Below are 72,089 nucleotides of genomic sequence, written 5' to 3'. Positions count from 1 at the left end.
ATATGGCTATGTGTTTGCTCTCAAAGCAGAAAAATAAAAAATGCAGAACTTATGATACCAGAAACACAAACATACAGACATCACACTTGCCAGAACATACTGTCTTGGTCTCCAGCACCCACTTGAAGGATTTCTAGAGTTTAATAAATAATATAGTTAATTTTTCTCAAATCTCAGTATTTGAATAATCATCTTTGTTCTTCTGTACATTAATGGAGTAACTACATTTTTGTTTTGGTGAGAATCATGTCTGTTTTGGATAAGTTATAAATGAACTAGTATGATACACAGACTTTATAAACATTATGTAAGTTATAAGAATATGAATCCAATTTATAGAAATATAATTCTGATAAAAAGTGAGATCACATTATTTTGATGCTTATTATAACGCCTCTATCCCTTCCTGTAAATAAATCAGAATTTTTTTATATATCACTTAATTCAAGGGCTTATCACAATTATTCATACTATATATCATAAACTGAATTAGAGAACAAATTAAATATAATTGCTTTTATATGACTGATAGATAGTCAACTTATTTTTCATTGCAGAATAGCAAATGAGACTGTGCAGAAAGATGTATTTTAGTCTTGGCCATATTTCATTATGGATTTAGACTTAATGACGTGGATTTATATACACATTTGTCTGTTGAAATCTCAAATTTACGAGTACAGTTAGTCCATATTATTTTTCCCAGGTACTCACAGTCAGCTATGACACATAGAATCGGAAGAATTACCCACTAAGACTGGGTTTTTTGGGCTCAGTGGTATAGTACTCACCTAGCATGTGTGAGGCACTGGGTTTGATTCTCAGCACAACATAAAAATAAAACAAAGATACTGTGTGTCCACCTACAACTAAAAATAAATGTTAAAAACAATTATCAAGTAGGAGCATGTGAACTCATGGCAGAATAAAGATGATTCGCAGGGAGACTCCCATGCCAGTTGTACTTAATACCTCAAGTCTTGATTTTATAACATTTTCAATGTTGGTCAGTAAATCAGTGACAGTACCAGTCATACCATGTCCTTGGCAAAATAGGGTGCAGCATAATTACAAAGGAGTGAGGAGGGATGGAAAAGGGAGGAACTGAGGTACAAGATTGACCAAATGATGTATGTACGTATATGAATAGACCTCAGTAAATTCCACCTTCATGTATATCTATAAAGCACCATTTTATTAAACAATAATTAAATGGAAGGAAGACAAATAAGGGGCATGGAGTAGAGGAAGGAGAAAAAAAGCAAAATAAAAGTACTGGGAATAAAATGTAGCAAATTATATCCCATGCATGTACCCATGTCAAAATGGACCCCACTATTATGTATAATAAAGTCCTCTAATAAAACATTTAAAATGAGGAAAAATATATATACACTGCCAATTAAACTGAGAATTTCTCAACCAAATAAAAATGTAATTGATGTGTTTAGTTCCAAAAAATTATGGAATAAGTTTTTAATAAATGCTGATTTTATTAAGAATGATAGTATTGGGGGGGCATAGGGGGAAAGATTGGTTGAGAAACGAGCAGCAAGGAGCACTAGTGAAGAGAAGAACTCCAAATTATATTGTACTCTAGAGGATCCCAAAAGACAACAAAACTCCAATTTCTGTGCACCCATTCACACTTTCTCACAACATTTATTGGCTATCAAGCCTCATAAATTTTCTAGTCTACCCCATATATGATTCTGCACAGAGTTTTTAATGGGAAACTTGTTTACAGATTAGGGGAATAACTGGCCATTCTTACCATACCTTTGATAAACATCTGTTCTTGGGCCTGAAGCCTGCACAGGTGCATTTATACTTCAAAGGGGAGTGGTCAGACTCTCAAGAGAAGTTCTCTACAATCCAAGTTGTAGGGACCCACAGTCAATCAGGCTTCCTGGAGAAAGACTGAGAGATGGCAATGGAATTGACACCTTACCTAGGAGTAGGTTTCTTACCATAGTATTTTTACAATTTCATTTTCCAACCAGGTCTGTTTTGTCATCACAAGGTAACAAATAACTTAGTGGTCTTAACACACTTTTCAATTTTTCAATATTTTTTTTAATACTTTAACACTGAAAAAAAAACATTAATACATCAAAGAAAACAAGTAATTAATTGCACTTGGGACCCATCCCCTCACGCTCAGGAATCTCTATCAGCATTCCTGCTTATTCCCTGCCAGGTTCACAGAAAACAGTGAGGTCACAGTGTTAAATGATGAGAGGCACAGTCTCAAGAAACGGTACTTATTTTCAGTGATACTGTACAAAATAGTGAAGGAGAGAGCTGGGATCAAGCTAGGTTTCCCTCAGATCTGAGGGCCGGGATAAGCCCAGCCTGCATTCCTAGCTTTTATTTATTTATATATTTATTTTATTTTTTTTACAAATCTCAATACAGCTTTCCAGAGTTGTGCTTATTTGCATTTCTACCAACAACATATAAGTGTACCTCCCCCAATTCTCACCAGCATCTAGTATTATTTGTATTCTTTATGTTTGCCATTATAACTGAACTGAGATAAAATTTCAGTGTAGTTTCAATTTTCATTTACCTTTTTAACTAAACTTTTTAAATGTATTTCTTGGCCATTTTTATTTATTCTTTTGAGAAATGCCTATTAATTTATTTTGCCAATTTTCATTGAGTTTTTTTGTTACTGATGTTAAGTGTTTTGAGTTCTTTTATCTGGATATTAATATGTGGTTGGAAGAGAAGCTGCCAAAGATCTCCAATTCTGTAGACTTTATTTATACTTCTGTTTCTTTTGATGAGCAAAAGCTTTTACTTCAAATTCATGACACTTATTTATTCTTAATTTTATTGTTTGAAATTTATGGGTATTTTCAAGGAAGTTGGAGCCTTGAAAATATATTGAAGAATCAGTTTTCTACGACCCCAATATGGCCTTTTCCACGGACTTTCATGTTTATTTTAGAACACCATTATTTTGAATTGAATCACACAGAATAAATAACACTTTACATTTTGCTTTTCAAATGCTCTTCAGCTTCTGCCATATAGTTCATTGTCCATAAGTATTAAAATATATGCAAAGAATAAAGAAAAAGAAGGCTGAAAAAAAGAAAATGACTTTAAAATAGCCATGCATTCCTCTCCCTTTTTCTCTTTTCCTTTTATTCATTCATTCATTCATTCATTCATTCATTTTTAGTACAGGGGAGTGAGTCCAGGACCTCATGTATCCTAGGTAGGTGCTTATCTACTGAACAATATCCCCAGTTCTTTTTTTATTTGGAGACACACTCTTGCTAAGGTTTCAATGCTTGTCTCAAACTTGAAATATTCCTGTCTCACCCTCCCTCTTAGGTGGATAATAGGCATTTGTCACCATGTCTGCAACTTCTCCTGTTAACATTATGCAATGAACACCTGTCACTTCCTTAGCATCTTTAGACACCTAGAACAGTATAGGTAGTTTTAATTGGTGGTCCAAGGAAAACTGTCCCTGGATTCAGTGTGTCTGCAGACACCTAGTACTATGGAAGGTGGTGAGTATGGCAGACTCTCACTGCCTCTGCTCAGCTCAGCCTCAGCATAACCTAGATTGGGATTTCAGGAAGAAAGTTTAAAGATTTAGATCCTCTGAAAGTTAGTGACCACCAAGGCCTCTACTCCTCATCACCTCCTGCCCCCTCCTGCTCCCAGCTCCAGGCCCTCAGAACCTTCTCCAGACCTCACATCCTCATAATGCCTTTCTTCATCCTCCAGATACCCTCTCCAAATATTCACCTTTCTCCATATCCTGTTCTTCCTCCAGACCCCACCCGCATCCTCCAGACCCTAACACTTCTTTACACACCATCCCTTCTCCTGATTCCCCCAACTCTTCCATGTCCACTTTTTACTGTGATCCTGTCAAATTTGCAGTCCCTGCCCCTCTCCCAGTCTCCAGCCCTCCTCAAGTCCGTACACCTACTTCAGAGAAGTTCTCTGTTTCAGGATCAAGCCCTTTTCCAGATACCGACCTCCAGATCCCACCCAGATTGAACCTATTTCTGTATAACCTAACCCTTCCTCTGGACATGTCCCTTCCTAAAGACTCCAACTCTCCCATGCCTTGCCCTCCTGGAGACTCTGCCCTTACTTCAGACCCCACCCTTTTCCAGGCCCTGGCCATTCTAGAGACCCAACCTCTCCTCCAGATGCACCCCTGTTCTCACTCCACCAAATCCTAGCCCCCTCCAGAATCCACCCCATCCCAGGCCCACCTCTCCTCCAGACCCACAGTCCTCCTGTCTCTGCCTTCCCTCCAGATCCCTCCCACCTCTCTCCTGGCACCACCTGCTGGGCAAGGTGGAGCAGCTACACATTGTGTTTCCTCAGTGTGCTAATTGGCAGTTTTTGCAGTGGTACATAAAATAATGCCTATTTTATAGACATCTCTCCTGCAGTGGATGAAGTACCTCAGGTTTTCATATGCGTTAAACCAAATTTTAAAAAAATTCCCCTCCTTCTTTTTTAAATATTTATCTATCTATCTATCTATTTATTTATTTATTTATTTATTTATTTATTTATTTATGTGCCAGTGATCAAAACCAGGGGTTTCTATCCACTGAGCTCCTGACTCAGTGCTTTTTTACTTATTAATTTATTTAATTTTAAGACAAGGTCTTGCTAAGTAGATGAGGCTGGCTTTTAATTCCTGATTCTCCTCCTCCTGATTTGTCAAGCAACTTGGTTAATCACAGACATTAAAATAAAATCAGCTGGGGTTGTGACTCAGAGGTGGAGCGCTTGCCTAGCATGTGTGAGGCACTGAGTTCAATTCTCAGTATTGCAATAAAAATGAATAAATAAAATAAAAGTCGATCAACAGCTAATATATATATTTTACAAAAATAAAATCATAATTTGTCAAAGGTTAATTAACAGCCAATGCTGATCCCTGATGATTCTGATTCTGTGGTCTTTTTCAGTGAAAGATCTCTTAGCATCAGTCCATGTTTTCTATGTTTATTGGTCAGTTTATAGTTTCCTTATTTTAGAGTCATTTTATAATGTCTGTATGTACTCAGAAATCCCCCATGTCCAACTGTCTTCTAGTTCAGCATTTGTTTTCTTCTTTTTCTAGTTTACAACAGAATCTTGTGAACTTTTGCTGTTTTTTATCAACAATATTTTAAAAACATGCTTTTAATTTACTTTATTTTTGATTAAAAGACTTATCTTTTTGGAGATTCTTTTGGTACTATTGATTTATTTTAATTAAGTTGAGCTTATTTAGACATCTTTGAGGGCTGGGCATGAAGCTCATGGCAAAGCACTTGCCTAGCATGTGAGAGGTCCTGGGTTTGATCCCATCACCACACATCCACACAGAAGATGTCTTTGAAAGGACTCAAACATAAGAGGTATCCAGAGATATGGTTAAAAAGATCATGTGCTTATACATATATGTGCTCATAATCCACAATACATCTTTCTTATTTGGATGAAATTATTCTAAGCAAATTTTTTAAAATCAGTTTTAGAAGATAGAAGCAGGATGGTGTGTTTTAATTTAACTTTTTTTTAATTTTTAGGTACTTGTTCTAATCAGTTATACATGACAGCAGAATCCTTTTCAATTTATTGTACACAAATGGAGCTTCCTTTTTCACTTCTATGGTTGTACACAAGGTATGGTCATGCCATTCATGAAATTATACATGTACCTAGGTTAATGATATCCGCCTAATTCCACCAACTTTCTGACCTAGGATGGTGATATTTTTCATATCAACTATTATAATGCATAATACTTAAAACCACTATAGATTAAAATTTCTCAGGACTCAAACTATTACAATATGTAAGAGATAAGTCATGAGCTGCATTTTGTAATTTAAATACATTTTCTAAATAATCTATTTATTATATCTATTTATAATTATTTTTTATAATTTTAAAATTTAGAAAGCATATCCTTATATCTTATTAAAATATACATTCACCAGAAAGTTAATTATTTATTGGTTGCTAGTAAAAGGACAGGCTTTCTGATAAACATCAAACTTTATTGATATCAGGAATAATTGTTGTAGAACTCTATTATGCTTCACTCCTCTTCAAAATATCATTTAAAATGCACCAATTGTGATTTTGGTGTTAGAAGTTTGAATTTTTTTTCTTTGAGATTGTTTGTTTATTAGGGTTATTTCTTGTGAAAGTTCCATGATAATATTTTATCTTAATGTTGGTGCCTCCATGTGCTTATAAGGTAGCTTTTAGAGCAGAGTCAAGTGTACATTCATAGTATTTGGTGGATTCATTAGAAAAGCACACACACTTCTCTTTTTTAATAGTTATAGATGGACACAATAATTTTATTTTATTTATTCATTTTTATTAGTTGTTGAGGATTGAACGCAACACCTCACAGATTCGACGTGAGTTTTCTACCACTAAGCCAAAACCCAAGCCACAACATATACTTTTTATAATATTTAAAACGTTATCTTTTTGAATCATTGAAAGCAGAGTTTAGACATGTTAGTATTGTGAGTTCAGGTATAGTTTAATATTTTTTGTAAGTTTACATAGTGGCTTCTGCCCTATTCTACTTCTTCTATGATTGTCTGTGATCAGATATATGAGCTTGAGAATTTTTTGCACTGTTGATTGGACCTTCGGTTTACACATGCAGGGCAAGCACTGAAGTACAAATATCCCCCGCCCTCTTATAAAGTGTATTTTGAGACAAAGTATTTCTAAATTACCAGGTAGGTCTCAAATTTGTAATCCTAATTCCTTAGCTTCCCAAGTATCTGGGATGACAGGCTAGTGTCAAAGTTTCTGGTGTGTCCTGGAGTATTTATGTCAGTATCATGTTTCCAGTATATTAATAATTTTTAAGCTATACTATGCCCATTTTTTTTAATTTCCCAAAAGTAAAAAAAATAAAGCTTTTTTGGTTGTTTTGGTGGTGTGTTTAATGTAAACATACTTACAATGTTAAACTGAAAGTTTCTCATAGTCTAGCTATGCAATTTAATGAGAGGAAAGTATTTTGATTCTGATAATATCAACTGTATTTCAGGTCCAACATGTTTTCCTAAAAGCAGCGATTATTATTATTTTATTTGATTATACAAATAAGGCCATTTGTTTTCCTTTTATGTGCTGGGAGTTTAGCCCAGTGCATTCTTAATGCTTCTACTGAGTTCCATCTGCAGTTCTCTAAATCTTTTAGTTATTATGACCTTTTTGGCTAGTTAGATTGATAATAAAATCACATTCAATTGAATAAAATTCAATTGAGGTTTTTCCCCTGACTTATTAAGGTGTCGTTGACAAATAAAAATGATATATTCAAGCTATAGAATGTGATGTTTTCATATCCTTATACATGAAATGATTGCTAAAACTGATAAGGCAACATACTCATTATCTCACAGTTAACTTTCTTTTTAATGGGAAGATCATTTAATATATAATTAATATCTATTAAGATAACTTAATACTCTTTGCAAATTTCAAATATGCATTGTTAACTATGTCTATTAACAATATGTAGTATTAATTATAGTCCCCATGCTGTACATTGGGTCTCCAAAATTTAAGTGGTCATTTTTGTTTCAAGGCTTTTTTTTACTTTAAAATTTATTTATTTATTAAACATCAGAAACTTATTGTTGCTCAAAACATTACATTGATCTTGACATATAATATATCATACATTTGTTTCAAATGGGGTATGAATTCTTATCATTCCCATGAGTACACATTACAGGACCACATTGATTATACAGCCACATTTATACATACTGCCATACTAGTGTCTGTTGTATTATGCTGCCCTTCCTATCCCCTTCCTATCCCCCCTCCCCAAATGACCGGGCAGTGTCCCTGAGTGGGTGCGAATCAATTGAGTCTTGAACCATTCAAGAGTTACAGCATCTAGTAATTCCTTGTGATTTTTAAAACATAAATTATTTTTTATAAGAAAGCACCTGGGCTGCCATCCATGTTGCTCTCCTCACACCACTTCCTTCAGAGCAGCAAGAGGAGGTGAACATTTATTTTCTATTAAACACTTCTGTTGGGAGGTTTCATTTATTGTGATTACCAACCCTATTTATATTTTTTTGACTACTGGTCACAGTAACAAATATTTGAATCTATCAGTGCTAAAGGATAGGCATAGAAACAAATTAAAGACACTTCTTTGGGAGTGGTGATTCAGACACAAGTAGCCAAATTGCCATTGCAATATATTATATTTTTACACAAAGTCACTCTTTTAAGAAAATTCAGCCATTAAATTTATATAGACTGTTTTTTTTATTCCAGTGATCATATTCTTAGAAGGCACACACAAAATGTAGTGACAGAATATATATAATTTACATATGTGTCATGACTTCACATAAACATGTAAAAGAAGAGGCACATATCTTGAATTATATATTAGTTTGGATTCTTTTAATTTTCTTGTGGGTGCTGTGGATTGAACTCAAGGCCTTGTGCATGTGAAGTAAGCACTCAACCTAGCCCTTGATTGGATAATTTGATTTTATTTAATAAGTTTTCATAATATAATAGACAACTAGCTGAGTGTGTAGTTACCAGTAATTTACTGTATAAATAATTTTAAAAGCCTGTGTTTGAGAAAATAGAGCCATGTCTTTATGTTTTATTTTACTGTGATCTCTGCCCTACCAGTCTCTGCTCCAACCCCTTTTCTTACCTCAGCACGGGTAGTCAGGTGGATGGAGCAGGTGCAGAGATGGAGACCATGACCTGACTGAGGTGTGAGAGCAGAGAAAGCAGAGGGCCATGACAGGTTCACCAAGGGACACCAAGCCTTGCACTGGGCTACCTGCAGGCTATGCTGGAGCAAGGTGGACAGTGAGGAGCAGGGGGGACAGAGAGGAGGAAAGAAGCTGGAATAGAAGCCCAGCTGTCTGTCTGAAAGAGCTCACATTGGGATGTGCACACTGTAAGAACATGGAATTAAGTGCTCTTGAGGATACTGGGCAAGGTGATGAGGAACAGCAAGAAAGACTGCTCAGAGACTGGCGGGGCTGCATGGCCACAGACACAATTCTGGTTGCTCTGCAGAAAGGCTCTCTTTGCCTACATCAACCCCTGGTCACAAAGATGACAGAAAAATGGCTTGATTATTACTGTAGACCTGGTCTTGTACATTCCTAACTGATGAGAGAGGAATACGAAGATTATGACACATGTTTTATAAAAACTAAGGAGCAGAAGCCCAAGGCTTCATGATCTGTGATGACCCTCAAGTGGGCCTGAGGCTCCACACAGAGTGTATGGAATGGGATGAACCAAATCTGGCAGGATCTGCTCAGAAGTGTTTTTGTGATCCACATCAGTGCACACAATGTATTTTTATTCCTAAATACTCATATTTTCTAAAAATGAGAAATTATCTTCTATAACTATGGTGCAATGATCAAAATAGGAAAAGTATAACTATATAGTCTGTAAATCTTTTTCAAAATTCGTCAGTTATTTCAACAATTGTCTTTAAACAAAAATAAATTCAATTTTGGGAAATTTTTAGTATTAATTATTTTTTATAACTGGGATTGTTCCTGAGTATCTCTGGACTATTCATAACACCTATGATTTTTGAATGATGTATGTCAGTAGTAGTTCTGTAGATTTTCCTTCAGTTTGAATCATATGTTTTCTCGTAAGTGGATTCAGGTTATGCCATTAGAGGAAGACCATCATGCATACAATGCCTAGTTCTTACACTAGATTGTATTCTGGCAGCACTGACAGACATGATTACAAATTATGATTAGCCTCTAGTAATGGTGGACATATCCTCCCAGATTTAGACTTAGCCTCCACTTAAGAGTAAACAAATATCTGGGGTCTCATTCACATAAGCCCAAGAAACTATGGAAGTATACAGTGTCTCCATCACTGGTTATTGTTGACTAATTATTTGGGTAAGTAGTATCTGCCAGTTTGGTCCATGATAATCATAGTATTTATTTGTGTTTATAATTTATAAATATTTTATGTGGAGATACTTTGGGAGTTTGTAAATATCTGCTTGGTCCTTAAGATTTCACCCACTAGAATTAATATATTTCCTTGATGATTCCTCCTTGTGTCAAATTATTACTATTATGGTAGCCAAATGACAATTTTTTTCATTGATTCTACATTAACAAATATAGCAAAACCAAACAAAAGTGAGCAAGAAGAAAAAGCTTATCATTTTGGTACTCACATGCCCCAGATATGGACAGTAACTGCCATTTCAAGCTGATTGCACCGATTTTTTATGTGTTCCTATTCATCCTGGAGTGCTTTTGACTTTCTTGCACAACAAGATGTTTCAAGCACATCATTTATTTTCTTGTTATAGAGCTGGAATTATCATTTTTTTTTCTAGTAGCTCTGTTTTCTCTTAGAGGAAAAATAGCTGACAAGTATTTGTGATGGTTGTCATTATTACTTTTGGGGTTTTCATGTTAAGGACATTTATCATATATATAATATAAAAATGTGTATTTTTTCTTTTTAATAGTTTTTCAGTTGTCAATGTCCCTTTATTTTATTTTTTAATGCACAGTGCTGAGAATCAAACCTAGTGCCTAACACATACTAGTTAAGCGCTCTGCCACTGAGCCACAATCCCAGGCCAAAATGTGTACATTTCATATAAAAAAAAACATAAAGAAGGGTCTTTTGTATATATTCTGATTTTGTATATATATATATATATATATTCCTATTTAAAGATGTATACTGAAAAATTATACGTACATATGTAAAGAATCTTTATTATAGAATTTTCTTATGAATTAGAAATAGTCTAAATACTCTTTCAGAATTCTGGATTTTATCTGTAAAATAATGTAGTATGTTATCATTTTTAAAAATGTGAAATTTATAGAGTATGTATTATTTGAAATATAAAGCATATTTAAAACACTTAGTTTCTTAACACATCTTAAGTTCACTTCTAATACTTCTAACAACTTGATAAGTTGAGGAAAGAAGCTGCCTGCCACACTGGCACTCTACCTGCTTACGGAAATTGTATTCATCATTAGATTTTAATTTTCATTACCAGTGGATAAATGCTCAAATATTTGACTCTCAAATTAACCTTAATTCTGTAGGTGGATTGCACATAGGGATACCTGTCCCACCAACCTGTCAATATATTTGGTGACATTAAATCATATCAATGGAATTTGCAAAATATTTCTTCAGAAGACCACATCATGAAAACTTTAGGCTTTGTGAACCAGAATTTCTCTGTGGTCATAGCATAAAATCTGCAATATATAATAATTGAATACCTGATGACATTCCAATAAAACTATATTTTCAAGGTAAGGAAGGGACACTCAGTCGTAGATTATTTTCCTAGCATGTGTAAGGACCTGAGTTTGATTCTCAGCACCACATATAAATCAATAAAATAAAGGTATTCTTTCGAACTAATAAATAGTTACAAAAAAACAAATATCTAGTATTTAACCCTCCGACTTTGAACCATATATCACATTCTTAAAAAAAAAAAAAATATATATATATATATATATATATATGACTTGGTATCAGCATAATACAGTGTTACAAAGTCACATCAATATTTATAGCAAAACAATTCACAAGAGTTGAGCTATGGGACAAAGCTAGATGCTCATCAACTAATAAATGAATAGAAAAATTGTTGTATATATAAACAATAAAATATTACTCACCCATAAAGAAGAATGACTCTATTACAAATCCCAGTAATTAAATGGATATGAAGACTCATTGTGAGCAAAACGAGAAAAAAAAAAAAAACATAGGTGGAATGTTTTTGCTGATAATTGGAGGCTAAACCACAATAAATGAGAGAGGAAAAGGGGAGAAGTTCAGTAGATAATCCAAAGAAGCCTTCAAGAAAGATAGAATAGATAGGAATAGGAAAGACATTAAAATGAATAATTAGAATAATTATGAATTATTGTTTTAACTGGACAAGATATAATTATTTATTTTTATGGTGCTGAGGATTGAACCAGATCTTTACATGTGAGGCAAGCACTTTACCAATGTACTATATTCCCAGCTCGAAAAATTATGAATTATAAATAAGAGTTTCTATGCTTGTATAATTTTATCAAAATGGATTCTATGCCATGTAAACTTATGAATAACAACTAAAATAAAGTTAAAACTAGGAAATAGGAACATGAAACAAAATTGATAGAATAAAAGTCTGATGATTAAATGTCTTTAGGTTCATTTCAGAATTTTCTGAATCTCTCCCTATGTGGAGTCTGCCAAAGTTATTCAGGCCTGAAAGAAAGGTAGAAGTTCAGGATGCTGCAAAGAGAAGACGAAGGGACTGCACCTCTGCTGCATTGATATACAGGTGAAGGGATCCAAATGAGAAGATAATCTCAAGGTCCCCCATGTTTAACTAGGGCAGAGAGGAGCAAGGTGCTTGATTATATATTTATTTAATGGCACATACATGGAGATATATATAGAATTATAAAAATCTGAAATTAGTTTTCCTGGATTTACAAATGAAAGCCAAATGTTTTTTCCTTGAAGAAAGAGATCCTTGACCCTCTTTTAACACTAAGTCTCATCTGTATTATATGACTTTTTGCACCCCTGATGTTTAGGGAGCAAGATACAGATCTCTCTTTTGAATCTTATCAAAACAAGCAGGCAGAGGTGAGAAGTAAGTAATGCTGTTTTTTTTTCTTTGTAAAGTGCAGAGTGTCCAGCTGCAATTAAGGATGCACCCCTTGGCAAGGCTTTTTTGACTGTTGTAGGAAGGCAGGTGAGCACCCAGGTCCCAGAATCAAGGTGAGTGGCAGGAGGCAGAAAGATTGCCCAGGTTTGCCTTGTTCTGTGGAAATCTGCCATCATGTGGCCACCATAGGTATTTCTTTCAAAAAATGTCTCACCAGTGACCAAGGGAGCCCAGGGACAGCTGGATTTTATATGTCTGTGCTCTCTGATGTCTCTTCTGTGCTAATCTTCTTATTCTGCCTCCAGAATAAACCACTTAGAGAAAAACCAGGCTCTAATTCTGACATCCACATCCAAGTCTACTACAGGGCACCTGTCAAGCCTGCTGGAAGCACTCACCAATGTGGGCAAAAGGCAATGTGTTTATTTGGCACTGAATATTTCTTTTCTGTTTCTACTGTTTTTGTTTTAGCTACCTGCCCCAGGTAGCCCATGTAGCAGTCAATTCTACTGGCCTTCCAGTACTTTTACAAGATGTATTGACAACTTTTTAACAAACTGAAAGACCATATTCATTTGCATATGTTTAAATATATAAAAGATGAAATGTCAGCACTCCAAAGAATGCTTTGTGATAGTCTTATTATAGGAAGTGGCCCAGGTAATGAAGCTTTCAAATCAACCTCAATTTTTTAGCATTAGATCCAAATAGAACTTAGAACTCTGGTAACCAGGCACACACATTCCATAGAGGGTGCATTATTCATCTCATATAAAGGGAGATGCACAAGATAAAGAGATGTTTTCATGACATATTCAAACCTTTCAGGGTTCTAGGCACAAATATGTCCAAACCACATTTGCACATTGGCTCAGCCTTCACATCAGGACCTATGACTATTTATCAGAAGGCATTTATGGGTAAAAGAGAGAAGTTTAGAGAAGACCAATCCAGACAAGTCCTCATCTGGGATCACAGCTGGTAAGTTTTTTGACATTCCCCTTCTGTATGTGGGGGGGGAAGTAATTGAGGGGCACCTTCAATGGAAGAATTAGGTTATATCAGGACATGGGTGGTAAGGTGGATATTTAAATATTGGGTTCTAGTTTTTTTTTTTTAACTGAAATTACTATTCAAAGACCTTATTCTGTAATCCAATGTGTGGAGGTCTATGCATATATTCATCTATTTCTAGATGAGTCGCATCCCCCAAAAAATAAAACCACTAAAGGCATGACAGTGCAGTTATGTTGGGTCACAGGCTAGAATGGAATTAATCCATCGTGATGTCTTATTTAAGGGGAACAAGTGGGCGATTATGCAGTTCATGGCCCTGAGGTAGGAACCAGATGCCAGATAAAGATCACTATTAGCTACCCCCCAAGTTAAAATGGGATCAGAGCAAGAAGAGGGACACTGAGTGGGCGAGTAGATGGTTTCACGGAGGTTGGTAGATTATGAGACCAAAGTTGGTAGGGGATAGTCATTTGGAGCGAGAAGGGTTTATGACTAAATGTGGTATGTACCGCCAGTGATTTTAATGTGCTATGCACTTTGAACGATGGCTATATGGTAGATCACTGTCGTATTGACGAGCATTTAATGTGAAGGGATAATATACTGTATTATGTACTATGTTAGTATTATGAACGTGCTTATATGCATGGGGAGAGTGTTATTAATGTTGGTTAAACATATAATGTCCTATGTACATGGATTAATAGTAGTCTAATGGGGAAGAGCAAGTAATGCACGATATACATGGAAGTGAATTGTTGGATGAAAGTTAATAGTGACATAAAAGTCAAGATTTAAGTAACTGGTCGAGTGCAGGGAATAGTTTAAGTAAGAAATATCAGCTTTGGGAGTTGAAGGTGAAAAGTGTATTTTCTTCCCTGATGGGCTGCTCTAAGAAGTCTATAGCTTCATTTTTGGTTTACAAGACCAAAGTAATGTTTATACTATTAGGGCTCTTCATTTAAGAAGTTTGTTTTCAATTAGGCTAACGGTTGGTAAGATTAAGAGAATGATGGTGAAGTAGAGGATTGATGCTAATTGACCAATAATGATAAACGGATATTCAACAGGTTGGCCTCTGATTCAGGTTATCGTAAATAGGTCTGCTACTAGAATTCAGAATATGCATTGACTTAATGGTCGAAATATTATACTGCTTTGTTTAGATAGATGGAGTAGTGGAAAAAGTGTTAGAATAAGGATTGAAAAAACTAGAGCTAAGACACCTCCTAGTTTGTTGGGGATAGATCGTAGGATAGCATAGGCAAACAAGAAATATCATTCTGGTTTAATATGAGGTGGAGTGCTTAGGGGGTTTGCGGGTGTGTAATTGTCAGGGTCTCCTAGAAGGTCAGGTGAAAATAGAACTAGAGTTATCAGAGCTAGAATGAGAAGAAGGACTCCGAGGACATCTTTAATAGTGTAATATGGGTGAAAAGGAATTTTGTCTGAATCAGAAATAAGGCCTGAGGGGTTGTTTGATCCGGTTTCATGGAGGAAAAGAAGGTGGACTATGACTAGAGCTGCAATGATGAATGGAAGAACAAAGTGGAATGCGAAAAATTGTGTTAGAGTAGCTTTGTCTACTGAGAAACCACCTCAAATTCATTCTACTAAGGTTGTACCGATGTATGGGATGGCAGATAAAAGATTAGTGATTACGGTTGCTCCTCAGAATGATATTTGGCCTCAGGGGAGGACATAGCCCATAAAAGCTGTGGCTATTACTGCGAATAGAAGAATGACTCCAATGTTTCATGATTCAAAGTAAGTATATGAGCCGTAGTATAATCCTCGGCCTACATGAAGAAAGAGGCAGATGAAGAACATAGATGCACCGTTAGCATGTATATAGCGGATAAGTCAGCCGGAATTTACATCTCGACAGAAATGAGTGACTGATGAAAAGGCTGTTATAGTATCAGATGTGTAATGCATTGCTAGAAATAGCCCCGTGAGGATTTGGATAGCTAGGTAGAGGCCTAATAAGGATCCAAAGTTTCATCATGCGGAAATATTGGAAGGTGCAGGTAAATCAATAAAAGAATGATTGATGATTTTGATTAAAGGGTGAGTTTTGCGAGTGTTTGTCATTAGTGTTTTTATAGTTGAATAACAACGATGATTTTTTATGTCATTAGTCATGGTTAGACTCCATGTAAAAATAATGACGTATGTAACGTATTTATTGAGTATACTCTTTGTTTTAGGTTTTGTAGGATTTTCTTCAAAGCCTTCTCCTATTTATGTGGGTTTAGGATTAATTGTTAGTGGGGGAATTGGATGTGGGGTTGTATTATATTTTAGAGGGTCTGAGCAAGACTAAGTTAATAAAATCTGTGTGTTCTTTGAATGGTTTATTTCTACACCCCAATATAGGGAGAGGTTATATCCTTCCCTGTACCTGTACCTCTGCCCCACCCATGAGCAACTGCCCTCCTCCTGTCTTCCACTTGGTGCCAGTTCTTTTATATTTCAGGGAAAACAAGTAATATTAATTTTTTTTACTTACTATAATTTTTTAAATATGCAAAACTATTGGGAGTCCATCTTTAAAAGTTAGATACTTACTAATGAAGGCATTTTGTCATTTGAAAGGACGTCCATATGACTATTCTATTAAAATGACTTGTTATCCTGATGTGGTTTAACAACAGCAGCAGCAACTAGAGGATGTGTTAAGACACAGTTCATGGCACATGTGATACGAACTTGTGATTTCTCTCCTCAGGGTATTTTAGAAATGCAAGTAACCCTCATCTTGAAGTTGCTGGAGAGACCATCTTGGCTTTGCAATCTGACCAGGACCAAGATGTTTCCTTTTTGCCACCCTAGAACCAAGCGACAGAGTCTTCTGGACCCTACTGCACCAGGAAAACAGGATGGACTCCTCTGGGAAGGTTGTTTCATGCCTGGCACCTTTGGCTTGTGACCTGAAGGGGAACTGATTTTATTTTATCTGGTGAAGAAGAAAAGATTTCTGAAACTTCCGCATAGTGCACCCAAATGACAGACCCCTTTCCTGTCTAAGGCTCCCAGACTGAATCTCGGTGGGGACTTAAGTGCAGATGGCTAGGCCTGTGCCACATTCCCCAGCCCCACAGGCCTGACCCAGGACACCTTGTGGACAGGGTGCAGGCCGGCCAGCAACTTGTTTTGTTCAAGACAGACTGTATTCAAGTCTCCCCTCCCAATCGCTTATTAGAAGCTCTGAAATCTTTACTAGACTTGCATATTTGTTTCCCTTTTGCTTTTATATAAAATATAGTTTATGGTGTTATATTTATTTTTAACTGAGATACTGTACATATGTAAATATCATTTTTTTATTTTTAGATGAGAGCTCACTAAGTTGCTCAAGCTGGCCTTGAACTTGGGACCCATCTGCCTCAGCCTCCCAAGCAGCCGGGATTACAGGCTTTGTGCACTGCCATGCCCAGCTTGTAAATAGCTCTTGACAGGAAGAAAATATATGAATGTAATATTAGCTTCCTATCAGTGAACTGAACAAATATATCATTGAAATTTATGCTGCAATCTGAGTTGCTGCAAACATAGCCCAGTTTGTTTACTTTTGAAAAATGTGACAAAGCTACTAAGAATGATTTATGGCAGGCTTTCTACTACTGTGGGTGGGACTTCTTAAGCACTCACCCTCTGCTTCTCCCGGGAACTCTCCTCACAAAGATGTTATTGGTGTAAAGCTGAAGGATTTTTCATTTTTGTACAGATATATTGTCGACGTTTAAGAACTTGAGAGGGAAGTAGATAACTGAGATGCATGGATATCAACTTTCATGCTTTAGAATACTAAAAGATAGGAAACCATAGTTCTGATCAGAACTTGCCCACAAATACCAGCGATTCTGGGGGGTTAAATCATGTACTCTTCAAATTGATGTAAGTACACCAAACTTAGATTTCATGCTTTTAAAATTTAGACTCAAATGCTTTAGAATTTAAACAGTTTTTTCATTAGTTAATAATTCAAGGTTCTGTAAACATTTGATTAAACTCTGCATGCATATGTCATTGTTCTTGTTTTTCTGTTTATCTTCTCAACAATGGGCCCAGAGAAGAAGGAAGAGTAGCCCACTGGGGATTTAGGAACCAGCTGCCAAGGGCCCTCTTTTCCTCTCTGATCTTTTTTTTTTTTTGTATGTCTTTTTCTTCTTTTTTTTAAATAAAATTTCTGAAGCTACACATTGAATTTCCTGATATAAAGGATACCCCCTTCCCAATCCCCAAATTCTATTGAACTGGTTCTCTGAGAAAAACAGAAGGAATCCATACCTACCATGCCAAAGAAAATAAGACGTATGAGATTTTAGTTTGTAATCCAGGGTGACATTTAGGCAATTTGACAGAATGAGTTAATCACAATCAGAAGCCACATTAAAAAAAAAAAAAAGTCTTGGAGATACTGTTTTTCTTTGGTAACAAGCAATCTTTAATTTTTTTTTATTGCTCAGAAAGTGAGACTGTCATGTTGTTAAAATCTGTTAATCTAGTATCAAATACAGTTATTCAAGTGCAATCTTGTATTATATACAGAGATTAATTTACCATTAAGGCAAAAAATGAGCTTCTACACGTGTTGTGAGGTGTAGAATTTGCATGCTGAACCACAAGGTGCCTGTGAAGCCCTTAGGGACTCTGTAAATAGTTAACCTTTATTTACAATTCAATTTGTATGTTAAAATTGTCTATGTGAATGCCTTTCCAAAGCAAAGATTTCTCCTGGCTGCAGTTTCTTTTCAGAAAGTATCTCAAAGCTTAGGTTTGATTCTTTTTTGTAACAACAGAATTTTCCAAGGTGGTTATTGGCTCTCCTCTCTCCTCTGCCTGCCTCTGCCCTGCCCCCCTCCAGCCCCTGTTTGTAGGTGTTAATTGCTCCTGGGCTCCTTGCTGAGTGTGACTTGAGCCCACAGATAAACTTCCTGTTTACTTGAAAGCTGGGTGAATTGATGGAAACACCTTTCTCCCTCCATGCGCTCAAGGACATTTTCAAAGTTGGTGAGGTTTAGTGTCGTTTTGCGAATTTCCTTGGAGGCCTCAGGGGAGCCCACGTCGTTTCTGCCATGCTGACCGGTCCCTGGCCAAGGTCTGCACCTGGCTGCCCCCTGAACAACGTGGAGACTTTCTCACGCGTAATTCCTCCATGTGGCTTGCCCTGAATTACGCCAAGGTTGTATTTTAAACAGACCCGGAGAGGGAACAGTTTCCCAGCAGGAGCAACACCCCCCCCACACACACACACACTGTTATCCAGGGTGACAGGGGCGGGGGCGAGCGGAGGCCAGCCCCTGGTCAGGTAGCTCAGGCCCTTGGAGGCCACGCATTGTCCTTCCCGGTGCCTGGCCGCTGCCGCCCGTCGTCATAGTCGGGCGGGGGCGTGGGCCCGGGGCGCGCGGGGGCGGGCGGCAATGACGCGTGGCCACTGAGCTCCAGCAGGGAGGACGCGCGGCCGGGCCAAGCGGCGGGCGGCAGGGGCGGGCGGTGCGCTACCGGAGCGGCCGCTGGGGGGCGCCCCGAGCCAGGCCTCTTTGCCGCCCAGGGCCCGCGCCCGCAGCCAGAGCAAGCAGCAGGCGGGTGAGCCGGTGGACTCGGACCCTGAGGTCTTCTTCTTGTTGGTGTGGCTAGAGGACACTGGGGAGGTGTTCCGAGTGTCAAACTGCCGTGGTGACACAACCGTGCGGGAGCTTAGAGAGGACCTGGACCTGATTGTCGGCATCTCCTTCAACCTCCAGGGGCTCCACTACTTGGACCAAGGTGGCCCCTGCCCTCCCCACATCCCTTGAGCTCTGGTGAGGGGTACCTGGTACTCCTCCTGCCTGAGTTATAAAGGGAGGCCTGCCTGCGAGGGTACCCCGGGTGTTAACACACACTGGCCACCTTTAAACCCCAGATGGAAGAGCCACTGGGGGTCTTAGCCACATAGGGACTTTTCAGCCCCAAACACTGGATTCACAACAGACCCAAACTCAAGGCAGACCTCACAGCAGGCCCCCTAGTCCACAGAAATCCTGCCTGGGTCAGACTACATCTGCCAACCTCTAGTAAGTCCAGCTCATAGGAGGACCCCAGATCTCCACACCACAGCAAGGTACCCCAGAAGCCCAGACCCTCAAGTTCCCCATGTCTTCATAAGGGAACTATGCCCCAAAGCCAGCTGTGTCCACACAAGACCATAAACCGAACAAACAAAAAACCCCCTATCCTCAGAAGTACCCCCAAACCCAGGACAATCTGCCTGTCAGAACCCCAAACTCCAATCAAACCCAAGTCCTCATGTCATACTTGTGAACATTGGAACCCCAAGTCCCCTAGCCAGCCATGTTCTCACAAGCTCACAAAGCCTGAGACAAACCCTGTTGATCTCAGGACCCCAGTCCGGAACAGAACTGCCCATGACTGAACCCCAAATCTCCAAGCTAAACAATATAGCCTCAAACCCCAGATCCTTCACCAGCTGGGTCTGTCCAAGGAAGCTAAAATTCCAACCCTTCCCCCACAAGACCCCTAAGCTCAGAAAAAACCTTGCCAAATTTGAAACCCCAATCCCCCAGGCTAATGATGACTACCTCACAACTGGAGTCCTCGAGCAACTGTGTCCATGCAAGCATGCCACAGCTTGAATGCCCACGTTGGGACCCCAGCTCAGAGCAGACCTGCCCAAGACTGAGCCCCAGTTCCAGGCTAACCATCCTTATGTTAGAACCCCCAAACTCCCATCAGCCATGTCCATGCAAGGATGTCAAAACTCAAAAAAGCCCTGCCCACACTAGGACCCCAAAACAGAGCATACATGCCCAAGACTCAACCCCAAACCTCCAAGCTAACCATTGCTACCTCAGAACCCCAAAACTTCCATCAATGGTGTCCACACAAGGACTAAGTGAAGCGTTACCCATCCCAGGACCCCAAGACCCAAACAAATGGCCAAATTTGAACCCCAAGTCTTCAGGTAATGACCATTACCTCAGAACCCTGACTCCTCCAGCAACTGGGTCCACACAAAGATGCCAAAATTCAAACCAACCTGGACCACCTCAGTACCCCAACCAAGAACCGAATCCCAGATCCCCACACTGGAGTACTACCTCAGAACCTGGAGTCCTCTGGCAACCATGTCTACACAAGGATGTTGGAGCTCAGTACAAACCCTACCCACCTCAGGACCCCAAAACCAAGGTCAAACTTGGCCAGATCTTGAGCCCCAATTCCCCAAGAGAGTCATGTGACCTTCAGAACCTGAGTCCTCCAACAGCCGTGTCCACACCAGGGTGCCAAACTTGGAGAAGAACTCTGCTCCCTCAGGATCCCATGATCTCTCTGCAAGCACTGTCACATTTGCCCCTCAGATCCTGGAGCTGCCCTGGTGTCCAAGAAATCCTAAATCCCAGAGCAGACTCTACCCAAAACTCTGGATTCTAAATCCCGTCTCCAGCAAGCCATCTCTATCTCCACACCCCAGACCATCAACAACTTTTGTCAAAGCCCCAGACAAACCCTGTCCTCATCCAGACCCCCAAACCCAAAGCCAGCTGTGCCCACATCTTAAAGCTAGTCCCTGAGGTTACCATGACCGCATCGGAACCCCAATCCAGGCAAAGTGTCCTCAGAAGATTTCCAAGAATGAGACAAATCCTGCCTACAACAGGACCCCAAAACTCAAGTGAAATATCCCCGTACTGAACCCACAAACCTCCATGAAATCACAGCTACCCCAACTCTCCAAGGTTGAAGTCAACCATGTCCATGTCAGGAAGTCAAGGTTCAAAACAAGCTTTGCCTGTATGAGGACCCCAAAACTCAAAAGCAAACTATGCTTATATTTGAAACTCAGATTCTTTTAGCTAAACCCACCCATACCAGGATCCCCAATTATAGACCAAACCCTGACAAATTCAGTCAGAACCCTAAATCTTGGAGCAGATCCTATCACCAAGACCCCAAATCTCAGTGTACACCTGCCTGATTTCCTAACCTACAGTTTCCACACTATACGGGCTTCATGAGAACCCCGAATCCCAAAACAAGTCCTGGACATACAAGGACTCCAAATACCATACAAAAGACCCTTCCCAAACCAGGACTCCTAAACAAACAGCAAAACTTGTTTGCATCAGAATCCCAAATCCAGAGCAAATTCTATCCTTATCAGGACCCCAAAACTCAAAGCAAACCATGTCCACATTTGAACCCCAGTACTGGCTCTAACCCAGTCTGTATCAGAATCCTGAATTCTGAGCTGTGTTCTTGCCTAGGAGCTCAAAGCTAGCCCAACCGGAATCAGAACTCAGTATCCGAAGCTCACCATGCTTAAAGCAGGACCCCCAAAGACCCTTTGTCCATACAGATCCCATGTGGAAGGTAGGTACCTGGGGGAGGCCAAAGACCCCACGGCTCAGGTCTCCCTCCACTCATCTCCTTCCCTCAACCTGAGGAAGTGGTTTCCCTATCCCGATTCCCTACAGTATTTAGAATATGAGAACAGGATCAAAGCCCCTGAGATCCATCATCTCCCCACCTGGTTGAAATCAACGCAAAACACTTCAAGAAAATGAAGATATTAAAAAAAAATCTCTGGGCTGCTGCACAGAGATGTGAGGAGCCAATATTGCAGAGAGACTGCAGCTGTACTGCAGGGCCGGGAGGCGATGGAGACGAGACCTGAGAGCAGCCTGTCTCCACCAGCCAGCTCCTGGACTGCCCTTCTGGGCTCAGTTTCCTAATCCGTAAAGCAGAGCCCCATTAGCTCTGGAATTCTCCGTGCTGTTCCCCCATGGACAGGAATGACTCAGGAAACTCCAAACGGACGCTTTTGCACTCTTTAAAGTAGGTTCAACATTTTTCCATGGCATATTTATTTTTCTGCAGGAACATTCAAAAGATGTTCTTGGGCATTTTCAAGGCCTTATTTAGCAGGAAGAGTGTCTCGAGCCTAGAGTGTACCTCACATGTTAAGAACGACGGTGAATCATTGAAGGACTGATTAAGGGTCCCCCACAAGTAATTTGAAAATTATGTATCTCCAACTACAAATGTCTGGACCCCTTCTGTTCATTTATTTTCACGGATGAGCCCTGCTGAGCAATAAATTCAAGAGAGTTAAGAGGGAAAGAGAGAGATGGGGTGAGTTAACACTGATGTCACAGAGCTGTTACTCAGCAGCCACTTAGCAACTGCTACGGAGCATGACCTCTCTCTGTTGCGTGGTCCTTCCTGTAGATGGCAAACGAGAGAGAAGATGGTACTACTTCAGTGTTATGAGAAATTTGGGCTACTGTCTATAATCTGGGGATGCTACTCTTGCCCACTGCGAAGGAGGAAGAGGGAAGAGCGAATGAGATCGTGTGTGAGCATCCCATCCAAGCAAGTGGTCAGGGAGTCAGCGAGTGAGGCGAGGGGCGCCCTTCCTATCCTTGGGCAACTCTGCTGATTGACTTAGCTGGCGATAGTGCCTAAGGCCCGGCCGTCTGCCTGTCAAGGGGCGTGCTCTGCATGTGTCACCTGCCCGCCTTTGCCAGGGAGCACAGCTTTCCTCAGTGTCTCAGAGCTGTCTGGATGTCGAGTTGTCTTAGACTGATTGCTAAAGATCCTCTGTGTTCCAGCCACAGACAGGACCCCGATGAACAGATTGGTTAGTCACTATCCTCCACTTCCATCCACTCTTTGGAATTTCTAGTGATCAAATGGTGCCCCTAAAGCCCACAAAGCTCCAGTCTGTTAGCAGATGGCTTTGCCCATTCCAGCCAGGGGAGCCTCTGTGTGCTCCTAGCAGACAGATGTGCACCTGTCTTAAGAGGTTGTCGAGAGGATCAAAGAACTTAGTGCAGGCACAAGGCACTCACTTTGAAGGACTGAACACACAGGCCCACAGGGGTCCCTGCCACCCGATCCCAGCAGACCAGTGAGCTCCACTCCCTGGGAATGTGCGTCGGCCTGGCATGGGCAGACCCGAGGCACACTTGTCATTCTTGAGACTGTAGATGGTCAACGCGAGAAAACGCATGCATTTGAAAAGGTCAACCAAATACAACTTGAACCATCTAAAAAATGCTCTCTATTAATATTCATGTTACCACTGCCGATGGTCTTCCCCAGAGCCTGGATCTGTGAACTTAGAATAGACCCACCCTGTGTCCTTCACGTGGATAAGCCTCTGTGCCAGGTGATGACAGGCTTAGGAGCTCAAACACGCCAAGACCCAGCACAGTGAAAGTCAATATTTGCTCCTTATGTGGCCATGGGACTGCCTTGAGATGATCTTGTCCCCCGGGGCCATTGGCAACACCTGAAGACGTTTTTGACTATGGGAACCAGGTGCAGGGGCTCCTGATCCCCTTGGGTAGAGACCAGGGAGTCTGCCTCACGTCCTTAAGTGCACAGGGCAGAGAGCACTCAAATTCAAAATGGCAGGTGTGCCAGCATGGAGAAACCCTGCCCAGGGTCGTCATGTGAATCCAACAATTTTTGTTCACTGTCACCTCTTTGGTTAGCAAATGACAACATTGACCAGAGCTGGTCTTTTAGTTAAATGTATGTAACTTGTGTAAGTGCATTTTACCGCAATACATAGTTGTCTCAAGTTTAAGTAGTTCTCTTTGTAAGAGTTTGCCTCATAAAACATCTTTACTGACTCATGTATTTTTTCACAACAGGACAAGCTATAATTGCAGAATTTTATAAATGGTTGCCATTGTGTTTTTGGTCCAGCTTCAATCCTAGCTGAGCCAAATTAATTTTCTAAAAAGCATTAACGACAACAGGCTCATGCGGAATCATCAAATGAGATCTTTGTTCAAGATTCTAAAATTATCTTTGCGATTCCCAAGGTCAGATAATCTCCTAGCCAATGTAATAAGTTTTCTTTAATGCCCAGTTTTTTTAAAAGGAAACATTGCTCCCCACAGGAGATATGATAGATGACGGCACCCTCAAGTTCCATGACGTCATGCCCGGAGGAGTGATTTCCCTGAGCATTTGGCATTATAATGGCTGGATAGAACTGGTTTTGGCAGCCATGGAAGGGGACCTCAGTAAGGTGCTTCCCGCTTCTTTCCAGGGGTGTTGCACAGAGCGACAATCTTTATTGTGCGGGTTTGAGTGGAGGCTTCAGAGAAAGGAAGAAAGATGAGGACCTTGGTCCCCATGATGGCACACTGTTTCAGGAGCTTCCCCTCACTCTCGGGGAGCACAGTTCCACGGCCTTTACTTATTTATGGCTTAGGGACCCACTCATCCCTCACCCCCCACAATCAAGGCAGCGCATACGTCCATTTGCCTTCTGAGGTTGAGAGTCACTTGACCCTGGTGGAGGGCTCCAGAGCTCTGGGCCTTGCCTGCCTGCTGCAGCCGTGCCCAGGTGAGCGGGAGGTGACCCAGTTCCGGGGGGCACCCACAGCACCCTGGATGGCAGCAGGACCCACTGTTTGCCAGGCCTCCCCCGTGGGGCACTCAGCTGACTCTGGGTGGGAGGGAAGGACAAAGACCAGGATGTTTACCCATCAGAGAAGATGAATCGCTGACACGGGGGTTGGTGGATGTTTTCCTGTGGATCAGATTCAGGGGGAGAGGGTGCAGTTCCCTCGCAGGGCTGTGGCCAAGCAAGGGCCGGCCGCAGGCCCTGGCAGGAAGGGTGGCCCATCCCGGTCATTGCAATCCTCCTCCAGACCCGTCCTTGCTGCTGTCCCTTCTGTGTCCCAGCATCCCCATCCCTGGGCCTTTCTTCTGCTGCCAGCAGTTTGGTCTGGGCTCAGCTTTCTGGCTCTCGCCACGATGTAGGGTTCTCTCTCTCCTGTTTGGGGTTTCGAGTCAGAACTGCGGCAGACCCATGTCCTTATGTCTGTCACTTCTGTCTCCTGTGCTGTTCCCTACCTGGCCCTGATGTCTGGGGCAGAGTCCTTCCTGTGGATCCTGCAGCCTTCCTCCCATGTTCCATGAGGTGACCATATGACAGGGCCCCTGTGAGAGGGGTTCAGAGTACTCCACAGAGGCACTGGGCACCAAAGTGGACAGGAGGACAGAATTCGGGCCGTCTCGAGGAGACTTCCCCCTTGGGCTGCCGTCTGGTTGGTGTCTTTGTTAAGGCCACAACTACCTTCCTCTGGCCACCAAAAAAGCTATTTGCTCTCGTTAAAACATCGACTGGGATGTTCCTGCCTCCCCAAGTTGACGGATGGTGATTTTGTCTAGGGAACACCCACGGGGCGTTGAAGAGTGTCCCCCACCACCCTTCCCTGGCTTCCTACCATTTCTTGCCCTCTCCTTTCCCGTCATGCACCTTGGTGTGGGTCAAGCAGACAGACCTTTCCTGAGCCACCCTCAGCCTCTGACTGCACCTACTGCACTTCCCAGAGTAACAGTCTGTGTTCTCTCCCCCAGCTGTCCTGTCTCAGAATCACTGAAGATTCCTTCTACCGAACAGCAAATTCACGCTACTTGGAGGGTGAGAAGTGGAAGTGGTGGACATCCCAGAGAGCATTTGTGGCCTTGTACATTGCCTCCCACAGAGGTCACTGTGACGTGGTGTAGTACCTTCTAGAACAAGGTAATCTGGGCAGAAAGCATGGTACTTTGGAGAGTCTCGGGGGACCGCATCTTGGTCTTCCTGGATCCTTCAAGTGCTGATTCTCTGGGTCTGATTCCTGTCACTCACAGAGCTGGGTCCGTGCCAGGCCTCCATGGGTGTCTGGGAGTGTCTCAGTTCATGCCAGGCAGAGGCTGTCGAGGCCAGACCCTGGAAGATGCTGCTGTTGCAGGGAGACCAACCAGAACACTGCTGGGGACATGGCCACACTGTCTGCACAATTCTAGTCCCACCTGCAGTTGGAACATCCCAGGTGGCCTGGCCCACGGGTGGTCCTCGGACGGGCCCTGCCTTCTTTCTGCAAGTCTTGCAGTTACTTCCTCTGGTGACATTCTCCCCAGACTCTTCTCACTCTTGTCTCCACTTAGGGGTGACCATTGTTCTGTCTGTCCCCAGGGAGCCCGCATTTCCTCTGAACTGAAGGGTTTTGCTTGAGATTCTGCAGCAGTACTCTTTATCCTCCTCTGACACAGGGTATTTTGTGTGGGGGGGCGTGCTCATGATTGAGATGCAGAAGATTGGAATCCTGTAGGCAAGAGCTGCAGGGCCCTGGGGAGAGGAGGCTGGCGAGGCCGCGTGGGCTTGACGGGCAGGCTCCATGTCAGACCCCTCCTCTCAGCTCCTCTATTATCCCCACTCCACCAAGCATGGTGGAGAGCAGCCCGGGTTTCCTGGGCAAGATGACTGGGCTGCGTGTCGGGCACATGAACCTCTGAGCTGGGCAAGGGTTGGCGACTGTGCCCTCTGCCTTCCTCCACTGCCTCTTTCCTGTTGAAGAATGAAATATGGCTTCTCACAGCCCAGCAGTCCTTTAAGCTCATGAAAAGTCATTTTCACTCTGATGGAACCGTGATGTATTTGAGGGCACCAGTTAAAAAAATGACAGCTGGCTTTGCAAAGTTTTTTGTCCTCTGCAGACGCTGCTGGGAGGAGGCATGTGGGGTGGACTCCACCATCCAGAGTCTGATGGAGACTTCACCTCACCAGCCAGCCATAGCTCATGAAAACAGGCCCCGGAAATGTCAGCCGAGTTTAATTGAATTGCCTTGTTTTCTGTGTCATGATATTTGTTACCCAGAATTTGATTCGATTCAACAAGTCCACACTGGACACCTGCCATTAGCCCGTCCATCTTCGGGAGACAGTGAGACATTCAATCGAAGGGAGATCTGTCCATGAGTCAGGCTGCTGGTCGTCCGTCACTTCCCAGTGCCTGTCTCCTCCAGGCCCGAGCTACGTGCCTGGGGTGAAAACAGCAGTGATCAAAATGAGTATCTTCTACCCTCATGGAGCTCACTGGGGAAGTTATCAGATTACAAATAATTAATTCCATGGTCAGTCACATGGGGGTATTTTAAAGGTGGCAGATGTCTGCTGAATTCATGAAGGGGTGCTGTGGGGAAGGGGAGCTGAGGAGGGCTTCCCAGGAAGGTGAATGGAACACTTAAGAAGGATAAGAGTTGTCCCAGGACTGGGGGAAAACAGGCAAGAGTTTTGTTTGTGACAGGAACAGTTTGTACAAAGGGCCGGGGGCAGGATGCAGAGCAGGGTTTAAGGGTAAAGACAGAAGGTAGGTGAAATTAGACCCTCCACTGTGGGCAGGGTCATGGAGGAAGAATGTGGGGGGCTGGTGCTGCACTGATTGGGGGATTACGGGTGAGAGAGCAGCAAAGATCAAGACATTGACCCCACAGCAGGGGGATTGCCATGATGAGGTCTAAGTGGGAGATGACATGGCACTGTGGAAAGACATTGGCTGTCAGGAGGGGACAGGCTGGTGCTGAGGGGTGCTGGAAGGGCAGCAGTGCCCGGTCCTGCCCCTTTTGTGTTCCTGGTGCCAACTGTCTCTAAGGGAGAGTGGCCCTCGCTGACCCGGCTTTCTCATTTTACAGGTACCAACTTCCTGGATAGCACGCCCCTGGGCAGGACTCCCCTGCACGTGGCCGTGGCCATGGGCCGGCTGGACTGTATGAAACTCCTGCTGGAGCACGGGGCCCCCATCCAGGAGAAGGACGCCAAGGGGGAGACCCCCATCTCCATTGCCCGCTGCATGAACCACAAGCTGACGGGGAGCAACGCCTGTTCCTGCTCTACTGGCTGGCCAAGGGGACAGGGAAGATGCACATCAAGGACCTGATCCTGAGGCAGGTCTTCCAGAGGATGTGCTCCAGCTTGGGCTCCAGGAAGACCTCAAGTTAGCTCCCCTGGAGATGTCTGCACACCAAAGCTGACCCCGGCGCCTGGGCAGAGGTCACCCCGTGGGACCCCGGCAGTGCTCGCCAGGGTGGGGAAGGGGAGATGAGCCAGACTCAGACGCGGAGTTCACCGTCCTGCTGGAGGGAGGGTGACTTGGGGAGGGGGTGGCGGGGCCGCGTGTTCCTGCGCATGTTCTGACCCATTACAGACCCACAGGCCCGCACGGCCTTTAATTCTAAGCTGTTTGCGCCTCGTGTCCCGTCATGCTGAGGCAGGGGGTGACAGGAACAGACCCCCCACCCAGGCTGTTCAGGGCAGCGCTGTCCAGGACGGATCACAGTAATGAGCGCGACTGTCACTCTGCAAAGCAAGTGCCCGCCACTGTCGGGAGGTCGCGAGGGTTCAGTGCGTGAGATCCTTGCAGCTGGGCGCTCCCTGGCTAGGGGTGTTCAGGAAGCGTGGCCAAGCCATGTTTGAGGGACAGAAGCCAAGCAGGGGGGAGCTTGGTTCTCCCACGTGGCTGCCTCAGGACCTCAGCAAGGTGCGGTGGAGGGTGGTGGGAGACGAGTGAGCTCACACAGGACAGAGCCTGGTTTCTGCTGTGGCCAGTGCCAGCCCCACAGCCTCCCTGCAGGCAGGCAGACACCCTGAGTGTCTGCGCCCGACTCAGGCCACCTCGGTCAGGCTGGGAGTGGGCCTGCAGCAGCCGCGCCTGCCCTGCAGATGGGGGCCTGGGCTTGGAAGTAAACAGAGAAGGTCTGCAGAGGGCACCGGGACCCAGCAACAGTAGAAATTCAAGCCCAAGGCTGCTCGGTGGTTCTAGAGCTTTCTAGGGCAGAAACCTGACTTTTTGAAAAGATAACTTCTGGTTTTTAAATGTTGGCTTGAATTTTGGGGGAAGACGGCATGGTACAGAAAGAGTGAGAAGATTTGAGGCACCCACACACCCTGTGTGCTGTCCAGCTCATCTGCTCCTCCTGGGAACCAACCTAAGGACCCGTGGGACCATGCATAGCTCTGAGCCACTGCCAGGGAACGGCCAGGATGCTCACAAGGTGCCACGTGTCATGCACCTGCTGCCCCACCCACCCGTGGCTGTTTACGTTTTCCTGAAGCCCTATATTCCAGCACCACCTCCAGTATCCGAACTTGTGGCCAAGGTCTCCTGACAATCGAGGGGCTATCTTTGCGGTGATGGAAAATGACTGTGTGTCCTGGCTGCCCTTCCTTCCCACTTACATCCCAGAAACCGGATTTGGCTTTTAAATTAATGGGCCACATTTCCTGCTGTCACAGCAAGCAAGGTCTTGTTGACGCTGGGGTCTTGTACTCCTCTACGTGGCCTGCCCAGCTCAGCAACCTGTTTGACAAATAAGAGTCAGGAAGAAATAGCTTCGCGTCAGCCACGTCCAAGCTGAGATCTTGTGTTTGGCAGACGTTCCCTAAAGTCAATAGGCAGATATTAAGTCACCCCAATCCAACGGGTCAGTGCACTTAGCTAATGAGGTGTGCGGAGGTGTGACTCGTGCGCCTTTTAACTTAAAAGGTGGCGTCACTCCAGGTCCGCGTCTGGCAGTAGCTTTGCTCGGCTGTCCTGGTTGTTGGGAGAGACAGCTGCCTGGCACCTGAACCCACAGTTCTGGGAGGAAGTGCTGTAGCTTCACTTGCCCCCAATTCAATTAGGTGCTTGGCCAGGTGTAGGGCAAGTTGCACACTCACTCTCTGCGGTGCCAGTTTGCTCAGTCTGTGGCAGGGTCATTTGCACACTTGGGGCCTGGGGAGAGCTCCTCTCTGTAGGCAATCTAACACCCTGTGTTGGAGCTGGGGTGCAGCTCAGTCTGTGCAGGGATCTGGGTTCAGTCCCCAGCACCAAAAAGAAAAAAAAAAACAAAAACAAAAAACAAAAAAAAAACCCAAAAACCCAAACCAACCCCTGCATCTCACCTGGGAACAAGCCCGAATCGTGTAGCATAAGAAATACGTTCATAATCACAAAATTTAAAGCTGCAACTCGTCTATATGTTGCATCTTGTAGTTAATTCATTAAATGTTAATTTTTTGTGTGTTTTCATGCTTAGGGAGCAAACAACAATTGGGGGAGAGTTGATCCTGAACACTTTGGTGGGACCTTAAAATCCTTGTAGGTCCAGGCCCTGGAGAGGGCGGAGCAGCTGTGGTCTGCATGGGCCAGCTGGGCCACCCCTCTATGTGCAGAGGAAGTGGAGCTCCTTGGAGAGGAGCTCCCATGCACCTTTGCACATGGAGTGCTGGCCTTTCAATCTCCAGCAGGAGGGGCCACCTGCGCGGCTGGGCCAGCGCAGGCCTCAGGTGGCATCTGGCCAGTTCTGCCATGGTGGGCCCCGCTGCTCTGAGACAAGGGTCTCCTATAGAGAAGTGTGGAGGAGATCTTTGTTCGTGGTCCATGAGGGTGCTGGATGCCACTGCTGTCCGAGAGCATAACTGGGAACCTGGCTGGAGTCTGAGAGAAGAGAGGAGACCCATCAGGGCCTCTCCTGGGCTCTCAAGTTGTGACCACTGGAATTGGACTCAGCTCAGCACCCCGGGAGATGTGGCTGCCTGACCTGGCCTCTCTTGGAGGCACAGGAGGGTTCCCCTCGTCTCATCACTGCCAGTAACGCTGCTCACCTGTAGCCCTGAGCAGAGCTGGACATGGGCTGCAAGAGGATGAGGAGGCGGGTGCATCACTGTTCTGTTTCCATCTCCTTGGCGGCTGGGATGCTCCACCAAGGCCAGTGTCCACCTGGAGCACACCTGCCCCCTGGCCTTTCCCCCTCCATGTAACCTCCCTCTATGTCGTGTGTAATTGCAAGTTGCCTCCTTGTGAAAGTGTGATGGAAATTAAAAAGCAGTGAGCAGACTCTAGGTCTTAGACAGTGACCTAAATATCCTTCCCACTTGGCCTCCATGTGGCCTCCATTCCAGGTATCACTACAGAGGTGCTATTCTACCCTGCTGACCCGCTAGACCTTTGAGCACCCTGGGTCTCTTGGACATCACCTGCTCTTTGGCACTTGGCCCTGGCTAGACCCTTTCAGATGAACGGTTGACCAGGCTCTCCCATGGGCAATGCTGCTCTGTGGCACCTGGTACCATTGCCATGTATTCCGTGTGTTGTAGGCCAGGTTTCCATTCCTCTCTCCCTCTTCCTACTTGTGTGGCCTTGGGAGTGAACGTCACCTGCTCCTTCCCAACCTGGTGTTGCTGGTGAAATGACCAGTGTGGACTGTGTTCTCAGACCCCTGGTCTGACCCTTGGTCTTGCAGTGCCATAGGAAGCACCAGGGGTTGTGGCCTGGTAGATCTGGTTAGAATGTCCCTCTGCCTCCTACCGTGTGGCTCTGGGCCAGGCAGTATCACCTGTCAGAGCCTCGGTTTCCTCATCTTTACTTTGAGGTAATGACACCTGTCTCCTGTTGTCACTGGAGGGATTAGATGCTTGGCATAGAGCAGACAATTGAAAAATGTCAGCCATTATTATTATTACTACTGCCACTTAATTTGCTTAAAATGTTTACTCACTGGGAATCAATACACTCTCTGTTTCCAGAGAGCCTCATACATTTTCAGCAAACCTTATACAATGAGAGTCTCCATCCGGAACTAATCATTCCCAAAGTGGGAGATGAATAATTTCCCTCCGACTTGCTGATTTTGATATGAAGTGGAGGCCTTCGTCAGCGACTTGCAGACTGCGCTCTGAACTTGAAACTCCAGGACCAGTTCTGCAGGAGAGGAAAATAATCTCTAAGGCGAGAGGAAAATTCCAGTCGCTGAGCTCTGCCTCCGCAGTGCGCACCAACTACGGCAGCCTCCAGCAGGGGACACAGACACTCATTAACATTTAGAAAAACACCGGTGTTTGTGTTCATTGCAAATGTCAGAGATGCTGCAGTCTGCGCCACTTTGAAAACTCAAAGGTGGGATCACATGGGGGGATGGCAGCCACATATTTCTGCCTGAACCACAAAACTGTCCAGAGGGGGAATACACACATATCACACACACAGCTCTCATGACATCCCAAAGGAATCAGTAAGCCCACCCAGGGTAACAAGAAGCTCTACCACACCACCTGCCAAAGAGAACACCCCAACGTGTCACCGCGATGTCACTCTCGACCCATTTGGTGGGTGTGCATTCCAAATTTACAGTTGAAATATGGTTAATACTGGTTATGCCTGGGCTGTGGTGGGTGTGAGCATGCCTGGAAGTGTCCTGACCCCGAACGGGGGGAGCAGGTCAGGTCCTACATCCTTGCAGGATCACGATCAGTCAATATGTTTAGAACCTGGCAAGTGGGCCGAGCCACCCCTCATGTGTCAATCATCCTACAGAGACCAGGCCTTTGTACATAAGGGGCATGTTTGTGAGTGCTCATAACAGCTGTTCTGGCAGCAAGGCCTGGAAACACTCCAAATGCCCACCAGGGGGACGTGGGGGCACATTTAGCAGCTGCTGTGTATGTATAGGCCAAGGCAGGAGGGGCATCTGTGACGTGTCATTAAGAGAACTAGTTGCCCAGGAAATGTGTGTGTGCACTGAGCTGCAGTTTTAAAGAGAGGCCAACCCAACGCCTGTGCACGTTGGGTGGATCATGAAGGCTGATGTGTGCAAGATGCGCCCTGAACCCCAGCGTCACTTGCTTCAGGGAAATCCTGGGATAGAGACTTGTGAATTGTGAAAGATGGTATCTCTTCTCTCTACTGTGTCAACACACACAAAATTTACCATTGATGGCCTTCAGTGCACCACATGTGGTGCAAGCATTGCGGCACCACCCTGGGGAGCAGAAAATATTCCAGAATATTCCAGCCACACCTTGAAGGCTCCTTGCAGCCCTCAGCAACCGCCAGTCCACTTCTGCCTGAATGGATTTTCATGTTTGGGATATTTCTAGTGAATCAATCACACCAGGGAGGCCTTTTGTATCTGAGGTTAGCATAGTGTCCTGGGGGTTCACCTACATTGCATCACAGCTTAGTATTTTGTTCCCCTTTATGATCCCCATTTTATTCATGCATTCATCAGCTGGGGAACATTCAGTTGCTTCCACCTTTTGGCTACTAGGAGTAGAGCTGCGGTGAGCGTGATGTCCACTACTGATGGCTCGTTCCAGCTTTCAGCTCTTTCAGGTGATCACCTAGGAGGGGAATTGTCATGGCGATTCTAACAACGTATCTCCCTTTCACTCTTAAAAAAATTGATGTCAAAAAGGAAAGGAAGGACAAAGAAACCCCTTGCTCCGGCTCTGCCAAGTTGGCAAGCCACAGCACGCCCCACCCAACACTTTCCCAGGTGTCCACCTCATTCTCTCGTTCATTCTTTTCAACAACCCTGGAAAGCAGACCGTCTGCAACCGAACCTAGAGAGGGTTTGTTCAAGAGGTCACTGACCCCGCATTAACTGTGCCAGCTCACAGCACTGCCCCTTCTCTATGGGGCTGGTGAACTCTGTCCCACACCCCTCTGGAGGATAGGCTGGATATTGCTGGTGGGTCTTCCTGGCCCTGCTTTCTCCTCTGAGCCCCCTTTCCCACTTGTACATTCAGAAAATGCTGACACTTATTTTCAAAGCATGGAGGAAGTGCCCGGCCAGAGTCCTGGCTGGGCACCAGTGGGGAGTGCAGGATTCAGGACCTATGGGCAGGTGCTCAGGCCCCATAGACACTTCTTCCGGATCCTGAGGGAAGACAGCCACCATTAGGGAACACAGCCACCACTAGGGAACACCTTTTTTCTCTCTTGATCCTGGATTTGGAAGGAAACCCCTCCCGGGCCGACTAGCTACCGGCTCCCGATAGGTGGCGCTGTTGCTCGCCGCTGCCACAGGTGGGGGATGCGTCGGCCCTGGCGGCCGCCAGGTGGCGCAACGAGACCACAAATGACTCACGGAGCCGGAAACTTGCTATTAACCTGACTTGAAGGTCCTGCGTCGCTTTTCTCCTCCGATTTGGACACTTGTGCCCCAAGAGCTTCCCACTCTTGATTCTCTTCTGCTCTCTGGATATTTTCATAGTTTATAATGTTTATAAAAAGCTTATAATGTTTATATAAAGCTTTATGTGAGTAGTATTTCCACATAAAACTGGTAGTCTAAAAACTTGGGCACTGGGTTCTCCAATTGACTCCAAAGTCCTCCTCCAGGGCCCGGGGTGAGAGCTAGCCAGCTCTTTCCCGCTCCCCTTCCACACTGGGGACTGAACCCAGGGTTTCACTGGACTGTACCCCTAGCCTTTTTTATTTTTATTTTGAGACAGGGTCTGGCTAAGTTATCCAGGTTGGTCTTGAAATTGTGATCCTCCTGCTTCAGCCTCCCTGGAAGCAGAGACTACAGGCCTGTGGGGCAAGAGCTAGTAAGTTTTAGGGGCAAATTCTATTTCTCACCCCCCTCCATGGCGGGGAAAAATCTGTGCTCTTTCTTTTACTTCTAATGAGCATTTTAATTAATGTCTCTGCCACCCAGAAGGGGTGACCAAGGAAGGTGAGAAGGAAGAGCACTGTCTTAGGAATTCTGAAGTTCACAACCCTCAGCCTTATTCCTCTCCAGCAATGTCCCAGCCATGTACGGGCAGAAGGACTGAGATATAAAAGGAGCACACCTCGGAATTACGGTTTTTACCAAATTTTTCCTTCAAGCAATTCATGATGTATCTCCAACTTCCTGCGAATGGCAGTACCTTTTGTACCTGGCTCCCCTCAGGTGGGGCTTGAGAATTGCAGGGGAGGAATGAAGACATGTACAGGCCTGGTTATGTCTGTGCTATGAAGTGTTCGATTCTTTAATTGGTTCTGTAATACCCCTTGAGATTTTGTGTTTCCCACCTCACAGATGGGGCTGGGGCTGGGGGAACCAAGGCCCCTACCCAGCTTTGATAAGGAGACGAATAGGGACTGCTGTGGGGAGCCCTGTCCCTGGGCAGGGGTGGAGTTTTCTCAGCAGGGTGACCCACCGGAGCCCCCCACTCTCCTCCAGGCCAGGTCCTCGGGTGGGTCCCACCAGGAAATGGTTTCACCCTCTCCCCGCCTCTGCCCATGCCCATGCCCATGCCCATGCCCTGGCTCGAGCTTCCCCTCTGCCTCTGAGGGTGCCAGATCCGACAGTCTCCTCTACAGTTCTCAAAAGCCCAGAAGAACCCAGTGTTTCCCTCTCAGGGGGCCCTCCCTGCTCAGGGCTGCCCTGCAGGGCCAAGGGGCTGACCCCTCTGCGCCCTCCCCAGCCCGCTCCACTTGTTACCTGAGTGGCAGACCCTCTCTTTAGAAGGTGGGGACACATCCCTATGTCCTTACTGTGGACATCAGTTAAAGTCCCCAGAGAGCAGCCCTCACAGAGCTGATGGCTTGGGGCAATGATGGGACAGTCCTGGGAGGATAACGAAGCTGGGCTCTATGGGAAGGACCCACAGCGATGGGCAGAGAGCCACAGTGGGCAGTGCTGCAGGGGACAGGGCCAGGTGGCTGTCCAGAGCAGATGAGATGGAGCTGAAACCTGAGGAGCCGGAGGACCCTGGGCAGCCCTAGAAATTTCCAGAAGCCACTGGCATGTGACAGCTTAGTTCCCAAAGGAGGAAGCAGAGGTTAAAGGTGGGTAAGGCAGGACGGTGAGGCAGGTCCACTGAGCCCCGAGGCTGCAGCAGTGGCCATGGCCAGGCAGTGCTGTGTAACAGTCCCTGGCCGGACCAACAAGGACCACTTTCCACTTGGACATCTGTAGCCAGGGTGGGCACAGCTGGTGTGTCTCCTCCTATGCCTCTCAGTGTCCTTGCAAGGGCAAGTGGGTGGGCACCTTCTGGGCAAGGGGGACGTGCAGAGCAGGCTCAGAACTACTCACTCTTTCTCTGGATGCAGATCAGTGGTCCAGCAAGTCAGAGGCCAAGCCCAAGGTGAAGGTCAGCTTTGCGGAGTGGTGGCAGGGGTGGAGGACAGAGGGGTGAGAAGGCTGGCCTGGCCAGAGAGGAACTTGCATCCTCCTGCCTCGGCCTCCCAAGTCACTGGCATTACAAGCTGTGTTTTACAGACAATAGTCAGCAGGAGCGGGGGTGGGGCTGGGGCTCAGCGGTACAGCGCTCACCTAGCACCCAAAGGTGCTGGGTTCGATCCTCAGCACCACATAAAAATAAATAAATAAAATAAACATTAAGAAAAAAACTTATGAGTCAACAAAGAAACCATAGTAAAAAACATAAAGAAAAAATAGTCAGCAGGAGGCAAGAGTGGGAACCTTTAGGCCAACTACAGGAGATTGCTGCGGTCCAGCGGGGAGAGGACGATGACCAGGCCAGGAGTGGGGTGGGGTGGGGGATGGGCAGAGGGACGGAGGCCAGAGGTATGGGGAGGGGGCAGGTGAAGCTGGGCTGGGAAAGACGTGTCCTTGGAGCAGCTTGGGATGGTGTGCCGCTTACTGAGAAGGGAGAAGCGGAAGATGGGGGTGAACCAAGCCTTCTCTGTCTCCTGTGGCCCGTCACAAATCATATGAATTCCGTGACTTCAACAGCAAGCTTCCTTTCTCACGGTCTGCATGGAGGTGACCGCAGGGCTGCGCTACCCTCCTTGAAGGGTTTGGGGCGGGAGCCTTCTGCTCCTCCAGCATCAGGGGCTTCTGTCCCTGGGCTTGTGGCTGTGACACTACTCTCTGACTCGGCCTTCACGTGACCTCTTCTTCGTGGTGCCGTGTGTCTTGTTTCCGAGCCATTGAGTTCAGGGTTCACCCCAATCCTGGACGGTCTCATCTCAGGCCCTCACTTAGTCACATCTGCAGCGACCTTGTTTCCAGATAAGCTGTGCTTTACAGGTTCTGGGTGGACATGTCTCTGGGGACCACCTTTCTGCCCGCTGCAGCCATTACATCTGCAATGTCTACCGCCCATCAAGCAGATGAGCAGAAGCCCTCAGGGCACACCTGCTGGGCACACCTGGCTGGGGCTCACGGGAAGGCGCTCACTATGTGTGTATGTTTGGAGGATGTCAGCAAACAGTGACCTAGGGCAGAGGGCTTTGATAGAGGACAGCCCATGCCCAGGCCCCAGGGTCTCCTTTACTTAGAGCCCAGGTAAAGGGGAGCCGGCACATAGGAGAGGAGAGGAGAGGCTTCGGTGCAGAGGGGCAGCAGCCCATACGAGGAGGTGCAGAGAAACTGAGCCACAGCAGGCAGGTGTGACCGTCCACTTTGCCAGGGACAGTTTCTGAGGGACACTGGGGACAGGCGTCTTATTGAAGGGGATTGAAGAGCATGTTGGAGAGCCAGAGAAATGAGACTACAAGTGGGGAGACTCCCCTGAGGACCTGCCTGCCCCGTGGAGCCAGAGGGGACTGTGGCTTGAAGGACAGGGGACAGGGCAGTCCACGCCTGTGCCAATGGGAAGCCTGGCCAGGAGGGAGCAGCCAATGATGGAGGAGGGAGGGCCAGCTCGAGGCCCCTGGAGGTCCTGCGAGAGCCGTGGTGGGGTGCAGGGGGCACCCTTGAAGATGGGACACCCCCATCCCCTCCCATGGCCCGGCTTCCTGGTCCAGACCAGGTTTCCTCATGAGGCTTTATAAGCCTTTCACTCTGACACATTAGGAAGGTGGAACCAGAGAATCATCCAGGCTGACCAGCAGTTGCTAACTTCTGATTCCCTATCTAGCTGCTTTGCCCAAGCAGGTGACCTGTCACCCCAGGGCCTTCTCCTCCTGAACATAGCCCAGAATGTCAGGTGGTTCCCAGGGAGCCTCTGTGTGAGTCTCTATGGCCGCTGTGACAGTGGGCACAGTTGTAGTGTGAGATTTGTGATCTCACAGTTCTGGGGACCAGAAATCTGAACTGGGGCTCATGGGCCCAACCCAGCAGGGCCAGCCGCTGTGGAGGCTCCGGGCAAGAGCCACACCTGGCCTGCCAGTCTCTGGGGTGCCACTCAGCTCCTGCTCCTTCCTCCTCTTCAAAGTCAGCAGCGTCACGGTGGCCTGCCCTGCGTCTGCCTGCCCATCCTCCCTCACGTAAAGACCCTGTGACCAGTGGGGCCAGGCGTCTCCCCAGCTCAGGATCCCTGGCTGCACCTGCAGCCTCCCTCTGCCATGCATGGTGACACAGGTTCTGGGGCCACGTCTCAGACCAAAGCATCTAATGGTCAGTCTCAGTAGCGTCTCCCCAGGTGTCCCCAAATGTCCGTTCCAGCTGCTGTTTCCCGGCGCGTCCCCTTGCTGAGCCATTGCCCTTGGCTGTGAGGTCCCTGGAGTGTCTAACCTGGAAGAGACTCACCTCGGCCCCTGTTTTCGTGACACTGGCCTGTCGGGAAGGCCAGTTTCGGAGTCCTGTGTGATACCCGCATCCCAAGCGCCTGTGATTCCCATGGGTCCTTCGCCAGTTTCCTTTTCCCTGATTTCTGGTGATCTGGACGTGGACTCCACAGGTGACCTCAGACTCAGGGTGGCCGTTTTCCACCAGGCCTCTTAGTGGGTGATGGGTGCACCTCCCAGGGTGTTCCTGCAGCAGGGACTGAGCCACTGACCGCTGCCCCTCCTGTGGAAGGCTCTGTGCCCAGCCCCCTGGGGTCAGAGCAATTGTGGGCATGGCCCAGTTCTACTCGACCTTTCATTCCTGTGGTAAAACACACCGCAGGGCATTTGCCCTTGTAACTCCTTGTGCAGTTTAGTGGCGTCTAATTCACACATGTTATGTTGGGAAGGCAGCTGCCCGCATCCAAGAACTCTGTTGTCTTCCCAAATGCAACTCTAAACCCACTGTCCACGAGTGCCCATCCCTCCTTTTCCCCAGCCCCTGGCACTCGCCATGGAACTTCCTACCTGTGACTTGGGGTACCCTAGGACCCCCTTGAGTGCTGACGCATCCCCTGTTTGTCCCCGTCCACCAGGTGGAGTGCAGGGTTCAGTGTGCTATGCGGCTGGCCGCTCCACCAATCCCAAACGTTCGTGTTGTCCAAGGACACCCTGCACTCATGAAGGAAGCAGTCACTTCCTGTCCAAGGAGACCCTGGTAACCACTCCCCTGGCAACCACTGACTAGGTTGCTATGGATTCACCTGTTCCAAGCATTTCAGATCCGCGGAATCACACAATAGGTGGCTACGTTTGGCCTCTTTCACTTAGCAGAGTGTCTTTGAGGTCATTTCCTGCGTTTCATGGTGGAGTGGCCCCTCCACAGGACCACGCCTCCTCTCTCTGAGTCTGTCTGGAAATGGTCCTCTGCCCTCCCCTCCTCAGCTCTCTCAACAGTGCTGCCCTGAGCTGGGGGCGCCTGCTCTCCATGTGGACGCACAGCTCAGGCCATCTTGGGTGCATACCTAGAGTGGGGTGGAGGGGCCTGCAGCCCCTGGGTGGTCACCTTTTGGGCACCTGCTGAGCTGTTTTCCAAACCAGAGTCCATTACCTCCTCTGACTTTGCGTTCAGCCTGGGTTTCTAGCGTTGTCATCTGCGCTGTCCTGTCTTTTGAACCGAGCGTCCCCTCACCTCACCTCCTGTGTCCACCTTTGAGCCAGCTGCTGTTCCTGAGGGGCCAGCTGCTTCCCGGAGCTGCAGAGCGGTGGGCTCCACCTCCTGACTGCCGCTCCTGCAGTTCCTTCCCCATATCCTTGCAGGGAGCTGGCTTCACTGTCTGGAGCCAAGTGCGTTCCGACTGAAGGGGCAGGGGACATGGCTCTCTGGCCTTAGGGGTGTGGCTGTTTCTGTTTGGGGTGGCGGGATTCCACCTGCCAGTTATTACTGATGCCCGGATAATCCCGCAGTGGGTCAGCGGGTTCTGATGCCCTCTGAGGTGCTACTCAACAATTTTCAGCACTCTTGCCATCGTCATCGCAGTTCAGTGTGAAGAACGTCACTCTCTGACTTTGAGATGGGAACAGTGCCTATTCATCTACCCACGGCAGAGAATGTTCCAGAAGCCCCCAGGGAGGCAGCATCCACCCTTTCTCCAGCGCTCACGCCCTGTGGACACCCTTGGTGACACTGCTGAGGCCTTCTGGGCCTTTCTGTGGTGGTGTTAGGCCATTCTGGGAGAGTCCCTGCTCTGCAGCCTCTGCTCACCTGGGAGGGGGAAGTGCACCCGGGGAGTGGCCCATGTTCTTACTTCCCCAGACCTTCCCCCAGAGCCCCCTGCACCCTCCTCCCCTCTGAGCATGAGCCTTGGGGAACCCCAGAGCCCAGAACCAACTCTCGGTGTCTTCTGGAGTAACAGCGTGATGCTTGTTTCCCCCACTAGCAGAGGGACCGAGGAGCCAAGAAGGGGGAAATGTATGATTTGATACAAATATGATTGCCTTGGAGTTTCATCCCTGGGGCAGGCAGTAAATTGTTAAGACCTATGGGCTCTGCCCCTCTCATCAGATGAGAGCCCAGTGTCCTGGGCACGCTCGGTCCTTCCCTGGCCTGATGGCACCAGGATGTATGTGCCCATTTTGGGGTCCCAAGAGTCTTTTGCAAGGGCAAGACCCCCAGTGTCTGGGGTGCCCCTGGGCAGTGACTGGCTGGGGTAGGTAGCAGCTGCCCCAGTCCCCACCACACCCTCCTGGCTTTTCCCCAGTCCCACCCACTTGCAGGGCTTGCCTGGTCCCCAGAGTCTGTGACCGCTAGAAAGATGGCTTGGGTTTTCTTACCACTCGGGGCACCACTAGGCCTGCCTAGGGGCCGGGTGGGCAAAGAACACAGGGCAGAAGTGATTTAACATTCCCACAACTCCTGCTGCCGCCAATGGTTGGTGATTTATTTTGGGAAAGGCTATAGGCTGAGAGGGCCCCTTGCAGTTCCTCCCCCAGGAAGTTTAGAATTAGAACCAGAGAATATGACTCCACGGTGCCTCTACCGTAGTGAGTCCAAGGGGGAAGACCTTGACCCCTTTGATTCCGTCTCAGACCCTGCCATCGGGTCTGGCATCGTTACGTCTGTGTGTGATATATGACATGTGCATACAGGACACATGATGGATGGATGTAGTCTTGCTGAATCCTTGGGAGCAAGACATCTCAACATCCTCTTTTCATATGTCCTGAGCAAAAGATAAGGACCTGATTTAGACCCACGGAGTGCCCCGGGACCCCTTCATGCCGGGCAGACCTGCCTTCCCTCCTCCCAGAGCCCGATGGCCAGTGGAATGTGGAGCCGACCTCGTCTGGGAGACTTTTCTTTCCAGGGAGCCCTGAGGTCAGGTCCCACCTACGCGGGCCCCTGGGAGCCAGAGGGTGCTCTGTGGCTCGGTCACTTAACCGTGGGTGCTGGCTTTGTTTGCAGGGAACCCGACTCATGAGTTTGGGGGTTGGGGGCTCTATGTGAAAGAGTGGACCCTCCAACGACACCAGAAGCATTTGCCACATCCATCTACCTCTGTGGACGCAGCCCAGCCAGGATTGGTGGACGCGAGCCCCGGTGATAAACCGGGTGGGAGGATCCCTAGGGAGTTGGACGAGCACAGAGCACCTGCTCACAGAGAGCGTGTGGGAGCCGAATGCGAGGTCCCCGTGGCACCAGCTGGGGAGGGTGTGGCAAGCCAGGTGCAGCTGTGTGGAGGTGCAGGCCAGGGGAGCTCCGAACTCTCGGGGTGAAGTGGACGTAGCTGATGAGAGGCCTGGGCAAGTCCTCTGCTGAGCTGCGCTAGGTCACGGTTCGGGGTCTGAAAGTCATCATTTAGGTTGGGCTCTAAATCACACCCAATACTGACCCAACTCCCTCCTGCCCCATCTCAGGATAGGGCCCTGCCCAGCCAGTCCTCCCTCACTCCATGTCCTGCCTGCCTCCAGCCCTCCCACCACTCACTGGTGCTGTCACCTGGCTCTTGGGGACATATCTTCTGCTCCCCTCGGCTCCCCTCTAAGTCACCAGAAGGATCTTTCCCAAGTCACATGTCTATTTTGAACCCTCTGTGGCTCCCCACTGTCCTTCTGGTGAAATCAGAATTCCCAGCCCCAGGCCTTTAGGCTCTCTGAGCCACACAGACTTCTTTGCAGATTTTGTTCTGGGCCAGACTCCTTTTGGGAGTCTGGGGCTCAGGAGGGTGGCCTCCTTGCTTTTCCTTCCTATATTAGATCCTCTGTATGAGCTCTTGCTGATCTGATGCCTAGGTTCCTTCTGCGTCTCCTTGTCAGGCTGATCCCAAGTCACCTTCCTGTTCTGCAGCCTTTCTTTTTGTCTTTTCAGCTGGATCCCACCATGTTTTGTACTTCGATGTGATGGCTGGATACAAGGCAGCCACATTGCAACTTTTAAGACCAAGGAAATTGCAGAGACTCCAGCTCTTATTCCACGGAGCTGCCTCTAGTAGCTGCCAGCTACCTTTTCCTAACATGAGGAAAAAGAAATCAATTTTTTGTAAAGCCCCATTAGTGGATTCTTATGCTATTTTTGGTCAAGAGCTTCCTAACTGATAGTCTGTGTATTTCCAGGCATTTTCCTATATGAACACGGATGTGTCCAGATGTAAGTCCCACTCTATTCTGTCCTGCAGCTGCATCATCACTACAGCATTGGAGGCTCGGAGAGACAGTGTTAGGAGCACAGGTAGGGCTGGCTGCCAGACACTGCAGCTGGGAGGAGAGCTTGTCATTGTCCCCAAGGCCAGGTCTGGGCTCTGCTTCTGCTCTGGCCAGAGGTCCGGGGGTCGTTTGGGGACTGGCAGAGGAATCCTGCTCCTGGCTTCCTGTCTGACCTGAATCTAACTGGTGGCCAGTGGCCTTGGGTGGGAGGTTGTGCGCTGAAACACAGAAGCCTGGTGGGGACCCGTCCACCTCTCACAGGTGTGGGAGTGGCCTGGACAGTGACTGGGTGCAGACAGGACCTGGTTCATGCTTCTCCTCTTGCCTGGAGTTTCCGGGGACTCCAGGTCTGGACCTGGACAGGGTGGCCTGTCCTCCCCTTGCCCTGCTGGACCCACTGCACTCCTGACCCACGTGGTCAGGCTGGGCAGGGTGGGGTGTCAGGAGTGGCCGAGTCAGGTCCTGGCCACCGAGGGCCCTGCCGTGGCTGTGGGGAGCTGCTCTTGCACAGGCACACTCGGGATGGGAGGCCCCACACAAGCAGATGCCTCTCTGGATCCACGTTTTTCTTCTGAAGAGAGGAATTGGGAATGCTGTCAGCAGGAGCCAGCTCCCGCTTCTCACCCCCCAGGGGCACAAACAGGGCCGTGCTGACCACCCAGTACCATCGGGCATTGCCCTTGTCACTAGCTGTGCTGGGGTCTCCGCAAGCCCCCACGTCCCTCCACCATGGATTCCTAGGGGCTCCCATTTGTCACACATGTGCTCAGAGAGGGTCTGTGTGTTGGTCACCACTGCCCTCTGCTGGTGTCCCTGGGTGCTCCTCAGTGGCCACTCACTGTCTTGCTGGGAGGGGAGGAGAGACCCCAGACCCCAGGGGAGCTGGGGGCCCAGCAGTGCTGTGTTCCCCTGCCTGAGAGCTCTGGTGGGGGTGCACTCCCTGCAACTTGTCCTCTCTGCTCCCAGCATGATTGTCCTTGTCATTGTCACTTACTCCAGCAATGGTGGCCTGCTCCTTGCTGGGTCAGTGCTGGGCTGGCACCTCCACCCCGGCATTTCATGGAGTGCTCACGCTGTCTGCTGGGGCACTGCCATCTCCACTATTTATTAATTTTGTGGTCTTGGGGACTGAACCCAGAGCCTCATGCAAGTTAGACAAGCTCTTTACCCCTGAGCCAATCCCCAGCCCTTTTAAAAATATTATTTTGAAACAAGGTCTAGCTAAGAAGTCCAGGCTGGCCTTTAACTTGCCATCCTCCTGCCTCAGCCTCCTGAGTTGCTGGGATCACAGGCCTGCACTGCTGCACCAGCTCTTGACAGGAGGAGTCCCCGCAGGGTTAGGGTGACTCAGGGAGGAGCCAGGATTTGAATCTGATGTGTCAGTTGTCGAGGCAGGGAGGGGCTGTGATGCCGTCCCAGAGGGGGCTTGACATGGCCACCAGGAAGACACACATCGGGCTTGCTTCTCCCCACTCCCTCTAGCCCCAGACAACCCCCCTGTCATGCTCATGTCTGTGTGTCCTACGTGTGCCTGTGCGTGTGCTGGCATGTGCATGTCTGTGCATGGTGTGCTTCTGTGTGTCTGTGCGTGTGCTCATGGTTGTGAGTCTAGTGCGGCTTGTAATATGCACACATGTGTGTGTCTCTGTGTGTGTCTGCATGGCAGAGAACTGAGGAGGTGGCAGATTGGCATCGTGCACAGGTTCACCAAGGAGCAATGTCCCCCTGTTCAGGAGTGAGCTGCAGAGGGGGCGCCAGGCCCAGGCAGAGGCAGGAGTGCAAGCCACTTGTCATAGGGTGTCCAGGGCCAGGCAGCCCCTGGTGGGTGCAGGGCTGCAGGGATGCAGGGCCTGGGGCTGGGTGGTGGAGCTCCCATGGGCTTGGGTGGCTGCTTGGGGCAGGCAGTAGACCCTCTTCCTTGGGGTGCTTCCTGAGCGGCATCTGCTCCCCAGCTCTCAGGTGCGTCTTCAGGCACTCAGACCCTCAGGCTGACCTCCTGGGGGTTCTCCAGGCAGTTCCTGGCTGGCACTGGGGCCTTGTAAGGCTGGCTGCTCCAGAAGCTGCCAGGAGCTCTCTGCTTGCTAACTGGGACCTCCTTGTCCTGCTAGAAGACCCTGGTGGGTGCTGGGGAGGGGGCAGATGAGGTGGGTCCCACAGGACTAAAGGAGCCCCTCCCAGTTGCCTCACAGTAGTTGGTCCCCTGGGCTGCTGTGGCCACCAGTAAGAGACACGTCTGTCTCCATGCCAGAGGGGGCAAAGGTTTCTCAGGAGAGAATGGCAGACGATCCCTGAGAGCAAAGCCAGGGTGTCGGGGGCTGCTCACGGGACTGTCCGGGGAAAAAGCCCCAAGTTCACTTCCCCAGCGGGGTCAGGTCCCCTGTGCATGTCCCTACACACCCGCGTCCCCCGTGGTGCGCAGAGCAGCCCGACTGCCTCTCTGCGCAATTATTGGTCTAGTGTCTGTCGTGTCTGCTCAGCTCTGTTCTCTGTGGATACGGGGCTGTCTGACTCGTTTGAGGAAATGAATGAGTGGCAGGAATTCTATGTATCACTCAGGACATTTTGGGGTGTGACTGGCAGAAAATTGATTTAATCTGGCTTAAGTCCAAAGAGGACATCGCTGGCTCATGAAACTGAAGTGTTCAGAGGTGTTACTGGGTTTGGGGCTCAAGGGAGTGAAATGATATCACAGGGCTGTCCTGACCCTCCCTCATATCTGTGTCTCTTTCTGTTTGCCTCATTCTCTTTACCTGCAGATTGGTCTTTACATGGGTCTGGGAGCAAGGGTGGCAGGACACCCAGCTTATGGGGCCTTCATAGGTCAAGACCCCAGAGAGAAGGAGAAACTCTTTTCAGGCATCAAATCTCAGGGAAGTCCTTGATTCGTCTGTTTGGGTCACATGCCCTGTGGCCCAGTAGGATGGAGTATTCTTATTGGTGGCCTGGCTTATGGCCCACCCCTGTACAAGCCATTAGGGGGTAGGGCAAATGATTGACATGTGACTGGGAATCACGGGGAGGTGGTTTCTAGAAGGAAACAGTGTGGAGCAGAAGGCTGTAGATTTCTTTTCTTCATACTCTTTTCTAATTAACAAACACAACTTCTCTTCTCCTACATTGACCTAGTTTAGAAACCAAAGTTGACCTGTAACTTTTTAATCTAACTTTGAGAACTTTCACAGTTCATGTACTCTGAGGCACTTAGAGCAAAACAAAATAAAACAAAAAAAAAAGGTAGAAATGGAGAGTAATTTCCCAACTGCTGCATTTCAGCTTTTAGCTGGCCGTGCGCTAAATGAGTGTATAGTATTAACTCAAAATGTGGCCCCAAATGGGTTCTCGCCACCATTAGGGTCCGGAAATCATGTCCCTGGGACACATTACCCTGAATATCACTGGAGACGGTAAATGGACAAGATCCGTTCCCCGTGGCCTGGGGACAGCGAGCTCGGTGACTGGTCATAAGGAGCCTTAGTGCAGGTTATTTTTTGTCCAGTAACACAATTGCAACTGCCCTGAAAGCCAAGTTATTATCTTTGGGAGGTGAGTTTCAGGTAGGCATTGGGGGAGAAATGTGAGTTTGGGGCCTAAAGTGGCAAGTTTGTGGGGACCTGAGGGAGGCCTGGCTACTGGAGGCCACCTGGGATTCTACAGGAGGACCCCTGGCCCGCTCTCTGGCCTCCACAGTGGCCCTGTCCATGTTGGTGTGGCATAGCTGTGAAAGGGGGTCACTGGTGATATGTGATGGCTGTCTCTCTCGGTCCCCTGCTTCAGGGCCTTGTGACTCTGCCTCCTGTCTCGACAACAGATGTCATGACTTCCCAGAGCACAGGGAGGGGCTCCCCGCTCTCCTAATAAGGCCTGGACACAGAGACTCGGATGGGGCCGTAGAACGCCGGCCTGTGTGTGTCACCCAGCCGTCAGGGGTCATGGAGTACATAGCCCGAGGGGCAGAAGTGGAAATATAGCTGTTCCCATCTCTTGCAGATGTCAAGGTCCAACTACATATCACCCCTTCCCTGGGCCCCTCCAGGGTCTTGGTCCTCGCCAGCTCTTCGAGGGTCTGAGTGCTGTTCTCCACAGCCCGGCACCTGCCCCGCATCCAAGCTGTGGGAGTGCAGCGCTGTTCAGGTGGCTCCAGGAGGCGGTCCCTGAACATTTATCCTCGGCTGCGTTTGCCTGATGTCAGGACAGTTCCCCATTTGTCCTGTAGGTGTTAGTCAGTGATGCTCACAGTGTAATCACCTACTTGATTGCATTTTAAAGAGAGTTTAATAGGCTCATTATATCAGTTTCTACTGCTGTGGAACAAATGAGCGAAAAATTAGGAGCTTAAAACAACATCATTTATTATCCCACAGTTCTTGGGTCAGAAGTCTGGGCATGGCTCATCTGGGCTCCCTTCCAGGGTCGCAGAGGCTGAAATGAAGTGTCAGTAGGGCTGTGTTCTCATCCGGAGGCTAGGAAGGGGATGAACTGCTGGCTCCCTTGGGTGGCTGGGGTGTTACCTTCCTCAGGGCCACTGGCCTTCACGAGGCCAGCAGGAGGCGGACAGCCAGAGACAAGGGGGACTCCTTCCTAAACGCTTTGATAGGCTCCACGATGGGGGCAGGCCCACAAAGGATAAGCTCCCTCTTGAGTACCTTAGCACCAACTGATTAGGGACCTCAATGACACCTGCAGAGCCCCTTCACCTTGTTGTGGACTGTAACACAATCTTGCTCCACCTGGGAAGTGAGTCCCAGGTCCACTCATTCCAAGGAAGGGACAGAGGACTGGACACCAGTGGGCAGGATCACCTTCAGACCCTGCCTGCTGCCCCTATTCACAGTGGGCACCCATAATCTCCCCGGTGGAAGCCCCAGCTGCTGCCTCCCTGGGGGGCTCTTCCTCCTCTGCAGCTCTTGACAGAGGGCAGGCCTCCCCTCAGATTGCTGCCTCCTGGAACTCAGCTCAGTGGCTCACAGCGGGTGTCTGTGAGGGTGCGTGATGTCCTGGCACCTTCCAGTCTCAGGCCATTCCCTTCTCTCTCAGGATTCCACCCTGGTAGCCCTCTCCCCAAACCCTGTGGGGAGGAAACACAGGAGGAGCACAGGAGGCTCCCGTGGCTGCCAAGATGGGGGACGGGCTCCTCTTTCCTAGTGGATGTGTGCTGGTCCCTGTCCCTGGGGGGGAACACCAGGCGGGACCCACCCACCCTGAGAGGAGGGGAGGGAGCCTGCTCATCCTGCCTGTGCGGGAGCTGGCCGTGCAGGGTCCTCAGGCTTGGAGATTTTGCCCTCCAGGATCCCCTCGGTGAGGGGTACAGGGCCCAGATGTGAGGGCCACCTGGCAAGATGCCACCAGCAGGAACCAGGTAGGAGATGTGGAACTGATGGCCCTGGGGGGGCTGCGGCCTTGCCCCAGCATGCCTGGTCCCAGTGTCCGTGGGGTGGGAGCCTGAGCGGGAGGGTGGCCCTGAGCATCACTTTGCCCCGCCGTCCCCTCTGGAACCCTCTCAGCCTAGGTTTGGGAGGAGGACTCCGAACAGGATGGTCATGATTAATTACACGAATGGTGGAGTCTTACCCTGGCGGCCGTGGTTTGTGTGACGCAGCTATTTAAGTGAGACGGAGCCTTGTTTTGGGTTTGTGTTTTCACCCTGGTGATGGCTACACTCTGGCTGGCAGCTTCTACAGAGTTTTTTTGGGGAACAAGGTGGTGTGCTTTGAGCACCCGAGGGGGAATCCTACCCCTGACCTCCTGCCTTGGCCTTTTCCTCTTGCACCTGAGCTGGGACGTGGCCTGCTCCTTCTTTATGCCACGGTGGTGGGCTTTCCCCTCTGACCCCTACCCACTCTGCTGAGGTCACCAGAGGACAAGCCAATTGGGTTGCGGGATCTTGGACTTGGAAATTCCAACATGTGAGCTCAAAAAGCCTTTTCTCTTTGTGAGTCAGCAGCGCAGGTATCTCACTGTAGTGGCAGAAAGCTGACAAATACTATATATATATATATATATATATATATATATATATATATATATATATATATATATATATATATATATATTAGTAGTAGATGGTCACCCTTCCTCTATTTTATTTATTTGTTTTCATGTGGTGCTGAGGATCCAGTCCAGTACCTCCCCTGTGCTGGTCTTCCTGGCCCAGGGCCTTCCAGGCCACCTGCTGAGGTGTCACAGCGGGAAGCCAGGTGTGGAGCAGATCAGAGAGGCCTTCTTAGGGCTGCCCTTCCTTCAGGGGGCAGATGGTGCCAGGGCCCTGCCTGTCCCTCACAGCCACCTGCCTCTTGTTTCACAGTGAGGGCCCTGGCCTGGCACCCATCACGGGCCCTCTGAACCCTGTCGTTGCAGCCCCCCGAGTCCTCAGTCCATCCCATGGCTCCTCGTCTATACCCCAGTGGGGCTGGTTTGCGCGGCTCCTTGGCTCCCTCCAGGTCCAGGCAGCAGCGCCTGTCCTCAGCGCCCAGCAAGGTCAAGTGGCGGCTGCAGGGTCCACTTGGCTGGCCTGGCTCTGGTTGCTGCTGCTCTAAGGCCAAGTGACTGCATGAGGTGCATCTGCAGAGGACAGCAAGGGCCACAGGTGGGCCCAGGAGACCCGGGGAAGGACGCAGGTGGAGACTCCTGCCATGGCTCTATATCACAGTGGCCCGTGAGGGCCCCTGGTGAAGGGGCTGCCATGTCTGTTTCAAGAGACGGCCTTGCTGGCTGCCCAGGCTCAAGCTTCTGGCCTCTAGTGTTCTCCCGCCTCAGCCTCTGAGTGCTGGGCCTACCTTGTGCCAGGCCTGGCCAAGTGACAGAGATGTTTTGTCACTGACCTTGCACAGGGCCCTTGTGGCTGTCCTCTCATGTCCCCGGGTATCTGAGGGGCAGCCCTGCCCAGTTGCTTCTGCTAGGTCCTGCCAGCGGGCTCCTGGGCTCAGGCCCTCCACCTGGCTTCTGATTCAGGAAGCTCTCATCTGCCTCATTCCTAGCAGGACGGTCTCTGTGGGCATCTCACGCTCAGCCTTGGTAGCAGGGCATGGCTGCCCCGGGCTCTTGGCCAGTGCCTCCCTTTCCACCCAGGTAGGAGAGTGTTTCCAGGCCGTCCCAAGCCTGTGGTGGCAGGGAGGGGTGGCTTTCTTATACTGCGCCCTCCACCTGCTCTAGTGTGGCTGTCCCCTCCTCCAGACTTCCCAGTGGGTGGGGACCTTCTCGGGGTCTTTGCAGGAGAGCAAACTGGGGGGTGGGAGTCTCGAGGGACCCGCAGGCTGTAGAGCAATCACCAGCTGTCAGTGGGCAGCCCTGTGGTCTCTGGGAGATTTGTGCCCTGTCTGTGCCTCCGTTTCCCACCCAGAGGGTGTGCCCAAGGTCCTTGCACATGTTTCAGGAGGCTGCTGGCCTTTGTGCCTCTCTCTGGGATTGCCCTGGACTAGAAGGGCGCACTGGCCCTGAGGACTCAGTAATTCCATTTAAAATGTTTTGTACCAGAGCTTGGCCTAGTAGCACCCAGCCTGGTTTTATGAGGGGGAATGTTCCAGGGCCCTTTATCAGTCGGGCAACCAGAGCAGGTGGGGAGGTCTGTGTTAACTCAAGGAGTTGGCTTAGGTGACAGTGGAGTCTGGCAGGGCAGGTCTGGCACCCCGGGGCAGGTCCTGGGCACAGGCTGGTCCTGGCATGATTGAGGCTGTGTCCACAGGCAGACTCCTCCTCCTTCAGGGAGACGCAACCCTGATCTCTCTCTCTCTTTTGTAAATCTTTATTATTTGTTTTAATTAGTTATACACAAAGTAGAATGCACTTTGACACATCATGTAGAATGGAGTATAACTTCTCATTCTTCTGGTGGCACATGATGTGGAATCCCACCAGTGGTATAGTTATACATGTACATAGGGTAATAATGTCTGAGTCATTCTAATATCCTTCCTATCCCCACACCCTCGCCCTTCCCTTCACTCCCCTCTATCTAATCCAAAGTAACTCTATTCATCCCTAACCCTAACCCTATTGTGAATTAATATCCACATATCAGAGAAAACATTCAGCTTTTGGTTTTTTTGGGATTGGCTTATTTTGCTTAGCATGATAGTCTCCAGCTCCATCCATTTATCAGCAAATGTCATAATTTCATTCTTCTTTAAGGCTGAGTAGTATTCCATTGTGTATATATACCACAGCTTCTTCATCTGTTGAAGAGCACTTAGGTTAATTCCATAGTTTAACTATTGTGAATTGAGCTGCTATAAACATTGATGTGGCTACATTACTGTAGTTTGCTGATTTCAAGTCCTTTGGATATAAACTGAGGAGTGGGATAGCTGGGTCAAATGGTGGTTCCTTTCCAAGTTTTCTGAGGAATCTCCATACTGCTTTCCAGAGTGGTTGCTCCAATTTGTAGTCCCACCAGCAATGTATGAGCGTGCCTTTTCCCCACATCCTTGCTAATATATATTGTTGCTTGTATTTTAGATAATTGCCATTCTGACTGGAGTAAGATGAAATCTTAGAGTAGTTTTATTTTGCATTTCTCTAATTGCTAGAGATGTTGAACATTTTTTCATATATTTGTTGATCAACTGTATTTCTTCTTCTGTGAAGTGTCTGTTTAGTTCTTTAGTCCATTTACCGACTGGCTTTTTTTTTTTTTTTGTGTGTGTGTGTGTGTGTGTGTGTGTGTGTTAAGTTTTTTGAATTCTTTACATATCCTGGAGATTAGTGCTCTATCTGAGGTGTATGTGGTGAGGATTTTCTCCCATTCTGGTCAACCCTGATCTTAAGATCTTCACTTGATTGAGCCAGGCCCACCCTGATCACCCAGTCAGTCTCCTTTCCTTAAAGCTGACTGTGGACTTGAATCACAGCTACAAAATGCCTCCGTGGTGACATCTAAATTATTGTTTGGTTGACTAACTGGGACCGTAGCCTCAACAAGTTGACATTCAAACTGTCCTTCATAATCTTCCCTTGAAGATACACTCCTAGATCCTGGGAGACTGGAGATGGTGACAGAAAATGTAAATACGCTATATGTGTTTGTAGCTGTGTAGCTGGACACACATGTGAGTGATATGTGTGGGTACGTGTGTGATAAACATGTAAACATGCATGTGTTTCTGTGGGTGGTACACATGCGTATGAAATCCCCCGAGCGGGGTCTGTGTGTCAACTCTGAAATCAGCTCTACGCCGTGACTTAGAGATGATCTGTGTGCTTCCCTACGTGACAAGGGTTGCCCTGTAAGACTAGCAATAACAATAAATATAAATAAATTACGTGCGGCCAGTTATCCATGTTAAAGCTGCAGTTCATCTGGAGGGATCAGCCACCGAGCATGCGGCAGCCCTGTGGGGGTGGCTCCTGTCACCAGAGGTCCCATGGAACGATGGGACCATGTGAACTTGGACTCTGTCTCCTGTCTGAACAATGGGGTGGTGTCTGGGGCTGTGGGGAGCTGGGAACTGGGCTGGAGGAGAGAGGCTGCCCCGGTCCCGCCCCACCCCTGGGATGACCTCCTCCGGGGGGCAGCAGGGTGCACACTCGAGGAAGATGATGGTGTTGTCCAAGGTCCACCTGGGGCCTTGCTGGTGCAGAGGCTCTGCCACGCCTGCCTGTGGCCTCCCGACACATAACCCACAGGGTGGGCCCTGAGGTCAACGGGCCAGTGCTCCTGGCTCAAGGGCCCAGTAGGTAGGGTGCAGCTGGTCTGTCTGCAGCTGAAGTGCCAACCGCGGGGTCAGGGGCTGTCCTAGCCCAGAGAGCAGTGGGCATGTCACAGGGCCGTGGGAGGCTGAGCAGTGGCTTCAGAGATCCCAGATTCCAGTCCCTGAACCTGAACACGTGATCTTACTTGGGAAAAGGTCAAGTGCTTACGAGAAGGGTCTTGAGACAGTGGGTCTCCTATACCATCTGGATGGGTCCAACGCCATTGCAAGTGTCCTTCCACGAGGGAGGTAGAAGGACTTGAGACACAGGAGAGGGGAGGGTGGTGGGACTGGGGCAGACTGTGGATCCCTGAACGTGACAGACGTCCAGGGCCACCAGAAGCTGGAGAGCCTGAGAGGCAGTGAGGCTCTGCCTCCAGACTGTGGGAGAATTGGGTTCTGCTGCTTTAAGCCACCCAGCCTGTGGTGATTGTCACAGCAGCCACAGGGGACTAATGTGACCCTTACAAAAGTTGAGGCACCTGCTCCCCTGCCTGCCCGCCCCTTCCTTGCTGGAGCCAAATCAGGGGTCCTGGGGCTATGTAAGGACACTGGAGGTCACTGCGTCAGTGGCTGCTGTCATAGACTCAACGGCTCATCCTTCAGACAAGTTCTGCAGGTCAGCACTGTGACTCAGGTCCAGCTAGATCAAGGTTTCAGAAGGCTGAGTCCCACATGGAGGCTCTCAGGAAGAGTCCCTTTCCCTACCTTCTCTATATGCCAGAGGCCCGGAAGAGAGGAGGTGGAACTTCCTGGGAGCAGGAAACTGGGGGGTTCAAAGTTCGAGAGCTCCAGGGGAGCCTCTATGTGTCTTGCATACAAAATATCAGGGGATGCCAAAACCAAAACAAACACACCTGTAATTAAGATAAATGACATTTAACTGCAATTGAAAAAAAAAATTAAAATCAATGCAAAAAAATTCATGATAGCCCGGCATGGTGGTGCACACCTGCAATCCCAGTGGCTCAGGAGGCTCAGGCAGGAGGATGGCAAATTCAAAGGCAGCCTCAGTCTCAGCGAGGCCCTAAGCCACTTACTGAGACTCTGTCTCAAGATAGAACATAAAAAGGGTTGAGGATGTTGCTCAATGGTTAAGCGCTCCTGGCTTCAATCCCTGGCACAAAAAACAAACAAACAAACAAACAAACACACAAAACCCAAACCAAACCAAAATAAAAAACTCCATGATAACAAATATTAAAGTTTTAAATAAAGACAGATAAGCCACGGTGCTGTGCTGAGCCAGGTGAGGGAAATCGGTAATACTGATCCTGTCTCCATTTAAAGGTTCAATATTTAGTGCATCGTGGATAAGTCTTGCAGTGATTTCGTATTTTGAAAATACTATTTCTCTGAATACGGATAGTCTTCCGCACCTCCTTGAATTTCCCACCCACTTGGGCGGCCTGGGGCGGCTGCCGGAGGCTGCGGGCAGGATGGCTGGGCCGGAGCCAGGGCGCCCCGCGCTCTCCCTGCACGCCGCGCGTGCCCGGCAGGGGGCGGCGTGGGACCGTGCGTGCGTCCGCAGTGGGCCGCGTCCTCCCTGCCGCTCCCTCCTGGCTCACGGCCGGCCGAGAAGCAGGGTCTCTGGCTGAGGTCTTGGGACAATGGGCCCAGTCACCTGCTGTGACTCTGGATGCCTGTGGCTGGGCCCATAGATGTGGAGCTGAGATCACCACCTCTCCTGGGGGCATGGTGGACAGAGCCTGCACCTGTCCACCTGTCCTCCCCACTGGCCTCCCCAGCCACCTCCCCAGGCAACCACTCGCCCTCCTGGGCATGCCTCAGGACAGCTTCTGTTCAGTAAGGAACCCTAGCTGCACCGCATTTATTGAGCACTTCTTGTATGCCAGGCACGGTGCAAAGGCATTGTGAGTTACCTCCCTGGAACCTCACAATGGCCCCAACTGACTGAGAAGCAAACAGGAAGCAAGGTCACAGGGCTGTGGGGATCCCAGCCAGGTCTGAGGTCCCTGTCCAGGATGGTGAAGCTGTTACAGGAGGACAGGAGGACACCTGAGACTGAAAGGCTGGGTGGAGAGTCCAGGGAGGGGGAGTGCATAAACACCAGGCCAGGGTTCCTCTCAGGCAGTCACTTAGAATGGCCAAGTGGGGTCACTGATGGTGAGTGTACCCTGGGCGCCCAGCCATACAGAGGGAAAGGGAGGCCCTGCTGGAGTGGGCCAGCTCTGGCCAGGGATCTTGGTTTTCTCTTTGTGTGTTTTCTACTTTGCTCACTTTCTACTGTAGGCAGAGGGCATTAGTTTGCATAATTTAAAAAGAAAAGCATAAAATGGAGGCCTTTTGGAAAAAATGACTTTTAAAGAAATTAACTGAGAAAACACAGCTAAGATAAACTCTCAGCAAGAAGCCAGTTGAAGGGAGTTTCTGGGATGAGGGATGGGTGTGGGCCTGATTCCCTGCTGGAAGGGCAGGGAGAGTGCCCCTCTGGAGGGGTCCACCCACAGACAAACAGTAACTCCTAACACTGATGTGGGGATGGCCATGTGCCGGGACCCTGCACACTTTTAATCTCCACAGTAACTCTGTTAGGTAGGTCTTTCTATTTTAATTATCGTTCCTATTTGTCAGATAGGAAAATTGAGACCCCAGCCAGGTAAAGTAAATGGCCTAAGGTCACACAGCACAAAAGAATTCTAGTCTCTGAATTTAACCCAGAGCCCTCCCTGGCACCCTGACACCTGGTCCTCCTCCCCACCCTGGGATGCCAGCTTGGTCTGTATAAAAAGCAGATGTTTCCAAATAGTGAAGATGCACTTTTAAAAAATAAAATTAAATTTGTTCTTAATTGTTATACATGACAATAGACTGCATTTATATACTTTGATATATCTTACATAGATGGGGTATAATTTCTTATTTTTCTGAGGATACCTATTGTAGACACATTGGTCATGCACTCACATGTATACATAAATCAATAATGTCTGTTTCATTCTGCTATCTTTCCTATCCCCACATCCCCTCCCCTCCCTTCACTTCCCTCTACCTAATCTAAGGTAACGATATTCTTCCCTAGTGCCCCCCTTCCCCTGCTGCCTTATTGTGAATTACCATCCGCATATCAGGGAAACCATTTGGCCTTAGGAGAAGTGCAAATCAAAACCACACATCGCACTCCAGTCAGAATGACAGTTATCAAGAATACAGGTGAGGATGTGGGGGAAAAGGCACACTTGTACACTGCTGGTGGGACTGCAAATTGGTGCAACTGCTCTGGAAAGCAGTATGGAGATTCCTCAGAAAACTTTTGAATGGAACCACCATTTGACCCAGCTATCCCACTCCTCAGTCTATGCCTAAAGGACTTAAAATCATCACACTACAGTGACACAGCCACATAAATGTTCCTAGCAGCTCAATTCACAATAGCTAGACTATGGAACCAATCTAGATGCCCTTCAACAGATGAATGGACGAAGAAACTGTGGTATATATACCCAATGGAATGTCACTCAACTTTAAAGAAGAGTGAAATTATGCCATTTGCCAGTAAATGGATGGAGCTGGAGACTATCATGGTAAGAGAAATAAGCCATTCCCCCCAAATCAGATTCACTCTTGACAGATCAGAACTTTTGAGGGCCACAGAGGGTGTGTTGTCCTTCAAAGGATGGTTCAGGGTCACAGACCCTCCTTCAGCTGTGATCTCTGATGGGGAGAGGCTGAGAGCTGCTAGCACAGGGGTCCTGAGTCAGCCCTGAGGGGGTCCGTCCCACAGTTCTTGGGGTGAGGTGCTGGCAGGGCCGTCCATCTGCTCACCTCTCAGCTCCCTGCTGCTGCACTGTCTCCCCCTCCCTCTGCCCCAGTCCCTCTCTCCTGGCCAAGTTCTCATCTTAGCTGTGTCCCTCTCAAGGGTGATTCCTGAGCAGGGTCTCTTCACACCTCTCCCAGCCAAGTACGCCTCTGAGCACGCAGTGCGCGCTGGTGCAGAGGACCAGGGTGTGGAAGATCCACTGTCTTGGGGAAGGGACAAGGGCCTGTGGTTTCTGCTGCAAACGGGGAAGCAGGAGGGGGTGATTCAGGCAGGAGAGGTGGTCAGGCTTCTGGTGCTTTCTCTAGGGTTCCTGTCTGTCCCCAAGGCATGGCCAAACTCGGCTTTGGGGCTTTGGTTGCAGGTGGAGAGAGAGCCTGTAGCCCTCTGCTGTGAGAAGCCTGTGCGTGACCTCAGGCAGCAGCGCACCTGGGGCCAGGAACCTTGAGGTCCTCCCTGTGGGCCAGGAGGTCAGAGGCATGAGAATAGGGCCCTTGATGAGGGGGGAAGGGGAGGATGCTGGGGGATGGGGGATGGAGGCCGATAGGCCCTCGCCTGGCGCCCTCCTCCTTGTGCGGGGCTCTGCGAGGCAGACAGAATGGGGAGGAGGCGCGGGTGGAGAAGGATGGATGGCAGGGGCCTGCGGGTGGGCGACAGTGATGGCTGGGTTTTTTGTGGGTGTCTGGCTGGTGACCTTTTGGAGGATGGATTCAGAAGTGACTGCTATTTGTTGAGGCCCAGTTCAGAGACGTTGTAGGGGGTTGCCTCCTCCACGTTAAATGTCAGGCCCCTACTGTCTCTGGAAGAGGGAAGTCCATCCCGGCAGGATGCAGGCAGATGATGCTCAACAGGCTCCTGACCAAATGTGTCCTTAGAAAATGCACCTGTCACCTGGCCTGTCGGGGTGGTGAAGGGACGTGTGTGCCCACATGCTTGCTCTTGCCTTCCCCGAAGTCGCAAGTTCCTCCTTCAGGGCTTTGTGGTGCGGAGTGGAAACTCAAATTTGCTTGCCACCCCCCCTTTGTATTTTTGAAAGGGGGGTACTTTGGCGGGGGTCTGGCTGAGACAGTGGCAGAGACACTAAGAGGGAGGGCTTCCCAGAATTGCTGGCTCACAGCCCAGCCCTTGCAGCCTCTGGATGGACAGCAAGGCCTATGGTGCTGAGATCCCAACTTCTCCAAGGTCCACTTTGCTGATCTCCTGGCCTCTGCCCTTGGGACCCTTAGGGTTGGTGCAAATCAAGGCCCAGGGGCCAGAGCCACAGCACCAGAGTCTGAAGCAGGCTCACCCACCTTGCTGGTGGCCTGGGGCAGCCCCTTGAGCCTTTGCATCCTCCCCAGTGGGTTGGGACAGGGAAAATGCTTGCTTGAAGTCCAGGAAGGGTCAGGCAAAGCATATTGAGCCATGGCTGGTATGCAGAAAGTGCTTAATCAGTGCTCGCCCTTGCTCTTCTCTCTGTAGTGACTGAGCAGTGCCAACTGACTCTGGGCCTCCCTGGAAGGTGCGCTTGACAACAGGAACCCCTGGGCTGGGAGGGGATTCTCCTCAGCCAGTGGGGTGGGGCGGGTCCCTCTGGGGGTGGAGAAGGTGAGGAGTGAGCATCCAAGAGCTGCAGGGAGATCTGGACTTTCTGCCTGTCTTGCAGGAGGCTGGCTGGACTAGGATTGTGGTCTCAGGGTTGATGTGGGGACATCTGGCACCAGCTAAGAAAACCCACCCTGTCACCTCAGTGGGTCAGTCCAGCATCTTTTGAAGGGATCTATGGCACCTATTTTATGGGTCAGCAAACAGACTCAGAACTGTCCAAGATTCATGGCTGGTGACTGGGGACAGGGTCTAGAATCAGGTCTAACTGCCCCAGGCTTCTTACAAATTAGACTCAGCTGCCCTTCTGGGGACAATGACGTCCCAGGAGGCACCTGGCTTGATTTCAGTGACAGAATTAGCTCTGCACTGCCCCCACCCCCATCCCCATCCCAGCCTGGTCTTCTAAGGCCAGTCCAGTTCAAGTAAGTGGCCAAGCCAGCCTGCATGGACCACCTCCACCACCCTCCTCTATCCTGTTGCCTGGAACAGAGTAAGTGACCACACAGAATGCTTGTGTCTGGGACAAATGCAGAACTGGACAGTGGTGTCACCTGGGCCTGTCCTGGGCAGATGGTTGGCCCCTTCTTGATAGGCAGTGCTGGTATGAGGAGCGGGGACGGGGGTAGCTCTCCCTTGGCCTGCCAGGGTAGGATAGGGAGTGGCTCATCCCTCCTTGCCCTCAAGGAGGATGCAGAAGGACCTGTTGCCCAGAGGTAGCTCACCACCAGGGGGGCAGGGTGGTGCCGCCCAGGCTGGCTGGGACTGAACCTTGTGCTCTGTGGGACGGCTGCTCCCAGGCAGGCCCAGGCTCCCCTCTCTGGGGCTCACCCAGGAGGTCCACCGGGACCCCGCCCTGCCTCTCTCCCACTGTTGTGTATTTCTTTTCTTCTTCTCTTTCTCCCTCCCTCCTTCCTTCTCATTCCCCTCCCTCTCTCCTCCCCCACCTGGGGTGGGGATGGAGGTGCTTGTGCCCTCTGTGGGGCCTGACCTTTTCCATTCTGGAGGAAGGAACAGGGATGAGGAGCTTACCTAGACCCAGCAGCCTGCTGTTGGCTGAGCGGACGCTGCAGAACACATTCACAGGGTGGGCGTGTGGCCTGGCGGCTGGAGAAGAGGAGAGCTTGACGGGCCACCAGGGCTTGGTACTTTGTCAACCTTCCCTGGGGTCCCTCCAAGGCATCTGGGAGCCTGTGGAGGGGAGGAGGGTGGGAGGGTTAGGGACAGCAACTTCCCTAAGGAGTCAGTAACACAACAGTGACCCAGATTCCTTCCCAAACACTAGAGAAATATTTGTTTTCTGCAAGTTGTTTTTTTTCCTTTTCCCCCCCTGATTCTAACCCTGAGAACAGGGCTGGGGATGAAGTGCAGTGTTAGAGCCTCACTTGGCATGAGTGAGGGTGTGTTCCATCCCCAGCCCAGGGCGGGGAGTGGGTTATCCAACCCTGGAAATACTTTTGGTCTGGGTCAGTAGCTCTCCTGTCCTTGTGGCCTCCATATCCTCAGGTGGTTTGCACCCTCTGCCCCCTGTGCTGGGTGAGGTCAGCTGCTTCATGCCCTTTTGGGACCCAGGAGCTTGGTCCCAGATGCCATTTCCGTTTGCACAGAAAAGCAGTGTATGAAGGCTTTGAGATCCACTTCTGATTAATTCCCCATGGCATGGAGATGGGGGTCTGGATGACACCTCGCGGCATGAGGTCTGGCATGGAGATGCAGGTACTGGACAGACAGATTCACCTTCTGGGCATCTGAAAGCCAAGCTGTGGGTCATTTAAGGGTTTGCAGGAAATTAAACATATCCAGTGGATTTGTGCATTTGCTATTTACTAAAACTGAAGTAACACAGGGAAGTGCACATATACACACACAGCCAAACGTGTGTCCACAGGCAGAACACACCTGTGCCACGACACTCAGACTATCTAAGAGCAGAAGGTGATGAGCAGCCCCCACAGGCCCCTCCCAGCACCACCCACATGACTCCCATCCTGACCCCTGTCACCACCATTAATGTGTCTCTTTGCACTTCACATAAACAGAATCCCTCAGTGTGTTCTCTTTCCTGTTAGTGTTTGGCCCAACGATCTGCGGATTGATTTCTGTCTTCGATTCCACCACAGCAGGTTTCCTGAGTCTCAGAGCGATTATCATGAGCAGGTCCTTTGGGTGCTGCTGGCTGACGGCAGGAATGACCAGGTGCCCAGTTGGCCACAAGTGAGAGTGAGAGCCAGTGTGGCTGACTGGGGTGTGAGAGCCTATCTCGGCCCTCCATGGTGTTCCACTTGACTTGTGCAGTGGGTAACATATATTCTCTTATACGTGTAAGAAGTGGGGAAGACTATGTATGAGAAATAGAAAGTCCTGTGTCCCATTTTCAGAACATAGTATTTAGCATTTAAATGTAAAATGACTTGGGATGTAAGACAGGCAGCTGGAGGGAAGAGCAGGGTGGAAAGTTACAGGCAGTTAATACCCGAGTGTAAAGATTCACAGCCCCTCGACAGACAGGAGGTGAGAAGGAAGCCCCCACCCCACCCCCACCTGACCAACAGAGCTAAACTCTGCCAAAAGGCACTAAATCCAAGGGGACTTTCTTGCCACAGGAAAACAAAGGGAGGTGGGGACAGCTAAAGATCTATTTTTTAAAAAATAACCTAATAGGGGACAGTAAAACCCAGGTGACATTTGGGAAGACTGTGCACCCCAGAGTGCTCACCCAACAGGGAACTGGGGGAGGGAACTTGCACTCTAGGAAGAAAACACTGGTTGTGGCCAATCTGTGTGTCCCTGACCAACAGGCATCTGATCTTGCAAGACTGCCACTAAAGCCTTGCTTTCCCTGTGCCTCTGTCCCAGTCCATTCTTTAGATCTGGACACAGTTGCGTGTGTTTCTCACAAGCCGGGGGCTCGGCTGGGATCTCTGTGTCTGTGTGGGGTGGAACTTTGGGTGGACTGCGCTAAACTAAAACCTTGCTTTTAGTTCAGACACATTTAAACAAAGAGAACCTAAAGCTGTTTTTCCAACTTGCTTGAATGTCGTGTCCCCTTAGAGGCCATGGAAAGACCTGAGACTGCCCAAAGGGGGGCAGTTGAGGACACAGGGAGCTCTGGGTGTGCAGGAACTTCTCAGGAAGGGGGACTGGGCACATGGAGGGCTTGGGGTGTGTGAGAGACCTCCAGTAAGGGGGGTGGAGTACCTGGGGAAACTCAGTTACAGAATCTACCAAAACGGAGGTAGGCCCACGGACAGGAAAGGAAGATGGAAAGATCCCCATGGGCACAAGGCTTCTTTTCCTGAAGACCCTTTTCCTGAGAAACCTGTGGTTTCCCACATTCTTTAAATATCTGGACTGACTCTAGTCTGATGCCAAAGTCCACTCTGATGGGATACAGATGTTCCATCAGCTCCTTTACTAGACTCCTTATGGAGGGGACTTTTTTTTTTTTAAGCTTTTGTCTTTTCCTCAGCTCAACGTTATTCTGGTGAACTCATCTTTGGTCCCACACACCTAAAGTGAGATAGTTTGTTCTGATTAGTCCTGTTTTTGTCCCAACTGGAGTTTCTAGTCCTTTGTTCTTCTTTAGGCTGTTTTTATTCAGAGGCCTGTTATTCAAGGGTTAACTCTGAATACACTAGGAAAGAAACTCCTTTGTAGAGGCCTAGGCAGCAACAGTCAAGAGTGTGATGGTGGGAGTGAGTCTGTCCCCACGGAGGAGGAGAGGCCCCTGAGCCTGTGAGTCCAGTGACCACCGAGATTGACGACTCTATTCCTAACGTTCCCAACTGCACGGTGCTTTTCATGTCCGGGTCGTACTGTTAAAAAAAGCCGATATTTTGGCCCTTGCCCTCCAAGGTCTATTTTAGTTTCTAAAGCATCATTTTACATGGGTAAGAATAATGTCTTTGAAATGAATAACCTACATGTTTTCCTAGGTGGTCAGCCAAATACTAGTTTCTATAAAATATTTGAAGTGAAATGTCCATTGGCTTTGAAGGATTTTTCTTTGTCAAGAATAAGTGAGTTAAAATGTTAACTATAGATTTATCTGATACCTTAGTTTTCATGGGTAACCTAAGTTAAAAATGGGTACATTAGATTTAAACACTTATGAATGTGTTTGTTAGAGGAGACATCTAATTAATTTGCAAAATTAAAATACTGAAACATCAACTGCTAAATTTAAATTTAAGTACCCTTGGCTTCTTAAATTTTATAAGGTAATATATGCTTGGGTCTATTAAGCGTTTTTTTTAATATTTATTTTTTAGTTGTAGTTGGACACAATAACTTTATTTTATTTACTTATTTTTATGTGGTGCTGAGGATCGAACCCAGGGCCTCACACATGCTAGGTGAGCACTGTACCGCTGAGCCACAACCCCAGCCCCTTAAGTGTTTCTTTTTAAAAAAAATTTAATTATTTATTTATTCTAATTTGTTATACATGATGGTAGAATGCAATTCATTTCATATTACACATATAGAGCACAATTTTTCAAGTGGCTGATTGTCCACTGCCTCAGCCTGGCTGGGCACCGAATCACGAGCCACTCAAGCAGGAACAAAACTTTATTTTGAAAATGCTGCCAATCCCGGTAGGTCAGACAAGCCAGCTGATCCACCCACGTGGTGGCGTCTAACGGAACCGGCCCCCCCCCATCTCCCCCGGAATTCCCTCCTACCGTCCTTCCCCAACCAATGGGAACTCTCCAGGAGTCCCGTAACATGAGTCCCATAGCAGGCCAAGGTGAACAGCAGGAGTCCAATTTCCATATGAATGTAAATCTTAACATAATCATATCATCTCAATGGCTAGCTGGCCACCTTACAACCGAAAGTGCCATGCATCATATTATTTGCTTGTGGCTCCTAGCACTCCACCCCTTTATTCCTCTAAACAGTTTCTCTTCCTGGTACTCATGCTGTTGCTGTTAACCATTTATTGCCTAACATAACAGTACCTTGCTCTCAGGGACCTAATTTTATTTTGATGACTGGGGCAACCCTTACTTAAATACTACTATCAATTAAAGAGCAATACAGACTGGAGTGTAATTAAGTGCCCAAATATGTGGCTCAAGGGTAAGAATCACCAGCCTTTCAACATAATGAAGCCTGTGGGGTGAAGAAAATGACTGTTCATCCTGGCAGAACCCCTTGTCCCTCTCTCCCACATATACACACCTTTATCTCAGAGACTCCTAGTTCTTTCACCCCAAACTTCTTTGACTCATGCCCTCCTCCCTGCATCTGAGCCCAGCAGGGAATATGGGGGAGGGGGGCGTGACTCCCGCTTGGCTGGAGTGCTGGTTTATGTCTCTGCCAGTCTCTGGGAGGTGCTGGATGAGCTGCCCTAGTCCAGCTGCAGCTGACCCAAAGCACTTCTGCTTTTCAATAAGTCCTGAGGCTGTGGAGGGTGGGAGTAGCCTCCAGTGCTAGGGAAGCCTGGTAGGGGAAAGGGAGCTTGCAGGAGCAGGGGGTCAGAGGTAGGGAGCTTCCCCCTTCTGCACCCTCATCGCAGGGCCGCCAACTTCCAGCCGCAGCGGTGACTTTCAGTTTCATTTCCACGGACCCTCCTGCCTGGGCAGCAGCCGCCACTGCCATGCCCAATATGTTCAGCTGCCGGCAGCTCCGGGAGACGGGCCAGTGCTTCCTAGTCGTTCGGGGACTGGACATGGAGACAGATCGCGAGCAGCTGCGAACCGTTTATAACCCCGACTTCAAGATCAGGTAAGGGCCTACGCACCCCCGGCCCGAAAGGTGGGCCCTGCCTACCTCTGCTGCCTCCTGCCACTCCCCTCGCACTTCTCACTTTAGTGCAACCAAACTTTATGTGATACTAATGATCACTCACTATTACTGAGGTCCCCTATGTGCCAAGTGCTGGGCTAAGTGGCTTGCTGCAATGCTACTATCTTGGGTGAGGATCACAGCAACCTTTAAAAGAGGCAAGCCTTGCCATTCCCATTTCTTTTTTTTTTTTTAAGAGAGAGTGAGAGATGTGTGTGTGTGTGTGGGAGAGAGAGAGAGAGAGAGAGAGAGAGAGAGAGGGAGATAATTTTTTAATATTTATTTTTTAGTTTTCGGGGGATACAACATCTTTGTATGTGGTGCTGAGGATGGAACCCGGACTGCACGCATGCCAGGCGAGCGCGCTACCGCTTGAGCCACATCCCCAGCCCTGCCATTCCCATTTCATAACGGAGGGAAGCGAGGCTCCCAGAGGTGCAGTAACGGCCCAGGTAGCGAGGTCACACCCCTCACCTTGACTCACTGTGCCCTCCCTCTTTTGCCTGGCACAACTTAAAAATAACCTTAAAATAAGCATATTTTTATCTCACAGAAAAGACAACAGTCATTTGTTAATTCAATGGTTAATTAACCTGTCTCTGTCCCACATTTCTGTTATTTCTTCTCCATGTATACACTTAACACAGAAGACTGGGCCCGTGGAATCAAGATGGTATTAACATGACTGCAGGCCCTTCCAGGAATCACATGCAGGTAGCAAAAGAGGAAAGCAACAATTTTTGTTATGTATCTTCATTCTAAAACTAAAAACTTTTCTAGAATCCCCTCACATGGCCCTTCCCTCTCATTGGCCAAAATTTCTTTATATCCCTGCCTCAAATATTTATTGCAAAAGAAATGATCAGATGCATTCCCTGCAGCTGGAGATAGACCCAGCCTACTGTGAAGGACAAGATTACTCACAGGAGGGCACAGAAATTAGAGATCTGTTGGAGAGTAAGAAGATGGGCACTAGATTTTTCTTGGGTAAGAGCCACTTTCCAGCCATGATGCACTGCCTGGGTGATGTCATTGTAGGAATCTTCATTGTTTATGGCAATATTAACTTGTCTCATTAACCTGTCTCTATATATTTCACATACATGAAAAAGAATAGGATTGTGAACACATGAGTACTGAATCACTCAGCTTTAAGTATTAACCTTGGCTTGGATATCATTAATATATTTGTGATTGCTGGGTGTGGTGGCACATGCCTGGAATCCCAGCTGCTAGGGAGGCTGAGGCAGAAGGATCACAAGTCCCAAGCTAGCGTAAGCAATTTAGCAAGGCCCTGAGCAACTTAATGAAACCCTGTTTCAAAATAAAAAATAAAACTGGCTGGGGATATGCCTCAGTGGTTAAGCACCCTTGGGTTTAATCCTTGGTACAAAAACAAGAAACAAATAACAAAAACCTCTGTATTCAGCTATCCAGAATTCATATGATTCCTACTTTTTACCCAGGTATGACTATTAACTGAATTTCTTATTCATCTTTCTCATGCTTAATTATATATTTATGTGTTATAAAGACACTTTCAAAATTCATTTGTGATTTCCCAATCATGGGTAAGGAAAACATAATAAATATTCAGGATGCAAGAATAACATTATATTCCTAGGAACTGCCAACTACAAAAAAATTTAATTCTTTATGGTCTTGATTTTGGGTTTCACCCAGTTCATTCAATCAAATGAATCAATAAAAATTGGGATCACATACCACAAGAAATTATTTTTATTTTTTTCATTTATTTATTTTTATTGGTGCATTATAATTATATATGATATGGGTTTTACCGTAATATATTTGTATATATTGTATAATTTGGTCAATTGGAAAGGTCAAGTAAATAAGCCAGTGATAAGCAATCCTTTATTTCTGATGTGGAAAAAAAAATGAAGAAATTTATGAATGGACTGCAGCTTACCTTATCAATGGACAACACCTACTATCTTCCTACGTTCCTGTATTCTTCCTGAATTCTGGACACTGTCCAGAACAGGCTCATGGTTTTGTGTCCAAGATGTGTACCACCTCCAAGCTCTGTGACATGGCCATGTACTGGATAGCTGAAGGGATTTCCGAGCATCTCAGAAAACTCAGATATCAGTGTGACCAGGAAAGTCTCAGCGGAGAAACTTTGCTTAGGGCCTTTTTCTTACCTATTGTTCTGTTGCCCTGAATGTCAGGAAGGTCTTTGCCTCAGGCCACCCCTTTGTGAAGCCTGAAGAAAACAGTTTCCAAATGGAAATGAAGGGGCATCACCTGTGGCTCTTTGGTTAACTGCTTTGTAAAGGGATGTGTCTGAATCAGCCTCTTGGCCCTGTGTGAGGCTGTGGCTTAGATTCTCAGCACCTGATGAAACTAAATAAAGATCCCATGTGTGCATCCAAAACAAAAATGGCCAAAAGAGCAGTCATTGTGGATGAAGTCTCTCGCATTCCTCTGTAAGGTTCCTGACCTCCATGAAGTGAAAATAGGGATCCTTTGTGTCAAATTAGTTCTTCAAAGCCCTGCAGAGGCTAGCCCATAGGTTTTTGGGTTTTCTCATGACTGCAATTCACATAAAGAATCAAACCCGACAGTCAGTAGGCCTCAAATTTGAGTAGCTGAGCAGTATTAAGGACCGGCCTATTTGATCTCTGCTGGTTCTCAGGAAGGTTGTGCAATCCACCCTGACTTTAGGCAAATGAGGGGCATGAGAGCATATTTTGGACATTGTCTTGGGCTACACCCCTCATGGAAAATTCTAGCCAGAGGTTATGATGAATGTGTATGTGGAAGAAGATGAGGGCCATGTGGGAGTCTTTGGTTTTAATTGTTGTCTTTTGTGTGGCAGTTGGAAGACATGACTGGGTCAATCACATCTTGAACTCTGGTGTGATCCCCCTTAGAGACTGAGTTCTGGAACTTACCTCAGAGAAGTATTGCCATGATTGTGTTGGAGTTTTAGGAGGCCATTCATGAGTCACCCTTGGAAACTGAGATCTAGGCCCAGTGTGGCTTTCCACAGAGCACTGGGAATCTCAGACAGGATATCACATAATTTTACTCTTAAGACTTGGCAGGCATAGTTGAGAGTCAAAACACACATGTACCTCACATTGTAGACCTCAATGGGACTGGCTTCATGTGACCTTTTGGCCACTGTTTGCGAAGCCTTGCCTGCGAGAGTTCTCCAAAGCTTTCATTAAAAGGAGATTCCTCACCATTTAATGGTTCCTGTATGAATTGAAACCCACAGTGCCTCCTCCTTCATCCTTTAAATATGTCTAGATAAATACCATGAAATTTTTGATATTCCCATGAGCAGGTGGCACTGGAGAACCTTTGGATGTCCTGTTGCTGATCATGAATGTATCAGACAGTGCCTTGATTGACTGGATTTCATCAAAACGGTGTAGAACAGAGATTCCAGTAAGTTGGAGCCTGCTAAGAAGTGGGCCTGGAGCATTGGAGTGGAGGTGTGTGATAAAACATCTGTGGTGGGGCCATGGGGATCTGCCATTGGCTTCCAAATGACTTGTGACTGACATGGTGCAGCCAGCAGACTTTTATATGTAATGACATCTTGTTATGTGGAGAGGTTTCAGGTCAATGTTCAGAATCAGGTTGCTATGGTCAAGGGGGAAAGCTGTATGGAAAAGCAGCCCGGTTGGTGTATTCTTTTGTAGACTCTGACCCAGCACATGTGAGAGAACTTCCTGAAGCCCTGTGTTTCTTTTGTACTCCTTGTATTTCGTGAAATAAATTCAGCACTGCAGCTTCATGTTAATTGGAAAATAAGAAACCATGTACTTCAGGTCACATAGATGCAGACCCAGCTTTGAGGGTCTCACTACAAAGGAAGCTAAAGCTCCTAACAACAACATATATTTCAAGTGCCCAACCTCAGAGGCAGTTTCTCAAGAAGTCAATAAGCCTGTAGAGCTGCATGTTTATGGAGTGTTTACCCTTTCCCTTACTTTTAAAATCTCCTCTACCACCTCCAAGGTTGTGAACTCCTGAGAATTTTCCATTCCAGATATATCTTCACAGAGTTTCTTCCTCTTTTCCTATAACTTTGTCTTACTTGGGGTGATGTTAAGGTCAAGGAAGTGTTCTGGATAATACTTGGAAGATTTTTGTGTAGCACATTTTTGCATACACATTGGGTTCATTTTCCTCTTTTACATTTGAAATACTTAATCCCTGACACCAACCCATACCATACTAGACTCTGAATACTAATCTTAACATGATGGAGAAAAATAAACCTAACAGAAAAGAAGTACAGGCAGTTCATAGGAGGCCTGGTGTATACTTGGATTTGCATTTTGCTTTATCAAGGTTATGTGTTATAAATCTAGTCAACTTTTCATTGTAATAATTCTGCATGAGTTTTGAAAGTTAACAAATATGTAAATTCCTGTCTCCATTTTTCTGTAGCCTATTCAAAACATGTATTTTTATATGCATATATAGAATCCTACCTGGTATCCCACGTACATTCTTGTGAGGTCACTGAATTTGGCAGATACAAATTGTGAGATCACCTCCCCTAAATGCTTATTGAAGTGAAAATTCAACCTATTGGTGAACTTCCTAGTTGAATAACATTATACATAAAACCATGTTCAGAAAAATGAAGAGCAAAAGTCATCTTCCATGGCAAAAAACCCAGTCAGGATGAAGGGATGTGTCTAAATCAGCCTCTCTATTTTCAATGTAGTGAAGATGGTCCAAACCAGGCCTGTGTTGTTAGCTGTTCCCTGGAGCCTATGGTTTATATACCATTCTAACTTGTGAATGTGTCACAGGAAGATGGGGCAGCCTTTATCTCATGGGACACTTGGAAACAATTGTTAGGAAAAAGTGGTTGCCAAGGCAGTGACCTCATTCAGTTCCTTGAAGGTAGTGACCTCACATCACTTCCTTGGTGATGGAAATCTCTTAACTTGGGATCCAGGTAGCGAGGCGCCCAGAGACAGTCCCAGTCCTAGTCCCATTGGGCTCACTTGTTTGGATTTAACAAGGACAGTGTCAGTCTTTCTCGATACCTACTGATGAGAGGATGGACAAATGCCTGGAAATTTCTGAACAGTGTCCCTTCCTGAGAATGAAGGTATTGGCTCATCACTGGCTCCTGACGACTTCACAGATTTGGCCAAGGAGACCAGATCTGAGACAGCACAGGCCTCTGCTCGGAACATAGTATGGCCCATCAGTCAAAGGGCACTCCAGATAGTCACACACCTACTTGGGGGAAGGAGGTGCCTCTGTAGGTGTGTGTTTGAATTTATGGTTTTGTCTCATATTCTGAGAATATGTAGGAAAGTTGGTTTGTTTGGTTTGGATTGGACTGTTTCTAGTAAGTCATTTGCACATGGCATGTTTTTCTATGTCTATGTATCTCACTGTGTCTGTTGATGTAGACATTGGAAAACATTATGCATCAAGGGATGTGTCCTGTCTATTGGAAAGGTTCCAGGATTCTTCCTGCCCAATTTATGAATGGACTGAGGATTGCTTTATCAATGGGCAATACCTACTATCTTCCTAAGTTCCTGTATTCTTCCTGAATTCTGGCCAGTCTCCAGAATAGGCTCATGGTTTTGTGTCCAAGATATGTACCACCTCCAACTCTTTGACATGGTAATGTAATGGATAGCTGAAGGGAATACCAAGCATCTCAGAAAACTCAGATTTCAGCGTGACCAGGAAAGTCTCAGTGGAGAAATCCTACTTTGGGCCTTTTACTTACCTCTTGTTCTCTTACCCTGAATGTAGGAAGGTCTTTGCCTCAGGCCACCCCTTTGTGAAGCCAGAAGAAAAGAGTTTCCAAATGGAAATAAAGGGGCATCACTTGTGGCTCTTTGGTTAATTACTTTGTAAAGGGATGTATCTGAATCAGCCTTCTGGCTCTGTGTGAGGCTGAGGCTTAGATTCTCAGCACCTGATGAAACTAAATAAAGATCCCATGTATGCATCCAAAACAAAATTGGTCAAAAGAGCAGTCATTGTGGATGAAGTCTCTCACCATCCTCTGTAAGTTTCCTGACCTCCGTGAAGTGAGAATAGGAATCCTTTGGGTCAAATGAGTTCTTCAAATCTCTGCAGAGTCTAGCCCATAGGTGCTTGGGTTTTCTCATGACTTGAATTCACATAAAGAATCTATACCCCAGAGTCAGTAGGCCTCAAATTTGAGAAGTGGAGCAGTATTAACAGCAGGCCTATTTGATTTCTCCTGGTTCTCAGGAAGGGTGTCCAAGCCACCCTGACTTTAGGCAAATGAGGGGCATGGGAGCTTATTTTGGATACTGTCTTGGGCTGCACCCCTCATGGAAACTTCCAGCCAGAGGTTATGATGAGTGTCTATATGGAAGAAGATTAGGGCCATGTGGGAGTGTTTTTTTTTTTTTTTTTTTTTTTAATTTTGGTCATTTTTGTGGTGGTTGGAAAAGATGACTGGGTCCCCCTCAGCTTGAACTCTGGTATGATTCTACTTAGAGATTGAGTTCTGGAACTGATCTCAGAGAAGTATTGCCATGAATTAGGTTGGGATTTTAGGAGGCGACTAATGAGTGTCACCCTTGGACACTGAGATCTAGGTTCAGGGTGGCTTTCCACACAGCACTGGGAATCTCAGCCAGGATATCACATGATTTCATTCTTAAAGATTTTGCAGCCATAGTTGAGAGTCAAAACACACATGGACTTCACATGGTAGACCTCAATGGGCCTGGCTTCATGTGACCTTTGGGCCATTCTTTGGGAAGCCTTGCCTGCGAGATTTCTCCAGAGCTTTCATTGAATGAATATTCTTCACCATTTAATGATTCCAGAATGAATTGAAACCCACAGTGCCTCCTACTTGAACCTTGAAATATGACTAGATAAATACCATGAAATTTTTGAAATTCCCATTACCAGGCGGCACTGGAGCACCCCTGGATGTCCTGTTGCTGATCATGACTATACCAGACAGTACCTTGAATTGACTAAATTTAATGAAAATGGTGTAGAACAGAGATGGCTGTAAGTTGGAGCCTGCTCAGAAGTGGAGAAGTGCAGTGCATTGGTGTGATAAAACATCTGTGGTGGGGACATGTAGATCTGCCATTGGCTTCCAAATGAATTTTGACTGAAATGGTGCAGCCTGCAGACTCTTATATGTAAAGGCATCTTGTTACGTGGAGAGGTTTCAGTACAATGTTCAGAATCAGATTGCTACAGTCAAGGGGGAAGATGTATGAATAGCAGCCTGGTCGGTGTATTCTCCAGCAGACCCTGACCCACCACACATGACAGAACTCCCTCTAGCACTGTTACCCAGTTGAACTCCTTGTATTTCATGAAACTAATACCAAACTCCCATTCCAGCTTTAGAAGCACCATGAAAAGTGGAGGATGACCAAATGGCTTCACAGTCCACAAGGGGAGACGCTAAGCCCCCAGTGGCCACTGTTTACCTACAAAGAGAGGATTCAGCACTACTGCCTCATATTCATTGGAAAATAAGAAACCATGTGCTGCAGGTAACATAGATGCAGACCCAGCTTTGATGGTCTCAGTACAAAGGTAACTAAAGCTTCTGACAACAACGTATATTTCATGTGCTCAACCTCAAAGGCATTTTCTCAAGAAGTCATTAGGCCAGCAGATGTTCATGTTTGTGGAGAGTTTACCCTGTCCCTCACTTTTGGAATCTCCTCTACCACCTCCTAGGTTGTGAACTCCTGAGCATTTTCCATTCCAGATATGTATTTACAGATTTTCTTCCTCTTCTCCTGTAATTGTGTCTTACTTGGGGCAATGTTAATGTCAAGTCAGTGTTCTGGAAGAGAGTTGGAAGATTTTTGTGTAGCACATTTTTGCATACAGATTGGATTCCTTTTCCTATTTTCCATTCAAAATACTGAGTCCCTGACACTAACCCATACCCTACTAGATTCTGACTACTAATCCTAACATGATGGAGAAAAATAAACCTAACAGAAAAGAAGTACATGCAGTTCATAGGAGGCATGGTGTATACTTGGACTTGCCTTTTGCTTTATCAAGGCTATATGTTATAAATCTAGTCAACTTTACATTGTAGTACTTCACCATGAGTTTTTTTTTTAAATATTTATTTATCTATTAGTTATTGGCGGACACAACATCTTTGTTTGTATGTGGTGCTGGAGGATCGAACCCGGGCCGCACACATGCCAGGCGAGCGCGCTACCGCTTGAGCCACATCCCCAGCCCCACCATGAGTTTTT

The 72,089-nt window shown here is 47.6% G+C and overlaps 1 pseudogene; it reads left to right on the top strand.

Moving 5' to 3' along the window:
- Window positions 1-14,039: 14,039 nt before the first annotated feature.
- On the top strand, window positions 14,040-28,532 carry LOC144252749 (ankyrin repeat domain-containing protein 60-like; annotated as a pseudogene).
- The last annotated feature ends 43,557 nt before the right edge of the window (window positions 28,533-72,089 follow it).

The sequence above is a fragment of the Urocitellus parryii genome, unplaced genomic scaffold (genome assembly GCF_045843805.1).
Source record: "Urocitellus parryii isolate mUroPar1 unplaced genomic scaffold, mUroPar1.hap1 Scaffold_553, whole genome shotgun sequence".
NCBI classification, from domain to species: domain Eukaryota; kingdom Metazoa; phylum Chordata; class Mammalia; order Rodentia; family Sciuridae; genus Urocitellus; species Urocitellus parryii.
The sequence above is the reverse complement of the archived record's forward strand: the minus strand, read 5'-3'. Positions and strand labels throughout refer to the sequence as shown.